Consider the following 58,596-nt stretch of genomic DNA (forward strand, 5'->3'; position numbering starts at 1 on the left):
AACAACACTATTACGAAGTTTGAGTTAATACACACCTATACATATTGAATCCTGGACCCCAAATATCTAGGATATACATTATTTTCAATCATATTTCAAACATTTATAGACACAAGTCAAGTATCAAAGGAAGTCTCAGTAAATTCCAAATAAGCAATATCATATTAATAACATTCTCATCAAAAATGCAATGAAATAGATGTCGAGAAATAATATCCAAAGAACCTCCACACATTTAGACAAAAACCCCTTCTAAATAGATTAAAGAAAAAAAAATAATGAAAATTACAAACAATGATTACTGAATGACATTTATCAAATTGTAACATATAATTGATGTGATACTTATATGAAAATGAGTGCAATATGTAACAAAATAATTGATTACTAATATGTTAAGCATTCAACACAAGAAGGTGAAAAAAACCATGAAACTAACAGGAACAAAGTAAAATAATGGAAATAAATATCAAAACAGATTAATGAAATAGGAAACAAAAATTTTAAAACTGCTTACTAAAGCCAAAATCTAATTTTCTAAAGCTTAGTAAAATAGGCAACACCTGATAAGATTGATAAGGACTAAAGACTTAAGACCAAACAACAATTGTTGGCAATGAAATGGGGGACATTACTAAATAAATACTTCATATTTTTAAAATAATTAATGTATGCTATGAAATATTTTATACCAATAAATATGAAAACTTTGATGACATAGACAACTCTGTAGAAAAATGCAAATCAACAAAATTTTTTGAAGAAGAATTTGAAAACATGAATAAGCCATTAGATTCTGAAGAAATTCAGTCAGTAGCCAACCCGTCTGCCATCAAAGGCACTGATTCTGTATTCTTTCACAGGCAAGTTTTATCAGACTATCACAGAACAGACAATCTCTGTTATATGAAATACTCCAGACAACAGAAAAAGGGGGAAAGTTGCCTAATCCGTTTTATGAGGTTAGTAGAACTTTGATACCAAAACCTGACAGGCTTGTTACAAAGACTAAAAGTATACACCAATCTCAATTTTTATAAGTCATAATTAAAATCTTAGATAAATGAACTCAACAAATATATGTTAAATAATGTAATATGTTCAAATGGGCTTGATTACAGGAATTTAAATGTAGCAAACTTTAGGAAATCCATTAATACAAGTAACTACTTAAGTTGATTAAAGAAAAAACATACTGTTTTGATTATTGTTGCCCTGTAATACAAGATGAAGTCAGGGAATGTAATACATCCAGAATTGCTCTTTTTTCTTAGGATTGCTTTGACTATTGGAGGTCTTTTGTGGTTCCATAAAAATCAGTTGATTTTTTGTTCTATTTCTTTAAAAAATGCCATTGGGGTTTCGATGGGGATTGCATTAAATCTGTATATTGCTTTGAGTGATATAGCCATTTTAACTATATTGATTCTTCCAATCCATGAACATGGAATGTCTTTCCATTTCTTTGTGTCTTCTTTAATTTCTTTTAAATATGTCTTACAGTTTTAGGTGTACAGGTCTTTCACATCCTTAGTCAAGTTTATTCCCAAGTATTTTATTCTTTCTGTTGCAATTACAAATAGAATTGCTTTTTTTAAAATTTATTTTTCTGAAATTTCATTGTTAGTATATAGGAATGCAATGGACTTTTGTACATTGATTTTGTAGCCGGCAACTTTATTATATTTGTTCACTGCTTCTAACAGCTTTTTGGTGGATTCTTTACGGTTTTCTATATAAAGCATCATGTCTTCTGCAAAAAGTGACAATTTAACTTTTTTATTCCCAATTTGGATGCCTTTTATTTCTTTCTCTTGCCTGATTGCTCTGGCTAGGACTTCCAATACTATGTTGAAAAGGAGAGGTGATAGGGGACAGCCCTGTCATGTTCCTGAACGTAGAGCAAAGAGATTCAGTTTTTCACCGTTAATTATGAGATTAGCTGAGGGTTTCTCATATATGGCCTTTATTATGTTAAGAAATTTTCCTTCTATACCTATTATATTAAGTGTTTTAATCATAAATGAATGTTGTATGTTGTTAAACACTTTTTCTGCATCTATTGATATAATCATATGATTTTTGTCCTTTATTTTGTTTATGTGGTGTATCACATTGATGGATTTGCATATGTTGAACACTCCTTTTGCCCCTGGGATGAACACTAGTTGGTCATGACGTATAATCTTTTTCTTTTTTTGCAAAGTTTATTGGGGTGACAATTGTTAGTAATATTACATAGATTTCAGGTGTACAATTCTGTATTACATCATCTATAAGTCCCATTGTGTGTTCACCACCCAGAGTCAGTTCTCCTTCCATCGCCATATATTTGATCCCCCTTACCCTCATCTCCCACGCCCCGCCCCCTTAACCTCTGGTAGCCATTGTCTGTGTCTATGTGTTTTTGTTCTCATTTGTTTGTCTTGTTCTTTTCTTGTTTTTTTTTCTTTTTTAAATTAAAGTTTATTGGGGTGACATTTATTAGTAAAGTTACATAGATTTTAAGTGTACAATTCTGTAAAACATCATCTACATATCATCTGTGTTCACAACCCAGAGTCAGTTCTCCTTCCATCACAACATATTTGACCCAACTTACCCTTATCTACCATCCCTCATACCCTCTGGTAACCAGTAAACTATTCTCTGTCTATATGAGTTTTTGTTTCTTCATTTGCTTGCCTTCTTCCTTTGTGGCTTTCAGTTTTATGTACCACATATCAGTGAAGTCATATGGTTCTCGACTTATTCTTTTCTGACTTATTTCGCTTAGCATAATAATCTCAAGATTCATCTATATTGTCACAAATGGCAATATTTCATTTTTTCTTAAGGCAGAATAAATAGTATTGCATTGTGTATATATATCACATCTTCTTTATCCAATCATCTATCGAAGAATACTTTTGTTGTTTCCATGTCTTGGCCACCATAAACAAAGCTGCAATGAACATTGGAGCACACGTGTCTTTATGGATAAATGTTTTCAGATTTTTTGGGTAGATACGCAGGAAGGGATTGCTGGCTCATATGGTAATTCAATTCGTAATTTTTTGAGGAACCTCCACACTGCCTTCCATAGTGGCTGCACCAGTCTGCATTCCCACCAACAGTGTATGAGGGTTCCTTTTTCTCCACAGCCTCTCCAACACTTGTTACTATTTGTCTTGTTGATGGTAGCCATTCTGACTGGGGTGAGGTGATATCTCGTAATTTTTATTTGCATTTCTTTGAAGATTAGTGATGTTGAGCATTTTTTCATATGTCTCTTTTCCATTTCTATGTCCTCTTTGGAGAAATGTCTCTTCAGGTCGTCTGCCCATTTTAAAATTGGGTTATTCGTTTTTTTGTTGTTGAGTTGCATGAGTTCCATGTATACTTTGGATATTGGACCTTTATCGGAAGCACTGTTTGCAAAAATCTTCTCCCTTTCAGTTGGTTCCCTCTTTATTTTGTCGATGGTTTCTTTTGCTGTGCAGAAGCTTTTAAGTTTCATATAGTCCCATTCATTTATTTTAGCTTTTACTTCCCTTGATTTTGGAGACAAATTCATAAAATGTTCTTTGAACCCAAGGTCCATAAGTTTAGTATCTATGTTTTCTTCTACACAGTTTATTTTTTCAGGTCTTATGCTTAAGTCTTTGATCCATTTTGAATTAATTTTGGTACATGGTGACAGATAGCAGTCCAGTTTGATTCTTTTGCATGTGGCTATCCAATTCTGCCAACAATATTTATTGAAGAGGCTGTCTTTTCTCCATTGTATGCTTTTTGCTTCTTTGCAAAAATTATCTGTCCATATTTATGTGGCTTTATTTCTGGGTTCTAAATTCTATTCCATTTGTCCATGTGTCTGTTTTTCTGCCAACACCATGCTGTTTTGATTATTGTAGCCCTGTAGTACAAGCTAAATTCAGGGAGTGTGATACCTCCAGTATTGTTCTTTTTTCTTAAAATTACTTTGGCTATTCGAGGTCTTTTGTGGTTCCAAACAAATCTGATGATTTTTTGTTCTACTTCTTTAAAAAATACTGTTGATATTTTGATGGGGATTGCATTAAATCTGTATATTTCTTTGAGTGATATAGCCATTTTAACTATGTTGATTCTTCCAATCCATGAACATGGAATGTCTTTCCATTTCTTTGTGTCTTCTTCAATTTCTTTTAAATATGTCTTATAGTTTTAGGTGTACAGGTCTTTCACATCCTTGGATAGGTTTATTCCTAGGTATTTTATTCTTCTTGCTGCAATTGCAAAAGGAATTGTTTTTGTATTTCTTTTTCTGAGATTTCATTGTTAGTATATAGGAATGCAATGGACTTTCGTATGTTGATTTTGTAGCCAGCAACTTTACTGTATTTGTTGATTGTTTCTAATAGCTTTTTGGTGGAGTCTTTAGGGTTTTCTATATATAGCATCATGTCATCTGAAAAGAGTGACATTTTAACATCTTCATTCTCAATTTAGATGTCTTTTATTTCTTTCTCTTGCCTCATTGCTCTGGCAAGGACTTCCAACACTATGTTGAAAAGCAGAGGTGATAGGGGACAGCTCTGTCGTGTTCCTGAACGTTGAGCAAAGGGCTTCAGTTTTTCACCATTAATTATGAGATTAGCTGAGGGCTTCTCATATATGGCCTTTATTATGTTAAGGTATTTTCCTTCCATACCTATTTTATTAAGTGTTTTAATCATAAATGGATGTTGTATATTGTCAAATGCTTTTCCTGCATCAATTCATATAATCATATGATTTTGCCCTTTATTTTCTTTATGTGATGTATCACATTGGTGGATTTGTGGATGTTGAACCTTCCTTGTGCCCCGGGGATGAACCCCACTTGGTCGTGATGAATGATCTATTTAATGCATTGTTGTATTCAATTTGCTAGAATTTTGTTTAGGATTTTTGCATCTGTATTCATCAGAGATATTGGTCTGTAGTTTTCTTTTTTTGTGTTGTCCTTAACAAGTTTTGGTATCAGGGTAACGTTGGCCTCATAAAATGAGTTATGGAGTACTGTCTCTTTTTCAATTTTTTGGAAGAGTTTGAGCAGGATTGGTATTAGATCCTCTTTGAAGGTTTGCTAGAATTCACTAGTGAAGTCATCTGGTCCCGGACTTTTGCTTTTGGGAAGGTTTTGGATGACTGATTCAATTTCGTTACTGATGATCGGTCTGTTTAGATTTTCCAGTTCTTCATGGTTCAGACTTGGAAGGCTATATGTTCTAAGAACTTGTCCATTTCTTCTAGGTTATTGAATTTTGTGGCATATAGTCCTTCATAGTATTCTTGGATGATCCTTTGTATTTCTGTGGTGTCCGTGATAACTTCCCCTTTTTCATTTCTGATTTTGTTAATTAGTGTCTTCTGTCTTTTTATCTTAGTGTGTCTAGCCAAGGGTTTGTCAATTTTGTTAATCTTTTCAAAGAACCAGCTCCTTGTCACATTAATTGTTTCTATTGTATTTTTCTCTATTTCATTTAGTTCTGCTCTGATTTTTGGTATTTCCTTTCTTCTGCTGACCTTGGGTTTCACTTGTTCTTCTTTTTCTAGTTCTTTAAGGTGTAACATGAGGTTATTTATTTGGGATTTTTCTTGTTTCTTGAGATAGACCTGCAATGATATAAAATTCCCTCTTAAAACTGCTTTCGCTGCATCCCAAAAATTTTGGTAGGTTGTATTTTAATTGTCATTTGTTTCTATGTATCTTTTGATCTCTCCTCTAATTTCTTCTTTGACATGGTGGTTCTTTAAATGTATGTTGTTTAATCTCCATGTATTTGTGTTTTTCCCTGCTTTCTTTTTGCAGTTGATATCCAATTTCAAAGCCTTGTGATCAGAGAATGGGCTTGGTATGATTTCAATCTTCTTAAATTTGCTGAGGCTGATTTTATGTCCCAATATATGGTCTATCCTTGAGAATGTTCCATGTACACTAGAAAAGAATGTATAGTCTGATATTTTAGGATGAAGTGTTCTATATATGTCAATTATGTCCATTTCATCTAATGTGTCATTTAGGGCTGCTATTTCGTTATTTATTTTCTGTTTGGATGATCTTTCCATAGCTGTCAGTGATGCATTTAGGTCCCCTAGTATAACTGAGGTTTGGTCAATTTCTCCCTTTAGTTCTGTTAGTAGTTACTTAGTATATTTTGGTGCTCCCTGATTGGGAGCATAAATATTGATGACTGTTATGTCTTCCTGTTGTATAGTCCTGTTTATCATTATTAAATGTCCATCTTTTTCTCTTGTTACCATTTTTATCCTGAATTCTGTTTCATCTGATATCAGTATGTCTATACCTGCTTTTCTCATTTGTTATTAACTCATTTGTTATTTCTCTTCCTAGACATCTACAGGAGTGGCTTATGCAACAGGTTGATAAGAAGAGGATTTTTTTTTTTCCAGTACTTGTTGGTAGAATGTTTTATTTTCTCTCCGACTGCAGCCTTTATTTCTCTCTCACACTGTAGTGTTATGTTTTCTCTGCACTATTCCAGCTTCTCACACAATGGGGGGATTCCCTGGGAGACGGGCTTCTCCTCTGTTAATAGTTCACCTGAGTCACAGGTCTCAGTGTCCGTGTGGGTATGCGGAGAGCTTTTGAAGTTCCAAAGCTCTTCTTGCACCAGATTCAGAGCCCGTATGTTTCAGCAGTTCTGTTTACTCCTGCAGGGATCCGCCCAGATAGGTGGGGCCAGGGGCGGAGTGACTTGTGAGAGGTGGCCCAGAGCAAAGTTGGCAATCACCACAGCCGGAACTACCTCCACAGCTCCCACCCCTTTTCGGGATCTAGTTGGGCTGTGAATCTATGTCTGCGGTCCACAGATCTCAGAACAGCAAATATTCTGTTCTTTTGATCTGACACTGCTACTGTTCAGCTTCTAGCACCAGGCAGATGGGGGCAGGGCGAGCTCTGGGAGGGTAGGGAGGGGGCAGCTAGTCTCAGTGCCTAAGGATTCCATTCTCTGCTCAGCAGTGAGGTCTTAAACCACAGTTTTCAGCCTTATTCTCTTAGTCTTTCCTCCTAGGTCTCTTCCGTGGCTGTGAGCGTTGGTTTCAGCCATGTTATATGCTGGCTCCTCAGCCTTGTGGGCCATCAACGGAGCCCTGGCAGTCCGATTTCTTCCCTGTCCTGCAGCTGCAGTATTTCCAGGATGTAGGGAGCTCGGAGCACTGAACTAGGTCTGCGTCCTGCGCCCGCGCTGTTCCATCTCCGCACTTCTCCCTTCTCTCTTACCCCACTCGCGCGATTCACCCACCTTTAGGTGAATTCAGTAGTAGGCCTCTTCATCTTGCCTGTGTGCTGTGCAAGGAGTCCTTTGTGGCATTATAGTTTTTCCATTTGTTGTAAATTCCACGGGAGATTTACAGAGGCTCACCTCACTCTGCCATTTTGATTGGATAATCTTTTTAATGCATTGTTGCACTCGATTTGCTAGAATTTTATTTACGATTTTCACATCTGTATTCATCAGAGATATTGATCTATAATTTTCCTTTTTTGTGTGTTATCTTTTTCAGGTTTTGTCATCACCGTATTGTTGGCCTCATAAAATAAGTTAGGGAGAATTTTCTTCTTCAGGTTTTTGGAAGAGTTTAAGTAGATCAGGTATTAGATCCTCTTTGAATGTTTGATAGAATTTGCTAGTGAAGCCATCTGCTCCTGGACTTTTGCTTTTGGGAAGGTTTCAGATGACTGATTCAATTTCCTTACTGGTGATTGGGCTGTTTAGATTTTCCAGTTCTTTGTGATTCAGCCTAGGAAGTCTGTATGTTTCTAAGAACTTGGCCATTGCTTCTAAGTTTTTTAATTTGTTGGCATATAGTCCTTCATAGTATTCTTGGATGATCCTTTGTATTTCTGTGGCATCCATGATAACTTCCCCTTTCATTTCTGATTCTGTTTTTGTCTTTTATCTTTTTATCATAGTGAGTCTAGCCAAGGGTTTGTCAATTGTATTAATCTTTTCAAAGAACCAGCTCTTTCTTGCATCAATTTTTTTATTGTCTTCTCTCTATTTCATTTCGTTCTGGTCTGATTTTTGTCTATCAAAACAGTATGGTATTGACAGAAAAACAGACAAACAGACCAATGGAATAATAGAATTGAGAACACAAGAATAAACCCACAGAAATATGGACAGATAATTTTTGACAAAAATGTAAAAAACATACAACGGAGAAAAGAGCCTCTTCAATAAATGATGCTGGGAGAATTGGAAAGCCACGTGCAAAAGAATGAAACTGGACTGCTCTCTGTCACCATGTACCAAAATTAATTCAAAATGGATCAAAGACTTAAGCATAAGACCTGAAACAATAAACTGCATAGAAGAAAACATAGGTACCAAACTTATTGTGTTGAAAGAGCATTTTATGAATTTCAGTTCATAGGCAAAGGAAGTAAAAGCTAAAATAAATGAATAGGGCTACATCAACCTAAATAGCATCTGCACATCAAAAGAAACCACCGTCAAAATACAGAAGCAACCAACCGAATGGAAGATTTTTGCAAACAATGCCTCCGATAAGGGGCCAATATCCAAAATATATAAGAAACTCAAAGAACTCAACAAAAACAAAGAAACAAACAAACAATCCAATTAATAAATGGGCAAAGGACCTGAATAGACATTTCTGCAAAGAGGACATACAAATGGCCAATAGATATATGAAAAAATACTCAACAAACTAATCATATGAGAAATGCAAATAAAAACCACAATGAGATATCACTTCACACCGGTTAGAATGGGTATAATCAATAAGAAAATTAATAACAAGTTGGAGCAGCTGTGGAAGAAACAGGAACCCTCATACACTGCTGGTGGGAATGCAAATTGGTATAACTGCTATGGAAAACAGTATGGAGTTTCCTCAAAAACTTAAGAACAGAATTATCATACTACCCAGGGATCCCTCTTCTTGGTATCCCTCCAAAAAATGTGAAAACATTTATCCACAAAGATATGTGTATCCCTGTGTTCATTGCAGCATTATTTATGGCGGTCAAGACATGGAAACCAATGTGTCCTTCAATAGATGATTGGATAAAGAAGATGTGGTACATATATATTTGTAACAACATGGATGGATCTTGAGATTATCATGCTAAGCAAGATAAGTCAGACTGAAATAGTTGAAAACCATATGACTTAACCCACGTTGGGATATAAAAGTGAAAGCAACAAATGAATAAGACAAACAAACAAACCAAAACTCATAGACACAGACAACAGCTTGGTGGTCACCAGAGATTAAGAGAGAGGGGGAGTGGTACTGTGTCTCCCCGAAAATAAAACCTAGCTGGACAATCAGCTCTAATGCCTCTTTTGGAGCAAAAATTAATATAAGACCCAGTATTATATTATATTATAAAGACTGGGTATTATATATTATATTATATTATATTATATTATATTATATTATATTATATTATATTCCCAGTCTTATAGTAAAATATGACCGGGTCTTATATTAATTTTTGCTCCAAAAGATTCATTAGAGCTGGTTGTGCTGGCTAGCTTTTATTTTTGGAGAAACACGGTAGAAGAGGAAAAAGGGGGTCAAGTACATGGTGATGGAAGGAGAACCGACTCTTGGTGTTGAACACACAATGCAATACATGGATGATATATTATAGTATTGTACACTTGAAACCTATATATTTTTACTAATCAATGTCACCCCAATAAATTTAATAAAAATTTTTAAAAAGTATATTTATGATAACTGGGTAGGAAAGGATTTCTTGACTATGACATGAAAAGCACAAATTGTAAATGATTGATAAATTTGACTACATTGAGGAAAAAGCCTCTGTCCTTGTAGGTTATATTTTAATAAACAAAGTTAATAGGCAAGTGACAGACTTGGAGAAGGCATTTGCAACAAATATATAATAGATACAGCCTACATAAAGACGACGTGTAGTAAGAAAAAAACCAAATTAACAATGGTCAAAATGTTATTGGAAAATACATAGAAGAAAACATTTGAATTGCCAGTAAATAGATGAAAACATGCTTTTATCCTCACTAATAATTAGGGAAATGCAAATTAAATTAGCACGGAGGTACTATTACCTAACTATCAGATTGTCACAGATAAAAACATCTGCTAAGACCAAATGCCGGCGGCAAGAATGTGAGAAATGGATACTGTTATACACTACCTATGGGAATGTGTATTTTTACATCCACTTTAGAGAGCAATGTGGTAGTACCTAGGAAATATGAAAGTGTGAATATACTCCAAGCCAGGAATTCAACTCCTATGTGTCTTAAAGAAATACGATAAATAAATTCAAGTCTATTCATTGCAACGCTGTGTGTAATGACTACAATTTATTAACATTAATATCCATCCTTTTCTAAACCAAAAAAAAAAAAAAAGCCAGGTTTTCAATGTGTAAGAATCACCAACTTTTTATTAATCCATTCAGTGCAACATCAAAGTAAGTATCTAAGAAAAATAATTTCAGTTGTAGGACCCTTACTGTTAGCAAGTAAGCTATAAGGAGAAGCAAACAAACAGACCCACAGTATTCAGTATAATGAGGAGGTAAATCAACAATGAGTGAATGAGAACTACATGTATCAACAGGGATAGATCTGAAAAAACAAATGTGAACTGAGGGGGAAAAGCAAGTTACAAAAAGTTCTGATGCATTTGTGTAAAATTTAAAACATAAAAAATGTTACCAGGGATTGTTTATGGATACATTCATCTGTGGTAGAAGGATAAAAACATGAATATGGAGGACACACATAAACTTTAGGATAGTGGATGCCTCTGGGGCTCAAGAAAAATGGGGGTGGGACACGAGGTATTTTCACTGTACCTATAATATTTTATTTCTTAGAAAACCAGCTTTGTAGTATGCCAGAGCACTATGCAAATGTTAAAAATAAATGATATTGAGCTATGTATGCAGATACAGAAAGATCTCCAAGTTATATTAAATTAAAAAGCTCTGTAAAATTATTATGTGCTGCGCAATCACTTTTGCATAAATATGAAAAATCTAAATGTAAATAAATGCTGGTATAAGCATTTATTTCTTGAAGCACCCACAAAAACAGTTTATAGTAGTTGCCTCTGAGGAGAGGGACTAGTAGTCTGGAGTTGGAGACTGAATTAGTTATATGGTTTTAATTATTCACCATGTGCAAATTCTGTATTGCTCATTAAACTTATGGTTGTTGTTTTTTTAATTCATGAGCTTAAAATCAGACCCAACACATTGTGTGATCTTCAGGTTAGTATTCTTTTTGTATTGAAGATTACATAACATTTATTGGATTTTCTTTTAATAAAATTTCCTGCTGAGTCTTAGTGACTGAAGAGCAAGCTGGCAATTAGGGAGGAGGTGTCACTTTGGTGAGCGTCCAGCTGAGAGATTTTTTTTCATTTTCCTCAAGGCCAAGAGATATATCTGTGATGTCATTGCATCTCCCACCAAACCTAGTACAGACCCTTACCTGTGTTAGCAAATTATACTCATACATTTATTCCTTCATTGGTTCATTCACTTATTCATGCAACAAATATTATTAAAGAACAATTGTTTTTACTGCAAACATAAAGGTTTTCAAGTAGTTTGTACTTTAAATAGATTTCTCTAGGATGGCCAGAGATTTGGGACTGCTGTTGTTTCTATGGGAAATGTGAGTTGACATCAAATAACCAAATCACATGTGAACTTCAGGGTTATGATTCATTCATGTTTGTGAATACTCAGAAAAATAACTTTCTTCCACAAATGACTTTTGATAAATTTGAATGCTGATGAAGGGAGAATATGATCTTAGTGAAAATGAGTGATGTTGTATTGCCTGAAGCCATTGCCTCCTCTCCTTTTCCAATGACCACCATTCTCTCTTGAGTTGATGTAACAGCCTCCTCATTGGACTTCCTGCCTCTAGTCTCTTCCTTTAGCTCTAACTTACCATTTGCATAGCCACCCAACGTATATAGTTTTCTAAGACACAAACATGACTCTAGCTACTTCCCTATTTAAAAATTCTTTAATAGCTTCTCATTTACCTCAGAATAGAGTCCACACTCCTTAGGCTGATATACAGGGCCCTCCATCTTCTGTGCCTGCCTATTTCTCCAAGCTCCTCTCCTTATGGCACATGCTAGTCCCTCTGTCTAAAACTCTCTCCACCCCCTTATTGTCTTGAAAGACTTCTATTCATCCTTCAAAACTCAAGGCATTGTGAAGATTAGTGAAATAGTACATGGAAACGTGCTTTGGAAAAAATAAACGAAAAGCATCCCAATGCAGATGGCAGGCCCTCCAATAGACTTTCACTGTTACTATTTCCCCTGCAAACTGACCCCCAAACTTCTTTCTCTGTGCTACATCTACATGTTATACAGTGTCCTGTTGTTGCATTTATCAAGCTGTAATTCCGTTATTTGGTTTATATATCTGTCAATTCCTCTAGTCATTGAGCTCCTAAGTTATGGATTCAGCTTTCCAGCTTTTCTTCACCTTTATGTCCCCAGCATTTAGAGTACTCTCTGACATAGAGGAGGGTCCTGAACTTCATAACCAAATGGTGACAATGATGATGGCCTGGGATAACAGAGGCAATGGTCATATCTCTGCAAGTGCTTTGTTTTATATTATGCTCACGTAACATTACAGGATGTCCACACAGCTATCAAATAAATGGGGGAGAGTCCTCACTAAGTGCTGTTAAAATAGTTCTACTACCCTCAACCAACTCTTTTCTGTACAGCTTGGAAAGTAGATAAAGCATACCAAACCAGCATTGAAGAAACTTACTCAGGAGGCCAGATACGATTTGTCCACCAAGGATAAAAAATGACACCGTAACTGGTTTGAAAAACTACCTCTGACAGCTTATGTAAGAGTACTTTTAATTTGATTACAAAAATCAAATTATAGTAGTTGTGCTTTTAATTAGAATGTAGAATTCACGTAAAGTAAAGTTGACTGAAGACTTTAGGGGAAGAGGATTTAGATGTTTTCAGGCTTTATTTAATGATGTAAAAAAGTAAGAGTTTTTTTTCCAGTTTTTGGAGTCCAGCTACCTTTGAATGTAAAAACTATCCTTAACTTTTATGATCAGCAACATCATTAGCATGCTTCTCAAATATGATATTAGCAGGAAGCACGTAGATTTCTAGTGGATAAAGGGTTTCCTACACATCATGTCATTTGAGTCCCACAAACCTGTGAGGTTAGCAGGGCATGGATTATTGCCCCCATTCAAAGTAGAAAAAACTGGGAATCAGTAAAGATAGGTGAAACACCAGACTGCATGTGCAGTGGGAGATCCAAATCTAGAACTCAAGAGTTTCTGTCACTAATTTTAGTATGTTTTAAATTGTACCCTCCCCAAGCTACTGCTTGGTGCTTTCAGCAGCCTCTGGAGGCTGGCCTAGATGGATTGTGGCTCTGACCCATGTGACATGTCAAACACTCCAATATCCAATTTCACACCATTAGTCAGCACTCACTGAATGGAGTCATGTGAGTCCAGCATTGATCTCTCAATTAAAAAGCAAAGCTCCCCTGGGAGCCAAATTTAAAGATAATTGGTTTTCTTGTATCTATCAGTCCCTGCTTGCAGAAGGCTGTAGGAGTGTTTAAAAGATAGATAACACTGACAAACATTATGCTCTTTCTAAACCCAAAGGAAGTCACTGCAGGAGCTAAAAATGATTTGGTCACAAACACGTGAAAACTAAAACTATCTTTAGTTGACATATTCTTAGTTCTTCTTTTTGGAAGCCTGGTGGGCTCCACAGAAGTTAGAGAGAAAAGTATAATTGTGAAGATACAAAAGGAAAAGTTAGAAGGCTATGATTCTTGCAGTCCTGTCCCATCAGATCTTTTTAAAGGACACATAATAGCGTGCCTGTCATGCTGTTGCTGGATCTACTCCTGGTCAAACAACACAGTAGTGATACAGCAAACCAGTTACTCATCTTAACAATCCACTTTGGTCTCTGATGAGTATTTTGGGCTTCACATATACAGATGGAACAAGAAGACAGGATCTGAGGAAGCAAAGTGAACATCTCTACCATGGGCTCATCTTAGGCATCTAGGGATGGCTTAAGTTTCCTAACTCAAGTGGAAGGAAAAAGATGAGGTAACTATCTTGATAATCATTATCCACACCCATTTTTACCCTCTTCTTCTTTAAAAGATGATACTTCTTTTTTGCCTGAAGATAATGCCTCCACTTATGTATTTCCCCATCCCATTCCCCTCTAACTTCTTCTGAGACCTTCCTTGTTCCACCACTCATCTGTTTTCATGTCTTTCATATTTCCTTCTCTTTGGACTTAGACTCTTTGCCTAGAATTCTGTCAAGTTTCTCCTTTACTAAAAAGCAAAAAACAAGAATATATTTTCTCAATCCTCTCTTCTACCTGTAGTATTTTGGCTCTCTCTCCCTCTCCTTTACTTCACCAACAGTCTTCTTTGTTTGTTTTATATTTTTTATTAAATTTATTGGGGTGACATTGGTTAGCAAAATTATATAGATTTCAAGTGTACGTTTCTATAATACATCATCTGTATATCACATTGTATGTTCACCACCCAGAGTCAGTTTTCCTTCCATCACCATATCTTTGACCCTCCCTTTTCAACAGTCTTCTTGAAATATTTGTTGTATATTTACTTTTCGCCAACCCACCTCAGTGCGGTCAGGATTCTTGTCCCACCACTCTAATACTCATGGTGCCTTCTTTAGTAACAATTCTGATGGCTCCTTTCTTTCCTTGGACCCATTTTTAAATCTTTTACTCATTTTTCTTTCTCCAAAAATATGTGTGCTTCCCCTCCTTTTCTTTCCTTAGCCCCCTACTCATTTTGCTCAATCTTTCTGAAATTAATGGCCAGCATGGGCTTCAGGTTACTGGACCTTTTCTCACATTATTCCCTCTTCCTGGAATGCCTTCTCTCTCTTCTTCTTCTAAGAAGGTACCTCTTCTGCTAGACATCCACCATAGCTCTGAAACAATTTACTTCATCCCGCCCCTCAAACTCCTTTTTCCTAAAGAAGATTTTTTGTTACATCTCTGTCATGGAAATCTACCTCAATTTCTTATACTTGTTGCTCAGCTCAGATGATGGCAATCTCCATATGGTTCCTATTATCCAATTGCCTATCAAAAACTACTGGCTCATAATATAATTAGCATTTTGTAAATTCTAATTCTAACATTTACCTGAATATGCATAAGATTAACTTTTTTTAATCTCTACTAAAAAGAGTTATAATGAAATACAAGTACAATGTGGTAGTGTAGTAGTCATCGTTCTCAGTTTTGTCATCTGAAAAACCAAATGAGACAAATTAAAAACCCACTCCCAAATACCTCACAAGATTGTTCGGGAGATTAAAAATGACAGCAGATCTGACAATTATTCGAAAAATATTAAGCTCCTGACATGTAAATTACTAAATTGAAGGTAAGTTTTCCTTTTGGTACTTACATATTACACATTAAGGACAGGACACTGAAGAGAGATGAAAAGAGTGAAAAGTATAAGAGCATGCTATAATGGAAGGAGCAAGAACTGTAAAATGAGAACTGGGTGTCAGTTTCTGCTCTGTTACTGACTAACTAGATCTGAGATCCTAAAAAAATAGTTTATTTGCCTAAATCTTCTTTTTCAGTTACAAAATTAAAGAGATGGTGTATTGATGCTTTTAAACTACTTCCTATCTTTAATAATAGTGGAAGGAAGTGACAGCGACTTAACACTTATCATATAGTCTTCATCACGACTTTTCCCCAAATATCCTCCAACAATTTTGCCCATCTTTTCTTCCATTATTTTTATTTGGCAAACTCCAAATCTCATTGAAACCAACTATTTGCTTACAATATTTACCTGTGAACCCTGGCAGCTAAACATTGTCAGAGAAGATCATGCAAGAAAGCAGTCTGTTTTCACCCTCTTAAACTTACGATCTTAAAGATCAAATTGCCATTCCATACTCTGTGGAAATTGTAGTGTTTCTTCTTGTAGGATAGATAGCCTTTTCTTTCCCACATATGACTATTTTACAGTTTTTCCTCAGTTTTCAAATATCCCATATGTCCTCCTCTACCTTCACTTTCATGTATGATGACCTCTTCTCCTACTTCCCTGAGAAAACAGAAACCATTACAAGCAAACTCCTAAATTTTCCTAAGATTACATGTAGCAACTTAACTACTATTACATCTATTTTCTCTAGCTTTAATCTTGTTAAAAAGAGGAAGTGTTCTTGCCCTTACCAAACGTTAACCCCTCTACATGTGCTCTGTACCCCATACCCTCTCACTTTCTTAAAAGATTTCACTCCCAAAATTAGCTTCTAATTTATGTATGCATCATTAATATCCCCTCTATGCTGGGTTATTCTCATCAGCATAAAGGTAGGATCAAAGTTCATTTCTCTATAGTTACCACTCAGTTTCTCTGTTCCCCTTCCCACTACCCACTGAATCTATTATCTGTGTAACCAAATATGAGACTATTTTGTATCTTCAACTTAACTTCACAAAGGCTTTTAACACAATCAGCAATTCTCTTGAAACATGGCTTTTGTATTCTATTTACTCCTGGTTTTTGTCCTACTTCACTGACTCCTCCTTTTCAATCTTCTGTCAGGCCTAAGACAATGAGGATCTTAAGCTTAGGGTAGGCCATCCTTCTGTACCCATAATCTTTTTGTATGTTATATTATCCATTCTAATGACTGTGAATATTATCTATATTCTGAAGATTCATAAATTTATATCCCATCCCAGCCTTCTCCTCTGGGCTACATACTCTCAAACCCAGCTGTATGTCTCTCCTCTCCACTCAGAATTCTCATAAACATCTCAAATTTAATTCCTCCATGCTGAACTTGTGTTTTTCCTAAACTTTCCCTCCACATTATCACCACCTAAGTAAATGGTACCAGTTACTCAAACCCAGGAGTTACCTTTGATAGTGCATGTGCTACAGGTAGCATGGCCTACAAGGACCTGAATGCTCTGGCCCTTTCCTATTTTTCCTGCTACTCTCTTCTTTATCTCTCTGTCTCTCTCTATCTCTCTCTGTTTCTGTCTTTTTCCCTCCAATTCTTCCCTCCATTATATATTGGTTTTTTTTTCAGTTTGTTTCAGTTTTTCTAACACTCTAAATTATTCCTTCCTTAAGGCCTGTTTCCTCCAACTAGAATATTCTCCCCATTCCCACTGCCAACTCTTCCGTGACTATTTCCTTCCCATTTTTTAGTTCTCAATATTTTGGCTTTTCTTAACCACACTAACCAGAACACCCTTCTCCCAAATACACATACATACAGCATATTTCCTATTTGAGTCCTTGTTTTATTTTATATTCATAGTAGACACCTCAAAATTATTTAATGGGTCTTTTTCCTTGTTTTTACACTTTCTTTCCCACTAAAATGTTAACTCCATAAGACACAGTGAATATTCCTGACTTAAAAAAATTATGGACTTTTTCACTATTTTATTCTAAGCACATTTCAAAGACTTTGACACATAGTAGGTACTCAGTAAATATGGTTTAATGGGTGGATGAATGCATTTAATGCCTAATATGGACCGATGATTGTGCAAAACATATTCCACAGAATTAATATGCTATTGTACAGATGAGGAAACTGACTGTCAAATAAGTTATGTGACTTACTCAAAGACACACAGCCACTAAGTTGTAAGCTGGAATTTGAAATCAGATCTCTTCCTACTATACCATACCATCTACCTACCATAACTAGTTCAACCTTACTCCACTATGCCTCCTCTCCTAATGTTTAGAGAACTTTTTATAAAATAAGTTTTAAGGATTAGACATCCTTTGACATGATGAAATACAATTCATATAATTTAACTGGTATGGAATTTCCAAAACTGGAAACAGATTTAATCATATAACTTATACAATTTACACATAAGTGATTCAGAATATTTATTTCTGATGATAATACCACTAGTAGCAGTAGAAATAACCGGATTAAGATCTCCAGAGATAGAACATTTTCCCTCTATTTTTTCAAATTAAATAGCAAGAAAAATGTGCATATTTATGTGTCATAGTCACAGTTTCAATGGCCCATAATTCTATATATATTATGGGATATTTGAAGTCATAGATTAACTCGTCAAATAGCACCTGGGGAACTGTGGTCAAATTTATTAATTAAGAATTCTGAACATCCAGAAAGAAACCAGTTATGCTTCATATGTATGATGCCTCTAAGCAGTTTGATTTTTTTTCCTAAAAATAGCATTCTTCATATTATTTATTTATTTATTTACTTACTTATTTTCAGATCCAAGTCTTGGCTAGCACCAAAGAAGAGAATATGACTCAAATGTCAGAATTTATCCTTGGGGTTTGGGGCATCTCCATGGCCTTCAGTTTCTTCTTTTTGGAGGTATTTCTAGTCATCTATGTGGTGACTGTCATTGGCAACATTGTAATCCTAACTGTGGTGTCAGCTGATCGTTCCCTTTATACCTCCATGTATTTCTTTCTTGGCCACTTCTCCTTCCTAGAGCTTGGCTACACCAGTACCATTATGGGCTCATGATGTTGAGGACATTGCTATCAGCTCAAGTGCCTATTTCCTTCCCAGGTTGTGCTTGTCAGTTTTATTTTTTTGCTGTCCTAGTGGATACAGAAAGCGTCTTCCTTGCTGTCATGTTTTATGATCACTACAGAACCATCTGTAACCCATTGCATTACTCCAGCATCATGGACCACTGGGGTTGCTTACAGCTAGTTGGTGCCTCTTGGGTGGCTGAATTTCTGGCACCCATTTTTCTTATGGTCCTCATGTTTTGGTTAACATTCTGTCCTGCCAATGAGATTGATTGACTACTTCTTCTGTGATTTGAAGCCAATCATGAAACTGGCCTGCATTGATACTCAAGTAGCTGAGATTACTTCTTTTATATGTACCTTTTTATTTGCCTTACACCCCTTCCTGCTGACTCTGGCTTCTTGTACTCGCATCATCTCCACCATTCTGAGGATTCCTTCTACCACAAGGAAGCAAAGAGCCTTCTCTGCCTGTTCCTCTCATCTGACAGTGGTCAGTCTATATTATGGGACACTGAGCATTGTCTATGGCTTCCCATCAGGGCCTCAGTATGAAGACTTATTGAAATTACTTTCTCTTCTGTATACAGTGAGTACCTCTGCCCTCAATCATATGATTTACACCCTAAGGAAAAAGTATGTAAAGGTAGCTCTGAGAGAATTGGTGTAGTGAGGAAGATATAGCTTATCAAAAGATAATTTAATTTTTATGCTGGTTCTTGGAACTTTCTGAAAACCCCAACAAAGTGGGAATCTTTCGATAGTATCATGAATAGTTACTGTTAAATTGATGGTTTTTTCTTTGTTCCATCAACTTTCTCCATATTAATGAACAGGAAGTGTGCTAAGCTTTCATTTGTTGAACATTTTGTAGATGCCAGGCACTATGCTAAGTTCTTTGTTTGCATGGATTATTGTGCTAAATACTCACAGCAACACTGTGAGCTAACTACCGTTATTATCCCCACTTTATAGATATCACAAATGAGTCCCAGAGATTAATTCACTTGCTCAAGACCATCCAGCCAGACAGTAATTAATCCAGAATATGAATTTGAGCCCAAGGTTTGCTTAGCACCAAATTCATGATATTTCTACTAACAGAGGGGAACCCAGAATCTTGGAGTATCCAAAATGGTTGTCTTGGACCATGGAAGACATTATTTTTCTTAGGGGAACGTGAGCTAGATGCGAGGTAATGAGAAAAGTAATGCAATGCAACCTAAATCACAGTCAGTCTCTTTTTTCTACCAAAAGTTTTGATAAAAATGCGTGAGATGAAGATGTCATGAGACTAACTTGTTTTAGTTTTTTAGTCCAGCATTATTTATTAAAACAAACGATTAAAATCAAACTAACTAGTTCAATAAATTAAAGCACATTCACACAGTAGAATACAATACATTCATAAACAAACAAAAGCAATATAAAAGAATGAGTCAGCTCTGCATGTGCTGCTAAGGAAAGATCTCTATGATATATTGTAAGTACAAAAACAAGTTATAATTCAGTGTGTATAATAATATGGCACCATTTGTGTAACAACAGTTAAAAGAAACAATATACTTAATTGTAGATGCACATACTATTCTAGAAAGATGCATATGAATTAGGTGCTATCGATTGCTTCTTGGTAGAGAAACTAAATGGTGGGAAAGTGTACCTTTTGAGGTGGAAATCTTGTAAATAAATTACCTATTGAAAAGTCATCAAAGTTTAACAAATTATTGTAAATTATATAAAAAGTAAAACTGTTAAACAGCCCACTTTTATATAACAGCATGGAAGCAATTCTAGACACTTGAGAGGCTTCTCTTCTCTTACAGGTAAGTTATAAGCTCTCTAAGGGCATGGATCTTGTCGTTATTACTTTTGTATTTTCCCCACAGTTCCCTAATACCAAAAAATGTGCATAGCATAGATGTTTAATTTAACATTTATTACTATCATCCAAAATAAGGGAGCTCAACATCCACTGAGCATAACAATTCCAAACAACTTGAAGTGTGCCCATTTCTAGACTGGAAAACCCGAGTGGATGGAAACTATGAGCTGTATATCTGATGTTCTTCTCAGTCCACCATAGCAGTACAACCATAAAGGCTGCCAAGGGACTGGTCATGAAGTGAGAATGGTTTCCTAGTCTCTTCCTCACACTGTCACCAGAGTGTTTTTTCTGCAATGGAAATTTGTCTACATTCTTCCTGTGTTTAACCAACCTCTACCACAAAGATCTCCAGTTAAGAACAGAATAAAGGTCTCATACTGTTTATGACTCCATGACTTTAAACACACTATTTCCACTTTTACTCTGCCTTACTTCTCCTGGATTAACTTGCTTTCATCCTTCAAAGCCCAACTCAAATATCAAATGTCAAGTGTCACAAATTCTGTGAAGCATTCCCTGACCCTTGACCACACCTCTAAAGTTAAACCTTTTTTCCCTATTCTGCTAAAGCACTTTGCATATATTTCTATGTTAGCGTTGATCACATTATACAGTATTTTTTTTTTGCTTGTGTATCTGGCTCTCCACTTAATAATGAGTTCTTAAAGACAAAGAACGTGTCTTATTCATTTCTGTCTCTACCCCCATTTTCACCTCCAGCTCTTCTCAGCATCTAGAATGGGGCCTGACACAGAATAGGTATTCAAATAAACATTTTAAAAATAAATACAATTATTAAATGACTTGACTAAAGTTAGTGGATGGGTCAGACCTGTTTTTGACTCGTAGTCAATTGTTCTTCTATAATATAGTGCTACTATTTATCCTACAGGGTAGTTGCTTACCTATCTAAAGTAGAGGCTGAGCTATATAATGTCTTAAGGGTACTTCCAGTTCTCAATGTCTGAGATTTGTCTTGGGGCAAATTTAATGGTAGAATTTATAGTGAGGAATGGAGAATCTTCAGCATTTTTCTCTTAGAGTTAGAGGATTACCTTGCTTTTGGAAAGGCAGCTTAAATCATTCATTCATTCATCCATCCATCTATCCATATAATTTTTTTTTAATTTTTCAATTATGTTGACATACAATATATTATTAGGCTGGTGCAAAGGTAATTGTAGTTTTTGCAATTATTTTTAACCTTTTAAACTGCAATTACATTTACACCACCTAATAGTTTCAGGTGTAAAACATAATGATTAGACATTTATATAAACTTACGAAGTGATCACCTTATAAATCTAATACCCATCTGACACCATACATACTTATTATATCATCCATCCATATTTTAACATATTTGTTAAATATAAATTTAACATATAAATATGTAAAGTATACATTTAAATATAAAAACCTACTATGTATATAGCATTTTTCTGGGAACAAAAAGAATAAGGTTCATGTGTAATTACCTTGAAAATTATCCAGTCTATCACAGTCTCAGACAGAGAGCTTGCACCCAGTAAATATTTGTTCAACTAAACTAAGCCAAGGAAAGATTGAATGTCCTGACTTTCTGGGAATGGGACTGAACTCTTTTGGGGAGATCATCAATTTCTAATACCCATATTCTTAACTATGGAGTCATAAGTTTGGAGATATGTGGGTGTAGAATGCATGGGGGAAGAAATGTGGTGAAGGAAAAGGGTGAGGGTATCTTCACCTGGAAAATTTAAGAGTCATTGCCTCCTCCACAACACCAGCTGCCATCTGCCAATGAGAAGGCAACACATCCATGGAGAGCAGCAATTAGAGCTAATTGGGTTTCTTCTTTTTCATACCTGAGACAGGTCCCCATTGAGATCAGGTAAGGAAATCTATTAAAAGCAAGCTGTTCTCAGCGTATCACTTAATTCAAAGTACTTAAGGAGGCTGATTACATGCCATGCTTTCCAAGGATAGTTGAAGCTCGAAATGGTGGTTTGTGTGAGCTTAAGGTCTTGTTTCTTAAACCAGAATGCAAATAAGAAATCCTTCGAGAAAAACCTGAATTTCAGTGTGAAGGCAATGCCTTGGGAAAGGGTAGATACATTTGCAAAGGCCACAGTTCAGTTTGGCCTATATGAAGCCAGGTGTCTGGACAAAAGTGACAAATTAGGGTAAACATTCAGCTTGAGGGTCATTCCACGTGCAAAATTTTCAGGTGCCTGATTGTATATTTTGTTATCTGGAAGAATTACAGTATTTCATAAAGCTTAAAAAAGTGGGCTCACCAGTCAGACTAGCTTGTGGGTTCTGGCTCTGTAGACTTAGATAACTGAACTAAAAAAGCCTCCCTGGTCTTTAGATCCTTCATGTGTAAAATGGGAATACTAATATCTACCTTACCTCACTAGGATGTTATGAGGATTAAAAGAGATAATGCATGTAAATTCCTGGGCACATAAGAGATATTCAATACACGTTATTATTTTAGTAGTTATCATCATTATTAGTAGTTATCATCATTAGCATCATCTTTAACATCATCATTGTATGTCATTGGACCCATTCATGCTTTGATATAGTAAAGAACTATTGACCAAGAAGGTATCTGAATAACTATACAGTAATCTGACACCTGAAAGTAGAAGACATGAGCCAAACTTCTGAGGCTTCTCGGTTTTGTCAGGATTTCAGTTTACTATCATCTTTGGCAAGCAATACACAAGCTGAGCACCAAGGTATTTCATATATTAGTTGATTGAGCAACTTTTGGAAACTACATCTGGCTTTCACTGGCAGTCCAAACAATAAGACCAGACTGGATCTACCTTATTCTTTCTGCAAGAACCATATTTCCTTCTCGTTTTACTTAGTTGCCGCATTTCCCTTTCTAAAATCCTTCTGACAATAAGCAATGTGAAGGGAAACAAGGGCTGCCTAATAGAAGTAGAAGGCAGGATAAGGAGGAATGGACCTGTTAAATTGCTAAGAGTTTGTCCCAACTTCATCATATGCAGTCTGACAATTAAGTTTGTGAACTTGTTGCAATGATGTTGCTAACCTTTTTTGATATCAGAGGGATTATTCATTATGAATTTGTACCAACTGGACAAACAGTTAACCAAGTTTACTATTTGGAAGTGCTGAAAGGTTATGGGAAAAAGAAAAAACGACCTGAACTTTTCACCAACAATTCATGGCTCTACCATCATGACAATGCACCAGCTCACAGGGCATTGTCTATGAGAGAGTTTTTGGCCAGTAAACAAATAACTGCATCGGATACCCTACAAAATTTTTACAACATTATTGATTACGTTCCCCAAATTGACTTTCGTATCCCCATGGCAATCTTGTGATTATGGATTGTGCTTTCTAATCCCCTCACCTTCCCCCTTATCCCCAACCCCCTCCCATCTAGCAACCCTCAGTTTTTCCTCTATGTCTCTGAGACTGTTTCTGATTAGTTCGTTCATTTATTCTTTTCTTTAGATTCCACATATAAGTGAGATCACATGGTATTTGTCTTTCTCTGTCTGACTGAAGCTGAACAATAATGAATGTCAACTATAATTGTGTATATTATAGTTACAAGAAGTGGAGTACAGCCTTAAGAATAGAGACAGTGGAAATGTAACAGCTGTATGCGATGTCAGAGGGGTAGTAGATTGGGAGAGGGGGGTTATCACTTTGTGAGGGATATAAATGATAAATGTCTAACTATTACATTGTTTTGTACACCTGAAACTAATAAAAAAAGAAAAAAAGAGAAACAGTTGAATAAAGCTGATGCAAAACAAAAAACAAACAAACAAACAAAACCAAATAACTGCATTAGAACACCCCCCCTACTCACCTGATCTGGCCCCCAATGACTTCTTTATTTACCTGAAGATAAAGGAAATATTGAAAGGAAGACATTTTGAAAGCATTCAGGACATCAAGGGTAATATGATGAGAGCTCTGATGGCCATTCCAGAAAGAGTTCCAAAATTGCTTTGAAGGGTGGACTAGGCGCTGGTATCAGTGCATAGCTTCCCAAGGGGAGTACTGAGAAGGTGACCGTAGTGATCTTCAGCAATGAGGTGTGTAACACTGTTTCTAGGATAAGTTCACAAACTGAATTGTCTGACCTTCATATTGAATAAATGAATGAATAAATGCCTTTTGAATTCTCACCCCTTGATTAGTCAATGGGTGGCCCTTCAGTGGTTGTGGCTTTGATAGGTGAGTGGCTAAAGAGGTTTTGAAAAATATCCACAAGTTATTTGATATCCCCCTATCAAAAGATAGGATTGAAGTCCTCTCCCTAATCTCAAAGGGCGTGTGATAGCTTGGACCAATAGAGCATGACAAGGGCACTGGGCACAACAGTAGCACCTACAATGTAGGGAGTGAATTTCAAGGCTTATTCATAAAAAGCGATGCAGCTTTTGCCTTGTTTGCTGTAAACTTGCTTTGGGGGCACTTAGATAACATGTAAGAAGTCCAACTATGCTGAGGCCACCATGATGTAAAGGAAACCCAATTACATGGAGAAGCTATATAGAGGTGTTCTGGTTCACAGTCCCTGGGGAGACAGAAGTGACATCTATACAAGGTCTATAGGTTTTATTTCACATCTTCAAAGTCCTCAATATTCCTCCTGTTAAGAAGTGGGATCTTAGCCCACCACCCGGGCCAGCACCCCCAGCGGTAAGCCCCGGCATCACCGGCTGTCAAGCTGCTGCCGCCAAGGTGCAGCATAGAGTGCAGTGCCTGGGGAGTTGCAGGGCCCAGGTCAGGTTAACGGCAAGGCTGATCCACAGCACAAGCACACACAGACCCAGGCAGCAGAAATGCAGATGACATGCCCATAACATGGAAGCTGCTGCAGCCGCTGCCACCACTATGACAACAGCAGCCACGGCAGTAGCAGCCGGTGGCACTGCGCTGAACAAAGTTCATCAAAGCTGACGTCCAGAAGCCTGGACTTGACGGCTGCAAAGGCCAACCCCAGGAAGGGGGCTATGTTCTATTTTGTACTTTTCCTTTTAGAAGCTATTAAAGGGTGTTGGGTATATTTCTGACTTTTATGAAGGCCAAAAGGCCTGTTGACTGGGTCTGCTTTTAACTCTTTCAATTTTGCACAGAATGCAACCGTGTGACAGTAACTGAACCATTGGTCCAAAGTTTTTCCCAAAGGTCAAAGTTCACAAGAACATCTGATCAAATTCATAACCATGGGGGATATGAAGACCCCAGACTTTGACAAACTCCTGGGAGCATTTGACATCCTAGATGTGGTCGATCCTAAAGCAGCTATTGAATCTGGACACGATGAGCAGGAAAGCCACATCAAACAGAATACTCATGTAGATGATGACTCCCACACTGCCATCCTCTTCTGACATTGGCATCCATGTTATTGTGAAGAACCTTCGGAAAATCAATTCCTCTGGGGGTGTGAAGAAAGATGGGCACAATCCCACAGGCAGTGGCATACATAATAGGTTTCTCATAGTGTCCTCTCTTGACAGTTACAGTAAAAATGGATCAAAGTCCTTGAAAGGAGATATGCCTACCTCAGAGGTGACTTTAAAAGACTCAACTTTCAACCAGTTTATCCCTATGTCAAGTGCTGAAGAGTTTGATGATGATGAGAAGATAGAGGTGGATGACCCCCCTGATAAAATGGACATGTGTTCAACTTTTAGATCAAATGTGTTGACAGGGTTGGTTCCCCAACCTATGATAAACTAAAGGCACTTGCAAGGGAAAATTTAAGCAAAACTGAAATCTCTACTTCAGGCAATATAGATAAAAACAAAGTTGTTAAGAGAAACAAAAACAAATTCTATAAATCTGAGTGTTTATGAACTTTTTAAAGTTATAAAAGTGGAGAATGAATTGAAGGAAAACTCTGAAAAGGTGCTTGAAAACAGGGTCCATGATGGGAAGCTGAACTCTGAGAAGAATGATACTACCCTTGACAGCACAACACCGTCAAGGTCAAAGCCATCCTCCAAACTTTCTTCATGCATAGCTACAATTGCAGCCCTTAGTGCTAAAAAGGCTGCTTCAGACTCCTGTAAAGAACAAGTGAGCAATTCACCGGAATCCTCTCCCTTACCAAAGGAAGTAAATGATAGTCCTAGAGCCCTTGAAAATTCTACTGAATCCCAGAGTCTTATTGATGGGATGAAAAACAGCATCCCTAAAGCAGCTGGATAGCTCCAGGAGCGTTTCAAGTGAAAACAGCAGCAAGGGATCTCCATCATCCCCTTCAGGATCGACACCAGCAATTCCCAAAGTCCGTATAAAAACCATTAAGACATCATCTGGGAAAATAAAGAGAACAGTGACAAGGGTATTGCCAGAAGTTGATTTTGCCTCTAGCAAAAAGCCTCCTGAGCAGTCAGGGCCCGTGATGGCGTCCATGAGGTTGCTTCTGTCATCTCCAACTTCAGCTGTCATCCTTTCCTCTCCCCCAGAGCACCTCTGCAGTCAGTAGTTGTTACCAACGCAGTGGCCCTGCAGAGCTGAACCCCAAACAGGTCACTGTTAAGTCTGTGGCCACTGCCTTCCTCTCAGTGTCCACCATGAAGATGGCGGGATCTCAAGTCATTAATCTGAAGTTTGCTAAGAACACAATGGTGAAAGCCACGATCATCTCTGCTGCCTCTGTACAGAGGACCAGCAGTGCCATCATTAAAGCTGCCCAAGGCCATCCAGCAGCAAACTACTGTGGTGCTGGCATCCAGACTGGCCAATGCCAAACTCGTGCCAAAGACTGTGCACCTCACCAACCTTAACCTTCTGCCTCAGAGCACCTAGGCCACTTCCGAGCTTCGCCTAGTAGTAACCAAACCTCAACAGCAAATAAAGCAGGCAATAATCAATGCAGCAGCCTCACAACCACCCATAAAGGTCTGGAGTCCAGGTGGTGTCCTCCTTGCAGAGCTCTGTGATGGAAGCTTTCAACAAGGTGCTGAGTAGAATCAACCCAGTTCCAGTTTACATCCCCAAATTCAGTCCTCCTGCTAATGTAGGCATCACGTTACCCACCTGTGGGTATAAATGCTTGGAGTGTGGCGACTCCTTCGCTCTTGAAAAGAGCCTGACTCAACACTATGACAGACACAGCATGCGAATAAAAGTAACATGTAACCACTGTACAAAGACACTTGTTTTTTCACAAGTGCAGTCTCCTCTCCCATGCCCACAGGCATAAGGAAAAGGGAGTCACCATGCAGTGCCCCCACTTTATTCTAAAGTCAGTCCCAGCAGATCAAGTGATTGTTTCTTCGTCAAGCAATACTTCTGCAGCAACTTCACTCCCCAAGCTCTGTGGAGGCCAGCACACACACTGTAACTAAAATTCAGTCTGGTATAACTGGGACCATTATACCAGCTCCTTCAAGCACACCCATCATTCCAGCTATTCCTCTGGATGAAGACCCATACAAGCTCAGCAGGCATAGTCTGAAACATTTGGAGTATAATGAAGTTTTCCAGGCTGGGACATTGCTGGCTACACATTTCCAGTAGGCCGCAGATACAAGTGGGCACAACACTTGCACTATCTATCAGACGCTGCTTCCTAACCTGTGCAGCAATGAATCACACCAGAGAATCCATCAGCACAGATCTCCTTACACCTGCCCCAGCTGTGGGGCCATCTGCAGGTTAGGTGCACTTCCAGATCCACATCACCAAGAAATGTCTGCACTACACGTGGAGAGCTGGCTTTCTTCATTTTTTTCTTTTTAATCATCTTACATTTTATTTAATATGAACAAAAGTTGGTCCAAGGTCAACAATTTTTTTGTTTTTTTTTCTTTTTTCTAATGTAAAATGTTTTATTAATAATTGTATTGATTACATCTTTTTTAATTTATTGGGATGATAATTGTTAGTAAAATTACATAGATTTCAGGTGTACAATTCTGTACTACATCATCTATAAAACCCATTGTGTGTTGACCTCTCAGAGTCAGTTCTCCTTCCATCACCATATATTTGATCCCCCTTACCCTCATTTCCCACCCCCCAACCCCTTTAACCTCTGGTAACCACTAAACTATTGTCTGTGTCTATGAGTATTTGTTTCTCATTTGTTTGTCTTGTTCTTTTGTTGTTTTCAGTTTATATACCACGTATCAGTGAAGTCATAAGTTTCTCTGCGTTTTCTGTCTCACTTATTTCGCTTAGCATCATACACTCAAGATCCATCCATGTTGTCACAAATGGTCCTATATCATCTTTTCTTACCACTGAATAGTGTTTCATTGTGTATATATATCACAACTTTTTTATCCATTCACCTATCGAAGGACATTTTGGTTGTTTCCATGTCTTGGCCACCGTAAAAAAAGCTACAATGAACATTGGAGCACACATGTCTTTATGGATAAATGTTTTCAGATTTTTTGGGTAGATATCCAGGAGAGGGATTGCTGGGTCATATGTTAATTCTATTCATAATTTTTTGAGGAACCTCCACACTGCCTTCCATAACGGCTGCACCAGTCTGCATTCCCACCAACAGTGTATGAGGGTTACTTTTTCTCCACAGCCTCTCCAACACTTGTTACTATTTGTCTTGTTGATGATAGCCATTCTGACTGGGGTGAGGTGATATCTCATTGTGGTTTTTATTTGCATTTTTCTGATGATTAGTGATGTTGAGCATTTTTTCATATGTCTATTTACCATTTCTATGTCCTCTTTGGAGAAATGTCTCTTCAGATCTTCTGCCCATTTATCAATTGGGTTGTTTGTTTTTCTGTTGTTGAGTTTCATGACTTCCTTATAAATTTTAGATATTAGCCCCTTATCAGAGGCACTGTTTGCAAAAATCTTCTCCCATTCATTTGGTTGCCTCTTTATTTTGTCGATGGTTTCTTTTGCTGTGCAGAAGCTTTTGAGTTTCATATAGTCCCATTCGTTTATTTTAGCTTTTACTTCCATTGCCTTTGGAGTCAAATTCATAAACTGCTCTTTGAACCCAAGGTCCATAAGTTTAGTACCTATGTTTTCTTCTATGTAGTTTATTGTGTCAGGTCTTATGCTTAAGTCTTGGATCCATTTTGAATTAATTTTGGTACATGGTGACAGATAGCACTCCAATTTCATTCTTTTGCACGTGGCTATCCATTTCTCCCAGCACCATTTATTGAAGAGGCTGTCTTTCCTCCATTGTATGTTTTTAGCTTCTTTGTCAAAAATTATCTGTCCATATTTATGTGGTTTTATTTCTGGGTTCTCAATTCTATTCCATTGGTCTATGTGTCTGTTTTTCTGCCAACACCATGCTGTTTTGATTATTGTAGCCCTGTAGTACAAGTTAAAGGCAGGGAGTGTGATACCTCCAGTATTGTTCTTTTTCCTTAAGATTGCTTTAGCTATTCAGGGTCTTTTGTGGTTCCAAACAAATCTGATGATTTTTTTGTACTATTTCTTTTAAAAATGCCGTTGGGATTTTGATGGGGATTGCGTTAAATCTGCATATTGCTTTGGGTAATATGGCCATTTTAACTATGTTGATTCTTCCAATCCATGAGCACGGAATGTCTTTCCATTTCTTTGTGTCTTCAATTTCTTTCAAAAATGAATTGTAGTTTTCAGCATATAGGTCCTTCACATCCTTGGTTAAGTTTATTCCTAGGTATTTTATTATTTTTGCTGCAATTGCAAAAGGAATTGTTTTTTGTATTTCTTTTTCTGAGATTTCATTGTTAGTATATAGGAATGCAATGGACTATTGTACGTTGATTTTGTAGCCAACAACTTTATTGTATTCGTTGATTGTTTCTAATAGCTTTTCGGTGGAGTGTTTAGGGTTTTCTATATATAGCAACATGCCATCTGCAAAGAGTGATAATTTAATTTCTTCATTCCCAATTTGGATGCCTTTTATTTCTTTCTCTTGCCTGATTAGTCTGTCAACGACTTCCAACACTATGTTGAAAAACAGAGGTGATAAGCAATAGCCCTGTCATGTTCCTGGATGTAGAGCAAAGGGCTTCAGTTTTTCACCATTAATTATGAGATTAGCTGAGGGCTCGTCATACATGGCCTTTATTATGCTAAGGTATTTTCCTCCTATACCTATTTTATTAAGTGTTTTATTCATAAATGGATGTTGTATCTTATCAAATGCTTTTTGTGCATCATTAATATAATCATATGATTTTTGTCCTTTATTTTGTTTATGTGATGTATCACAATGATGGATTGGTGGATGTTGAACGATACTTGTGCCCCGGGGATGAACCCCAGTTGGTCGTGATGAATAATCTTTTTAATGCATTGTTGTATTCAATTTGCTAGAATTTTGTTTACGATTTTTTCAGCTATATTCATCAGAGATATTGGTCTGTAGTTTTCTTTTTTTGTGTTCTCCTTACCAGGTTTTGGTATCAGGGTAATGTTGGCCTCATAAAATGAGTTAGGGAGTACTGTCTCTTCTTCGATTTTTTGAAGAGTTTGAGCAGGATTGGTATTAGATCCTCCTTGAGGGTTTGATAGAATTCACTAGTGAAGCCATCTGGTCCCGGACTTTTGCTTTTGGGAAGGTTTTGGATGACTGATTCAATTTCGTTACTGGTTATCTGTCTGTTTAGATTTTCCAGTTCTTCATGGTTCAGCCTTGGAAGGCTACATGTTTCGAAGAACTTGTCCATTTCTTCTAGGTTATTGAATTTGGTGGCATATAGTCCTTCATAGTATTCTTGGATGATCCTTTGTATTTCTGTGGTGTCCGTGATAACTTCCCCTTTTTCATTTCTGATTTTACTTATGTGTCTTCTCTCTTTTTATCTTAGTGAATCTATCCAAGAGTTTTCAATTTTGTTAATCGTTTGAAAGAACCAGATCTTTATCAGATTAATTTTTTCTATTGTCTTTTTGTTCTCTATTTCATTTAGTTCTGCTCTGATTTTTGTTATTTCCTTTCTTCTGCTGACCTTCAGTTTCACTTGTTATTCTTTTTCTACTTCTTTAAAGGTGTAACATGAGGTTATTTATTGGGATTTTTCTTGTTTCTTGAGATAGGCCTGTAATGATATAAATGTGCCTCTTAAAACTGCTTTCGCTGCATGCAAAAAAATTTGGTACAATGTATTTTCATTGTCATTTGTTTCTATGTATCTTTTGATCTCTCCTCTAATTTCTTCTTTGACCTGGTCGTTCGTTAAAAGTATGTTTTTTAATCTCCATGTATTTGTGTTTTTTCCTGCTTTCTTTTTGCATTTGATATCCAATTTCAAAGCCTTGTGATCAGAGAATATGCTTGGTATGATTTCAGTCTCCTAAAATTTGCTGAGGTTAGTTTTATGTCCCAATATATGGTCTGTCCTTGAGAATGTTCCATGTACACTAGAACAGAATGTATAGTCTGATGTTTTAGGATGAAGTGCTCTATAAATGTCAATTATGCCCATTTCATCTAATGTGTCAATTAGGGCTGCTGTTTCATTATTTATTTTCTATTTGGATGATCTATCCATAGCTGTCAATGACATATTTCGGTCCCCTAATGTAATTCTGTTTTGGTCAATTTCTCCCTTTAGTTCTGTTAGTAGTTGCTTGGTATATTTCAGTGCTCTCTGATTGGGGGCATAAATATTGATGACTGTTATGTCTTCTTGTTGTATAGTCCCCTTTACCATTATGAAATGTCCATCTTTGTCTCCTGCTATCTTCTTCACCCTGAAGTCTCTTTCATCTGATATCATAAGGGCTACACCAGATTTTCTCTGGGTACCATTTGCTTGGAGTGTCAATTTCCACCCTTTCACTTTGAGTCTACGCTTGTCTTTGTAGCTGAAATGTGTCTCTTGGAGACAGCATATGGTTGGGTTTAGTTTTTTGATCCAATCTGCTACTCTATGCCTTTTTATTGGTGAGTTCAGTCCATTTACATTTGGGGTGATTATTGATATGTGAGGATTTCCTGTCATTCTATCTTAGTTTTCTGGTAAGGCTGAGTCTCCATTGTTTCTTTGCCTTTTTGTTGTTTTCCATTATTTCTGTGTGGTGGTATTCTATGATGTTTCCCTCTGTTTCTTCTTTAATTACAGCATATATTGCAGTTCTGGGGGGTTTTTTTAGTGATTACCCTTAAGTTTATGTAAAAAAAATTTGATATTTAGAGTATTCCATTTTCTTCAGCACGCTTACTTTCTCCATTCCCATATTCCGGTTCAGGCCTTTTCTCTCCCCCTTTTTATGTTTTGGTTGCCACAAATTGCCCCTATTGATGGTGGTTGAATAGCCTCCTTTAGTATTTCTTCTAGTGCAGGTCATGTATTAGAAAATTCCCTCAGCTTCTGTAGGTCTGGAAAGGACTTTATTCCTCCTTCATATCTACAGGTATCTTTGCTGGATATATTATTCTTGGCTCATAATTTGTCTCTTTCAATAGTTTGAATATTTGGTTCCACTTCCTCCTGGCTTGTAGAGTTTCTGCTGAAAAATCTGATGATAATCTAATGGGCTTTCTTTTGTAGGTTACCGTCTTCTCTTCCTTGGCTGCCTTGAGGATTCTTTCTTTGTCGTTGATTTTTGACAGCTTCAATACAATGTGCCTTGGAGAGGGCCTGTTGGGATTGAGGTAATTAGGTGCTCTATTTGCTTCTTGGATTCAAGGATCTGGTTCTGTCCACAAGTTTGGGAAGTTCTCATCGACAATTTGTTTCAATATATTCTCTGTTCCCTTCTCTCTTTCTTCTCTTCTGGTATGCCCACTATTCTTATATTGCTCTTTCTGATGGAGTCAGAAAGTTCTTGGAGAGTTCTTTCATTTCTTTTAACTCTCAAGTCTCTTTCTTCTTCCATCTGTGTATTTTCCAGGTTTCCATCTTCGATGTCACTGATTCTTTCCTCCATCTGGTCAACTCTACTACCTAAGCTGGTTATTTCATTCTTAATTTCTTCTATTGAGTTCTTAATCTCCAGAAATTCTATTTGGTTGTTTTTCAAAATTTCAATCTCTTTCGTAAAATGCTCATGTTGTTCTTTGATTGTGTTTCTGAGTTCATTAAACTGCCTTTCTGTGTTTTCTTGCATCTTGTTGAGTTTTTTCAGAACTGCAATCTTAAATTCTCTCTTATTTAAGTCACATATTTCCATGTCTTAAAATTCATTTTCTGGAGACTTTTCACTTTCTTCCTGAGCTGTCATGCTGCCTTGGTTATTCATGGCAATTACTGATTTATTATTTCTCTTCCTAGACATCTACAGGAGTGGCCTCTGCAACAGGTTGATAGGAAGAGGTCTTTCTTTTGTTTTCCAGTACTTGTTGGTAGAATGTTTTATTTTCTCGCCGACTGCAGACTTTTATTTCTCTCACACGGTAGTGCTATGTTTTCTCTGAAGTATTCCAGCTTCTCACACATTGGGGGGATTCCCTGGGACATGGGCTTCTCCTCTGTTAATAGTTCACTTGGGTCACAAGGCGCAGTGTCCGTGTGGGTATGCGGAGAACTTTTGAAGTTCCAAAGCTCTTCCTGCACCAGATTCAGATCCCGTATGTTTCAGCAATTCTGTTTACTCCTGCAGGGATCCGCCCAGATAGGTGGGGCTAGGGTAGGGGTGAGTTGTGAGAAGTGGCCCAGAGCAATGTTGGCGACCACCACCACAGCCTGATCCTGCTTCCACAGCTCCCTCCCCTTTGCCGGAAGTAGTTGGGCTGCGAATCTGTGTCTGTGGTCCACAGTTCTCAGAACAGCAAATATTCTGTTCTTTTGATCTGACATTGCTGCTGTTCCGCTTCTAGCACCGGGCAGGTGGGGGCAGGGCGAGCTCTGGGAGGGTAGGGAGGCGGCGGCTAGTCTCAGTGCCTAAGGCTTCCATTCTCTGCTCGGCAGTGAGGGCTTAAACCATCGTTTTCAGCTTTTTTCCCTCAGTCTTTGCTCGGAGGTCTCTGCCATGAGCATTGGGTTCAGCCGTGTTATGTGCTGTCCCCTGAGCCCTGTGGGCCATGAGCGGAGCCCTAGCAGTCCGAGTTCTTCCCTCTCCTGCAGCTGGGGTAGAAAGGATATGTTTGGTAAATTGATACCTTAAACAGAATCACAAGGGTAATGCAAATGTCATTTAAATGAGAAACTTGACTATACTTATCTATTTATTAATATGGATCTTATTAAGCCATCTAGTTGGTAATACAATTCACTATATATATTCAGAAGTAGCAAAAACAACCTCAATTAATCAATTAATGTATCCATTGAGAAGAAAGTTCTTTAGAATAAAGTCAGCCTAGTATAGAGACACATAGAGAATTAATGGAAACTCTCAGCCCTTGGCTGATGGTAGTGGCAGCTGAAGAAAAGAGAGAGCCATTGCGATTTTAGAGTGGAAGTTAAAGGTCTGGAGTGTCTTCAGCTCAAGAATAACTGGTGTAGTTAGAATGGCCGTCATCAACAAGACAAATAATAACAAGTCTTGGAGAGGCTGTGAGAAAAAGGAACCCTCATACACTGTTGCTAGGAATGCAGACTGGTGCAGCCGTTATGGAAGACAGTGTGGAGGTTCCTCAAAAAATTACGAATAGAATTACCATATGACCCAGCAATCCCTCTCCTGGGTATCTACCCAAAAAATCTGAAAACATCTACACATAAAAACACGTGTGCTCCAATGTTCATTGCAGCTTTGTTTATGATGGCCAAGACATGGAAACAACCAAAATGTCCTTCGATAGATGAATGGATAAAGAACTTGTGGTATATATACACAATGGAATATTATTCAGTGGTAAGAAAAGATGATATAGGAACATTTGTGACAACATGGATGGATCTTGAGAGTATAATGCTAAGCGAAATAAGTCAGACAGAAAAAGCAGAGAACCTTATGATTTCACTGATATGTGGTATATAAACCAAAAACAACAAAAGAACAAGACAAAGAAATGAGAAACAAGAACTCATAGACACAGACAATAGTTTAGTGGTTACCAGAGGGTAAGGGGGGTGGAGGGTGGGAAATGAGTGTAAGGGGGATCAAAGGGTGATGGAAGGAGAACTGACTCTGGGTGGTGAACACACAATGGGATTCATAGATGATGTAATACAGAATTGTACACCTGAAATCTGTGTAATTTTACTAACAGTTGTCACCCCAATAAATTAAAAAAAAAATTTTTTAGAAACCAACAATATTTGAGTTTAAAAGAATTTGTATATATTTAAATGAATAAATTTTTATACTCTTTGTTTCATATTTGTATCAGTATTTATTAGAATATGTTTTGAGTTTGTTTTGTTTTTTTTTTGGTTTTTTTTTGGTGTTGAGAAATTTTCTTTTTGTATTGTTTGTTTAAGATAGCTTTCTTAATAACAGGGGCAGTTCCTGAATTCAAATAAACCATTTTTTATGTTATGGATTTAAATGAGTTAACTAATTACAGGCTAAGATAATTTTTTTTTTTTAGTGTTTTTCAATTTTCAGAATTCACTACATAAATTGTAGGTGGTTGTGGGTCTCAAAACACTGGGGACATTTAATTGTCTTAGCACTATCCTCAATACACCTGCTCTAAGTCCAGGGGTGAGCATTGCAGACATCTGCACTCCTGCGCTGTGTGGCATCTTTTCCAAGTCATTCCAACTGGTGTTTAAAGCAGCCTTGCAGGTGGTGAGTAAAAACTTAGGTCAGAAATCCAGTAAGGAATGTGGATTTCCTTGACCCCATCTTAGAATGGGGAAGAAGGGTATTCTAAAGGTAAAAATGGGGGCTGGTTATTTTCTGGTCAAATTTGCAAGGCTGGCTCGAAGAATACAAGGAGATAAAGTTAATGAAAGAGCTGTACTACTGTAAAAGTTACAAATATGTGGTTAGACCAATACATTTATATAATCAAGCTTTTGTCATGAGACAACAACTAAAGATACCAAATATCTGTCTGGCTCAACACGAAGACAAAAATCACAGTCGACTTAACCCTTTGCTGTCTAAAGAGTTGGTGTTTCCTGTTCTGGGTGCTACTGTAAAATGTTCTGGTACTTAGAGTTGTGATGCACAACCTCACCCACCAACTTATCAATGCAGCAGCCTGTGCATGGCAACTGGCTGTTAGATTCAGCACTGAGCCACCCAGGATTAATTCGGTCATTTTCATAAATATATTTACTATCGGTAGTTATTGAAGTGTCACTTCCATTTATAGTTTTCTGGGACAGTTCTATTTTTGGTTTTTGGTTTGTGTTACTTTGGCATTTGTATCTTGTATTCATCCCTAAACATGTTTGTACTTTTTCTTAAGAAAATAAATTCTTTTGTGTATATACAGATACTTGCATGGTATCCTGTAGTCAATGTTGGGTTCTTCAAAAAGTCTTGCTGCTGTCAGCTGTTATGCACTATATCCATCATAACTGTATTAAACACATTTCACATGTAAATAAATGTAGACATTTGGTCCTCAAAAAAAAAGTGGGATCTCTATGTCCCTTCCCTTTAAATATGAAAGAGCTATGACACTTTGACCTATTTAGCATGACCAGAGGACTAATAGAAGGTGACAGTGGCAACTAGCATCTATTGCTAGATAGGTGATTAAAGATGCCTCTAAATGATCCCACTTCCTAGCTGTCTGATCCCCTCTGGTCATAAAATTTTTCAAGCTGAGGACCCAGACATTGTGAGGCAGAGACAAGCCATCCCTGCTGTGACCTGTCCAAATTCCAGACCCACAGAATTCCTAAGCATAATTGAATTATTTTTATTCCACTAATTTGGGGTACTTTGTTATGGAGGAATGGTAATTAGAATAGTGGCCATGGAATCCATGTTATTTTAGGAGGTAAAAAATCAGTTCAAGAAATTCAGCTGAATGGGACAATGCATCTTTACTGACACAAGGTTTTTAAAAAATACATATTATATCATTTCATACATATCTACACTCACTTAAACAACTGTTTTGTTTTTTTCTTCTGAAAGAAGTTTCCTGATCCTCCTAAGCAGAGAGAAGTATCATACTTCACCCATCTTGGGTGCTACCATTGTGTCATGGATACCCCTCTATTAGTCTCCTTGTTATACTTGTTGCACATGTTCTCCCTCCTCTTCTAAAATAGCTTGTCTATATCACTTCTGTCTTCCCAGTGCCTTGCATTGAGGTTTAATTAATACATTTTTGGTGATTAAACGAATGTTTCTAAAGATCATTTTAATCTGAGCTGGCTTTACTCTCCTCTAAATGTCAGCTTTCACCATGTACCAGGTCGGCACCAAACTTCCTCTAACAAAATTGGAATATAGATGAGGGTCTGAGCCATCTGTTCTGTTCTGTTTGATTTAAGGTCATTCTGCGGCTTTAACATCCAGCTTTTACCACTAGCATTTCATACATTCATTTCCTACAGTTCTGCTTCCTGCAAAAGTAAACAATTGAGGGATGATCACAGTAATGAGGAAGCCAAGACTATAGCTAAAAGCAACAATAACCACGATAATAATAAATGCAACTAATAGTTATGAAATTTTACTCTGCAACTACAACTAATAGTCCAGTGTACTAATGTACTAATTAGTACTAATTAGTACTAATGTACTAATTTACAACTAATAGTCAGTGTACTAATGTTTATATAGATGATCCCATCATATCTTTGTAACAGTAATATGAGATAGACACTATTAGTATCACCATTTTACAGATGACGAAGTTGAAGTTCAAGAGGGTAAATACCAAAATTTCACTGCTAGCAAGTTGTAGCATCCAGGTCTATCTGACTCTAAAGCTTAGTCTACTAACAAGTATACCCATCAATATGCTGGCTTCCTTGCGAGTTTTTTAAAAACATTTTTTTAATGGCAAAAAAAACAACACATGTCTGGAATTTAAAGGCATTTGAGGCAATAGCTTCATTGAATGAGGAGAGATGTTTCAAGAATTAGGTGGAAGCAGGTTTTTCTTTCTAGTATGAATCTATCCCACTGAGGACAGCTGTGAAGACAGTTATATATTAGTCATCCCATAGGATCTGGGGCAGGGACGGGGGGTAGGTGTATCCTAAATTCAGTCATTTTCCTACCTTGTGATCCACTTGCCCTGCAATTCCAGGTAATGAGATCAGAACTCATTTTCCCCCTATCTTGCCACCACCAGTCAGGTTTATCTCCTCTGTCCACAATGGAAATCCTTTGGAAGGGGGCAGGGAGCACCCTCTGTGTTTGGGAGAAGACCTCATAAGAGAGGGCTGGCTCTTGATGGGCACTTCAGATGAAGAGCTATATGGGTGGCAGCCAGAGATAACTGTTGGGCAAGAAGACCCCAGATCTTACCTTCTAGCAATAACAGGTACTTGAAGGTGATGATTAACGCCAACTCAGTATCTGTGCTCCTAATGTGGATACAGATGAGGGATATACAAGAGCTGACAAACTGAGGGAAGAAACTGAGAATTTGGTTTAACTGTATGGAAGTAATTCTAATTACAGGCATTATGTAAACTGTTTACAATTTATGCCTAATTTCCACCAAGCACAATAACAATTATGCACATCAATAAATATGTGTCAGGTTAATTTAGTTGTAAATTTTGATTATAACAGCAAACCTTGTATGTGTATGCTCTGTCTTCATAATTTGTTGCCCACAACTTACAAAAAAAATGAGACAGAACATTGGCTGGGGGGCTAAGTGTGGAAGTTGCAGAGGTGACAGTCTGGGGTTGAATATTTACTGTGTGTAGCTCACAAAGTAGATAATCAACAAATGCATAAATCCCTGCAACTTAACTTCACCTGAGTCCTGTAGGCAGCTCCACAATCTTTTATTCATTTATTGTTGACTCATTGGCCTTATTCATCCCCACAGCATGTCCCAAACATTTTCTGTTCTTCTTGGTCTCTCAACTTACCCTCTCCTCTCACCAATTCTTGTTCAGTGAATAAGAATGACCTCATCCTGGTCCTTGCACATCAGGGCTGGCTGAAGCCCCCCTATTTGGCCTCCCAAATTTCTTAATATTGCAATCTTCTTCTCCCTTGGGCCTATGGCCTCCGACAAATAGGTATGCCGTTTCACCTGTTCTCTGGCCCTTTCCCATCCCACCTCCTCAAGGGCTGGTTCTCTTCCCCAGCTTCACTATGTCTTTATTCTCTTTCCCTGTTTTTTTTTTTCCTTTCTTCTTTCTTTTCTTTTCTTTCTTTCTTTCTTTTCTTTTTTCTTCTTTCTTTTTCTTTCTTTTCTTTCTTTCTTTCTTTCTTTCTTTTCTTTCTTTCTTTCTTTCTCTTCTTCTCTTCCTTCCTTTCCTTCTTTCCTTCCTTCCTTTCTCTTTCCTTCTTCCTTCCTTCCTTCCTTCCTTCGTCCTTCCTTCCTTCTTCCTTCTGCCTCCTTCTTCCTTCCTTCCTTCCTTCCCTCCTTCTTCTTCCTTTTCCTTTCCTTTCCTTCTGTCCTTCTTCCTTCTTTCTTTCTTTCTTTTTGCCGTGCACATAGTAGGCACTCAGTAAATCTTTGTTGAAATTTCCTTCAGACACACATGGCCACACAATGGGACACACACACACACACACACACACACACAAACACACACACACACACCTATCCTTACTGTTCTCCCAGCTACTACCATTTTCTCCCCTTCTTTAATTAAACTTGGACTTATTATACATCTTATATATCCAATTAGGTTAGAAATTCACAGTGAGAAAGGTGTTTCTGTGTTATTATTATTCTTTTTTATTTCTTAGCACAGCTTGAAGCACTCAACAAATATTGAAAGTTCCCCATTTATTGATCTTCACAGACTGATTCTTCTGGAGAAGGATGGGGATATCTAGTACTTTCTTGTCCACTTTATCTTGGAGAGCCTCAGTAGGACAATAGAAAGCATGTGCACAGCAAAGGGCGTCAGTTTTTCACCATTAATTATGATATTAGCTGAGGGTTTGTCATATATGGCCTTTATTATGTTGAGGTATTTTCCTTCTAAACCCATTTTATTAAGTGTTTTAATTATAAATGGATGTTGCATCTAGTCAAATGGTTTTTATGCATCTATTGATATAATCATATGATTTTTATACTTTATTTTGTTTGTATGGTGTATCACATTGATCACTTTGCATGTGTTGAACCATCCTTGTGCCCCTGGGATGACCCCACTTGGTCGTGATGTATAATCTTTTAATGCATCATTGCATTCAATTTGCTAGAATTTTGTTTAGGATTTTTCATCTGTATTCATCAGAGATATTGGTCTGTAGTTTTCTTTTTTTGTGTTATCCTTACCAAGTTTTGGTATCAGAGTAATGTTGGCCTCATAAAATGAGTTAGGGAGTGTGGTCTCTTCTTCAGTTTTTTGGAAGAGTTTGAGTAGTACAGGCATTAGATCCTTTTTGAATGTTTGATAGAATTCACTAGCAAAGCAATCTGGTCCTGTGCTTTTGCTTTGGGAAGGTTTCACATGACTGATTCCATTTCCTTACTGGTGATGGGTCTATTCAGATTTTCCAATTCTTCGTGATTCAGCCTAGGAAGGCTATATATTTGAAGAACATGTCCATTTCTTCTAGGTTATTGAATTTGATGGCATATAATCCTTCATAGTATTCTTGGATGATCTTTTGCATTTCTGTGGCATCCATGGTAATTTCCCCTCTTTTAGTTCTGATTTTGTTTATTTGTGTCTTTTCTCTTTATCTTAGTGAGTCTAGCCAAAGGTTTGTCAATTTTATTAATCTTTTCAAAGAACCAGCTCTTTGTTGTATAATTTTTTCTATTTCTTTTTCTTTCCATTTCCTTTCATTCTGCTCTGATTTTTATTCTTTCCTTCCTTCTGCTGACTTTGGGTTACATTTGTTCTTCTTTTTCTGGTTTTGTAAGGTATAACATGAAGTTATTTATCTGGGATTTTTTTCTACTTTCTTGAGATAGTCCTGTAATGATATAAATTTCCCTCTTAAAACTGTTTTCACTGCATCCCCAAAATTTTGGTAGGCTGTATTTTCTTTCTCACTTGTTTCCATGTATCTTTTGATCTCTCATTTCTTCTTTGATTCAGTCTTTCTTTAAAAGGATGTTGTTTGATCTCCAGATATTTGTGGGTATTCCTACTTTCTTTTTATGGTTGATATCCAATTTCAAAGTCTTGTGATCAGAGAATATGCTTGGGAAGATTTCAATCTTCTTAAATTTGCTGAAGCTAGTTTTATGTCCAAATATATTGTCTATTGTTGAGAATGTACCACGTACACTAGGAAATGTATAGTCTGATGTTCTAGGATGAAGTGCTCTATATATGTCAATTATGTCCATTTCATCTAACGTGTCATTTAGGGCTGCTACTTCATTATTTGTTTTCTGTTTGGATCATCTATCGATAGCTGTCAATGATGTATTTAGGTCCCCTACTATAATTGTGTTTTGATCAATTTCTCCCTTTAGTTCTGTTAGTAGTTGCTTAGTATATTTCGGTGCTCCCTGATTGGGAGCATAAATATTGATGACTGTTATGTCTTCCTGTTGTATAGTCCTGTTTATCATTATTAAATGTCCATCTTTGTCTCTTGTTACCATTTTTATCCTGAAGTCTGTTTCATCTGATATCACTATGGCTACACCTGCTTTTCTCTCAATACCATTTGCTTGGAGTGTCAGTTTGAGTCTATATTTGTGTCCCTTTCACTTTGAGTTTATATTTGTCCTTGTAGCTCAGTTGTGTCTCTTGGAGGCAGCTTACAGTTGGGCTTAATTTTTGGATCCAATCTGCTACTCTGTGCCTTTTTATTGGTGAGTTCAGTCCAGTTACATTTAGGTTGATTATTGATATATAAGAATTTCTTATCATTCTATCTCTGGTTTTCTGGTAGAATGGGGTCTCCATTGTTTCTTTGCTTTTTGTTGCTGTATATTATTCCAGTGTGGTGGTATTCTATGATTTTCCCCTCTATTTCTTTTTTTTTTTTTATGTTATATATCTCAGTTCTGGATTTTTTTTTTTTTTTGAGTGGTTACCATTAAGTTTATGTCAAAGAAAGTTTCATATTTAGAGTATTCCATTTTCTTCAGCACGCTTACTTTCTCCATTCCCTTGTGCTGGTTCAGACCTTTACTCTCTCCCCTTTTATGTTTTTGTTGTCACAAATTATCCCTATGCATGCTGTGAGTTGATTTCTGCGCTGCAAGTTGTCTTTTTCCTCTTTTTTTAATGTTTTTTTTTTTTTCCTTCTGTACCTTGTATGTTATGTTTAAGTGTATAGTGTCCTATTTGGTATAGGGGTTGCCATTTCTTGCTTCTGTCTGTTTGTAATACTACTCATGGTTTTATATTCTTTTGCTTTTTGTTTCTGGTCGAATAGCTTCCTTCAGTATTTCTTGTAGTGCAGGTCGTGTGTTAGAAAATTCCCTCAGCTTCTGTATGTCTGGAAAGGTCTTTATTCCTCCTTCACATCTAAAGGATATATTTGCTGGATATATTATTCTTGGCTCATAATTTCTCTCTTTCTATAGTTTGAATATATTTGATTCCACTCCCTCCTGGCTTGTAGAGTTTCTGTTGAGAAATCTGATGATAATCTAAAGGGCTTTCCTTTGTAGGTTACCGTCTTCTTTTCCCTGGCTGCCTTGAGTATTCTTTCTTTGTCGTTGATTTTAGACAGCTTCAATACAATGTGCCTTGGAGAAGGCCTGTTGAAATTGAGGTAATTAAGTCTCTCCATTTGCTTCTTGGATTCAAGGATCTAGTTCTTTCCACATGTTTGGGAAGTTCTCGTGGACTATTTGTTTGAATATACTCTCTGTTTCTTTTCCTTCTGGTATGCCCATTATTCTTATATTGCTCTTTCTGATGGAGTCAGAAAGTTCTTGTAGAGTTCTTTCATTTCTTTTAACTCTCAATTCATTCTCTTCTTCTATCTGTGTTATTTCCAGATTTCTATCTTTGATGTCACTGAATTCTTTCCTCCATCTGGCCAACTCTATTACCTAAGCTGGTTATTTCATTCTTCATTTCTTTTATTGAGTTCTTAATCTCCAGAAATTTCATTTGGTTCTTTTTAAAAATTTCAATCTCTTTGGTAAAATGTTCATTTCGTTCTTTGATTGTGTTTCTGAGTTTATTAAACTGCCTGTCTGTGTTTTCTTGCATCTTGTTGAGTTATTTCAGAAATGCACTTTTGAATTCTCTGTCGTATAAGTCACATATTTCCATGTCTTTAAGTTCATTTTCTGGAGACTTTTCATTTTCTTCTGAGCTGCCTCTGTTACCTTGGTCATTCATGGTAATTAATTATTTATGGTTTCTCTTCCTGGACATCTACAGGAGTGGGTTCTGCAACAGGTTTATAGGAAGGTGTCTTTTTTTTTTTTTTCCCAGTAGGTTTTGGTAGAATGTTTTCCCTTTAACATTTCTTGTAATACTGGTTTAGTGGTGATGAACTCCTTTATCTTTTTCTTGTGTGGGAAGCTCTTTATCTGACCTTCAGTTTTAAATGATAACTTTCCTGGATAGAGTAATCTTAGTTGTAGGTCCTTGCTTCTTATCACTTTGAATATTTCATTCCAATCTCTCTCGCCTGCAAAATTTCTGTTGAGAGATCAGTTGACAGACTTGTGAGAGCTCCCTTGTAGGTAACTAACTGCTTTATCTTGTTGTTTTTAAGTTTCTATCTTTTTCTTTATCTTTAGTTATTTTAATTATGATGTATGTCTATGGGTTCATCTTTTTTGGAACTCATTGTGCTTCCTGGGCTTGTATGTCTATTTCCTTCACCAGGTTAGGAAAGTACTCCATCATTATTTCTTTAGATTGTTTTTCAATTCTTTGTTCTCTCTATTCTCCTTCTTTCTGGTATATGAATGATGCAAATGTTGGTATGCTTGATTTTGTCCTAATGGCCCCTTAAAGTATCCACATTTTTTTGGATATTTTTTTTTCTTTTTGCTGTTCTGTTTGGGTGTTTTCTGCAATCTTATCTTCTAAATCACTGATTCAATCCTCTTCTTCATCTAATATACTCTTGATTCCCTGTAATGTATTCTTAATTTCAGTTATTGTATTCTTTATTTCTGACTGGTTCATTTTAATGTTTTCTATCTCCATTTTTATGTTTCCTATCTCTTTGTTGAAGTTCTCCCTGAGATCACTGAGCATCCTTATAACCAGTGTTTTGAATTCTACATCTGGTAGATTGCGTGTCTCAATTATTTTTTTTTTAGTTCTTTTTTCTGGAGTTTTTTTCTCTTCTTCAATTGAAATATGTTTCCTTGTCTTCCCATTTTCACTGACTCCCTGTGTTTGTTTCTATGTATTAGGTAGAGCTACCATGTTGTGGGGACAGAGCCCGAGAGAGCAGATTGTTCCACGTAGTCTGCAGTTTGTTCCTTATTATTGTGAATAATATTCAGTTTTATGAATATACCAAAGTTTGTTTATCCATTGTCATACCGATAGACCCCTGATATATTTCTAGCTTTTAACTATTATGGTTAAATCTTTTATGAATTTTCATGTACAAGTTTTTATGTGGACATACGATTTTTACTTATATTGAGCTAATATGTAAGATAGCAGTTGCTTGTCATAGGGTAATTTAGTTTTACAAGAAATTGCAGACCATTTTCCAAACTTGTATCCTTTTATATTCCCACCCAAATATAGGAAAGTTCTGACTGCTCCACATTCTTGCCCACATTTGATGTTGAAAGTTATCTTAAATTTAACTGTTTAGACGTGTGTGCATTGATATCTCATTGTACTTTTAATTTGCTCTTTTCTGATGACTAATGATATTGAGTGCTTTTTTGTATATATTGGCCACTTATATATTTGCCCTTGTGAAATGTCTGTTCAAAGCTCTTGTCCCCTAAAAAAAATATTGTAAGATAACTTTAGATTTATAGAAGACTTGCAAGAGTAATGTGGAGAGTTTCTGTATAATCATCATCCAGCCACCCCTAATGTTAACACATTCCATAACTATGATACATTTGCCAGAATTAACATTGGCACATTATTAACTGAACTACAGACTTTATTAGAGTTCTATCAGTGTTTCCACTAATGTCCTTTTTCTGCCCCAGGATGAAATGCAGGATGCCACATTGTATTTACTCGTCATAGCTCCTTAGACTTTTCCAATCTATGACAGTTTCTCAGTCTTTCCTTGTCTTTTATAACCTTGGAAATTTTGAAGAGTATTAGTCAGGTATTTTGTACAATGTTCTTTGATTTAGCTTTGTCTGATGTTTTTTCAAGATTAGACTGCGGTTCTATGTTAAGAAAAAGAATACCACATAGGCAAAGTGCTCTTCTCAGTGTATCATATCAGGGGGCACATGATATATCCACTGGATTTATCACTAATGATGTTAACCTTGGTCACTTGGTCAAGGTAGCGTCTTCTTGGTTTTCTACTGTGAAGTTACTCTGTACAGTAACACCCATACATGTATACATACATGCTCGGTTATAGTTCAGTCTTTCTGATATAAGCAAGCCACTAAGTCTAGCCCATATGTAAACAGAGAATTAATCTCTGCCTTCTAGAGGGAGGAGTACCAAAGAATTTGTTTAAAAAAAAGTATCTTAACCACAGAAACATATACTATTTGAGGGAGATGCAAAATATTTCATTTCTCCTTTAGGTTACATTCACTAATTTTGGCATTCATCATTGCATCTTGCCTACAGAAATTATTGTGCTATCATAATGGTGATTTTCTATTTCTTTCATTCCTTCTACTTTTATTAATTGGAATTCTTCTGTAAGAAAGAGTTACCATTATTTGCCTTTCCCATTATTCAATTATTTCTTTATATCAGCAATGACTCATTCTTTGAGTTAAAATACAATAATACCATTATTTAGTTTGTTGCTCCAATTTGTCCAGCTTAGGCTATTGGGAGCTCTTTCAAGTTGGGTCTTATATTCTTTTGACATGGCCCTGTTGTTTTCAGGTTTTTAAAAGCACTTTCTGTCACTACAAGATACTCCAGGTTCAATTCATAGTTTCCTTGCTGCAGCTCTAGAATCGTCCATTTCTCCAAGGAGCTTTGGTTGCTTTTATTATAGAATGGTATTTAGAAAACAAGATCTGTGTCTAGGTCTGCTTGTTGCTACTGGGGTGCTACCACTTCTCAGCCCTCTTGGTAGACAGAGCAAGAAAATCTATGCATATACACACATATCTGTATTTTATTCTGTATCTATCTGTGTGTACATTAACATGACTATGAATCTAAACTATCTCTGACTCTAATCCAGCACTACAGGTTTTATTTTACTATTCCTCCTGTGGCAAGCAGAATAATGCCCCCTCCCAAAATGTTCACATTCAATTCCCTGAAACCTGTGAATATGTTACATTACATTATTGGTATTAAGTTATTCATAATGTTTTCTTGTTATCTTTCTTTTCACAGTTTTATTGAGATTTAATTTACATATCAAAAATTAACCCAATGTATATGTAATAATTCAATTATTTCACTAGATTTATAGACTTTTGCTGCCATTATGACAATTCAGTTTTAGAATATTTTCATTCCCCTAAAAAGTTCCCTTGTATTCATTTATAGTTAATCCTATCTCTCCCATGTAATTCTAGAATTATAGTTAATCTTAACCTTAGACAACCACTCACCAGCTTTCTGTTTCTAAAAACGTACTTTTAATAGGTATTTCATATGAAAAGAATCATACATATGCAATTTTTGTATATTTATTCTTTCACTTAGCATAATATTGTTGAAGTTTATCCATGTTATGGCACGTATTAGTAGTTCACTGTTTAAATTGCCAAAAAGCATTCTACGGCATAGATAAACTAAATTATTTTTACCCATTCACCAGTTAACACATACTTGTAATGTTGCCGGTTTGGGACTATTATGAAAACTGTTGCTGTGACTATTGCTTTACATGTCTTTGAGCATATGTTGTTATTTCTCTTGGATAAATTCCTGTGAGTGTAATTGTTCAGTCACACTTATAAGTATAAGCTAAATGTAAAAGAAAGTTCTATATTGTTTTCCAAAGTGACTGAACCATTTTGCATTCCCATCAGCAATGCATTAGGGTTTCAATTTCTCCACATCAACACCAATACTTTGCATATCCTGTTTTATTCATAATATATGTTATAAACGCTGTGTATTGGTATTTAATCATGGTTTCATTTTGTATTTCCATAACTAATGATATTTAGTATATTTTCATGTACTTATTAGACATTTGTTTATTTTCTTTATGAAAATGTCTATTTAAATCATTAAATCTAAGCCTTTAATAGGGTTGTTTGTCTTATTATTGAGTGATAATAGTTCTCATTCTATAGTCACACTTATAAGTATAAATCTACTCGCTCTCTCTTCTCTTTCTGGCATTCTAGTCATGTATAATAGTCCCTTATTACTGTCGCTAGTTTTTCATATTTTTTTCGCTTTTTCCCTCCCTCTGCCAGAGCCACTACATTTTTTTCTGACCTCACTTTGAGAATATTAAGGGGTTCTTGGGGAAAAACAATCCAACAAGTACAGGGACCCCCGGGAATTTTCACTCCCACTCTAGTCCACACTTAACCACCGACATTTTTTTTTTTTTTATATGACTAGTGAATTACGTAGTCTTACTGTTAATGGCTTCCAGCAGGTCTTCATGTAAGCAGATCTGGAGGCCCCTGCCACTCTATATTTTAATGTGTTTGTTTGCCCTGCCACCTCAATTCTCTGAGTCCAAGAAAAGTCATTGATTTCTTATTTGTCCGCATTTTCTTGGATGGGAATGACAACTTCCAAGCTTTTTACTTATTCAGGATGAAACCGGGAATTCCCTATATTTTAAATTAAGAGAAAATTCTTTTATATGTATTAGATCTTTACCCTTTTCAATAATCTTTATTCTTTCTGAGTACCTGACTTTACAACCAGTATTATTTCCATTTTGTTTGTAGAAGTTCCTTTACCAGTTCTTTTAGTGTAGGTCTGCTGATGACTAATTTGCTTAGTTTTCTTATGCATGTAATCATTTTTATTTTGCTTTTATTTTTTTTCAAATTTATGAGGGTGACAATTCTTAGTGAAATTACGTAGATTACAGGTGTACAATTCTCTATTACATCATCATCTAAATCCCATTGTGTGTTCACCACCCAGAGTCAGTTCTCCTTCCATCACCATATACTTGAACCCCCTTACCCTCATCTCCCACTCCATCCCGCTTACCCTCTGGTAACCACTAAACTATTGTCTGTGTCTATGAGTTTTTGTTTCTAATTTGTCTTGCTCTTGTTGTTTTTGGTTTATATACCACATATCAGTGAAATCATATGGTTCTCTGCTTTTTCTATCTGACTTATTTCGCTTACCATTATACTCTCAAGATCCATCCATGTTGTCACAAATGTTCCTATATCATCTTTCTTACCGCCAAATAATAATCCATTGTGTATATAACTTCTTATATCCATTCTCTATCGAAGGACATTTTGGTTGTTTCCATGTCGTGGCCACCGTAAACAAAGATACAATGAACATTGAAGCACCGTGGCTTTATGTATAAATGTTTTCACATTTTTTGGGTAGATACCCAGGAGAGGGATTGCTGGGTCATATGGTAATTCTATTCGTAACTTTTTGAGGAACCTCCACACTTCCTTCCATAATGGCTACACCAGTCTGCATTCCCACCAACAGTGTGTGAGGATTCCTTTTTTCTCCACAGCCTCTCCAACACTTGTTACGATTTGTCTTGTTGACGAAAGCCATTCTGACTGGGCTGAGTTGATATCTAACGGTTTTTATTTGCGTTTCTCTGATGATTACTGATGTTGAGCATTTTTTCCTATGTCCTATTTGCCATTTGTATGTTTCTCTTGGAGAAATGTCTCTTCAGGTCCTCTGTCCAGTTTTCAATTGGGCTGTTTGTTTTTTTGCTGTTGAGTTGCATGAGTTCCTTGTATATTATGCATATTAGCCCCTTATTGGAGGCACTGTTTGCAAAGATCTTCTCCCATTCAATTGGTTACCTCTTTACTTTGTCGATGGTTTCTTTTGCTATGCAGAAGCTTTAAATTTAATATAGTCCCATTCGTTTATTTTAGCTTTTACTTCCATTGCTTTTGGAGTCAAATTCATAAATTGCTCTTTGAAGCAAGGTCCATAAGTTTAGTACCTATGTTTTCTTCTACGCGGTTTATTATGTCAGGTCTTATGCTTAAGTCTTTGATCCATTTTGAATTAATTTTGGTACATGGTGACAGACAGCAGTCCAGTTTCATTCTTTTGCACGAGGCTATCCAATTATCCCAGCACAATTTACTGAAGAGGCTGTCTTTCCTCTATTGTACGTTTTCAGCTTCTTTGTCAAAAATGAACTGTCCATCTTTATGTGGCTTTATTTCTGGGTTCTCAATTCTATTCCATTGGTCTATGTGTCTGTTTTTCTGCCAATACCGTGCTGTTTTGATTATTGTAGCCCTGTAGTACAAGCTAAAGTCAGGCAGTGTGATACCTCCAGTATTGTTCTTTTTTCTTAGGATTGCTTTGGCTATTCGGGGTCTTTTGTGGTTCCAAACAAATCTGATGATTTTTTGTTCTATTTCTTTAAAAATGCCATTGGGATTTTGATAGGGATTGCATTAAATCTGTATATTGCTTTGGGTAATATGGCCATTTTAACTATGTTGATTCTTTCAATCCATGAGCACGGAATGTCTTTCCATTTTTTTTGTGTCTTCTACAATTTCTTTCAAAAATGTCTTATACTTTTCAGCATACAGGTCCTTCACCTCCTTGGTTAAGTTTATTCCTAGGTATTTCATTCTTTTTGCTGCAATTGCAAAAGAGATTGTTTTTTGTATTTCATTGTCTGTGATTTCATTGTTAGTATATAGGAATGTAATGGACATTTGTACGTTGATTTTGTAGCCAGCAACTTTCCTGTATTCGTTGATTATTTCTAATAGCTTTTTGGTGGAGTCTTTGGGGGTTTCTATATATAGCATCATGTCATCTGCAAAGAGTGCTAATTTAAATACTTCATTCCCACTTTGGATGCCTTTTATTTCTTTCTCTTGCCTGATTGCTCTGGCATGAACTTCCAACACTATGTTGAAAAGCAGAGGTGATAGGGGACAGCCGTGTCGTGTTCCTGAACGTAGAGCAAAGAGCTTCAGTTTTTCACCATTAATTATGAGATTAGATGAGGGCTTGCCATATATGGCCTTTATTATATTATGGTATTTTCCTTCTATACCTATTTTATTAAGAGTTTTAATCATAAACGGATGTTATATCTTGTCAAATGCTTTTTGTGTATCAATTGATATAATCATATGATTTTTGTCCTTTATTTTGCTTATGTGATGTATCACATTGATGGATTTGCAGATGTTGAACCATTCTTGTGCCCTGGGGATGAACCCCACTTAGTCGTGATGAATAATCTTTTAAATGCATTGTTGTATTCGATTTGCTAGAATTTTGTTTATGATTTTTGCTTCTGTATTCATCAGAGATACTGGTCTGTACTTTTCCTTTTTGGGGTTGTCCTTACCAGGTTTTGGTATCAGGGTAACGTTGGCCTCATAAAATGAGTTAGGGAGTACTGTCTCTTCTTCAATTTCTTAGAAGAGTTGAGCAGGATTGGTATTAGATCCTCCTTGAAGGTTTGGTAGAATTCACTAGTGAAGCCATCTGGTACCGGACTTTTGCTTTTGGGAAGGTTTTGGATGAGTGATTCAATTTCATTACTGGTGATCTGCCTGTTTAGATTTTCCAGTTCTTCATGGTTCAGACTTGGAAGGCTACATGTTTCTAAGAACTTGTCCATTTCTTCTACGTTATTGAATTTGGTGGCATATAGCCCCTCATAGTATTCTTGGATGATCCTTTGTATTTCTGTAGTGTCCGTGATAACTTCCCCTTTTTCATTTCTGATTTTACTTATTAGTGTCTTCTCTCTTTTTATCTTAGTGAGTCTAGCCAAGGGTTTGTCAATTTTGTTAATGTTTTCAAAGAACCAGCTCTTTGTCACATTAATTTTTTCTATTGTCTTTTTGTTCTCTATTTCATTTAGTTCTGCTCTGATTTTTGTTATTTCCTTTCTTCTGCTGACCTTGGGTTTCACTTCTTCTTTTTCTAGTTCTTTCAGATGTAATGTGAGGTTATTTATTTAGGATTTTTCCTGTTTCTTGAGATAGGCCTGTAATGATAAATTTCCCTCTTAAAACTGCTTTCACTGCATCCCAAAAATTTTGGTAGGATGTATTTTCATTGTCATTTGTTTCTATGTATCTTTGATCTCTCCTCTAATTTCTTCTTTGACATGGTCGTTCTTTAAAAGTATGTTGTTTAATCTCCATGTATTTGTGTTTCTTCCTGCTTTCTTTTGCAGTTGATATCCAATTTTAAAGCCTTGTGATCAGAGAATACGCTTGGTATGATTTCAGTCTCCTAAAATTTGCTGAGGCTAGTTTTATGTCCCAATATATGGTCTGCCCTTGAGAATATTTCATGTACACTAGAAAAGAATGTATAGTCTGATGTTTTAGGTTGAAGTACTCTATATATGTCAATTATGTCCATTTCATCTAATGTGTCATTTAGGGCTGCTATTTCGTTATTTATTTTCTGTTTGGATGACCTTTCCATACCTGTCAATGATGTATTAATTCCCCTAGTGTAATTCTGTTTGGTCAATTTCTCCCTTTAGTTCTGTTAGTAGTTGCTTGGTATATTTTGGTGCTCCCTGATTGGGGAATTAAATATTGATGACTGTTATGTCTTCTTGTTGTATAGTCCCCTTTACCATTATGAAATGTCCATCTTGTCTCCTATTATCTTTTTCACCCTGAAGTCTGTTTCATCTGATATCTTGATGGCTACACCTGATTTTTTCTGGGTACCATATGCTTGGAGTGTCAATTTCCACCCTTTCACTTTGAGTCTATGCTTGTCCTTGTAGCTGAGATGTGTCTCTTGGAGACAGCATATGGTTGGGTTTAGTTTTTTGATCCAATCTGCTACTCTGTGCCTTTTTATTGGTGAGTTCAGTCCATTTACATTTAGGATGATTATTGATATGTGAGGATTTCCTGTCATTCTATCTTTAGTTTTCTGGTAAGGCTGAGTCTCCATTGTTTCTTTGCCTTTTGTTGTTTTCCATTATTTCTATGTGGTGGTATTCTGTGATGTTTCCCTCTGTTTCTTCTTTTATTACAGTATATATTTCAGTTCTGGATTTTTTTTGAGTGGTTACCCTTAAGTTTATGTAAAAGAAAGTTTGATATTTAGAGTATTCCATTTTCTTCAGCACACTTACTTTCTCCATTCCCATATTCCGGTTCAGGCCTTTACTCTCCCCCTTTTTATGTTTTCGTTGCCACAGATTGTCCCTGTTGATGGTGGTTGAATAGCCTCCTTTAGTATTTCTTATAGTGCAGATCGTGTATTAGAAAATTCCCTCAGCTTCTGTATGTCTGGAAATGTCTTTATTCCTCCTTCATATCTAAAGGATATCTTTGCTGGGTATATTATTCTTGGCTCATAATTTCTCTCTTTCCGTAGTTTGAATATTTGGTTCCACTCCCTCCTGGCTTGTAGAGTTTCTGCTGAAAAATCTGATGATAATCTAATGGGCTTTCCTTTGTAGGTTACTGTCTTCTTTTCCCTGGCTGCCTTGAGGATTCTTTCTTTGTCATTGATTTTAGACAGCTTCAATGCAATGTGCCTTGGAGAAGGCCTGTTGGGTTTGAGGTAATTAGGTGTTCTATTGGCTTCTAGGATTAGAGGATCCAGTTCTGTCCACAAATTTGGGAAGTTCTCATCAACAATTGGTTTGAATATATTCTCTGTTCCCTTCTCTCTTTCTTCTCCTTCTTATATGCCCATTATTCTTATATTGCTCTTTCTGATGGCACCAGAAAGTTCTTGTATAGTTCTTTCATTTCTTTTAAGTCTCAAGTCTCTTTCTTCTTCCATCTTTGTAATTTCCATGGTTCTATCTTTGATGTCACTGATTCTTTCCTCCATCTGGTCAACTCTACTACCTAAGCTGGTTATTTCATTCTTGATTTCTTCTATTGAGTTCTTAATCTCCAGAAATTCTATTTGGTTCTTTTTTAAAATTTCAATCTCTTTCGTAAAATGTTCATGCTGTTCTTTGGTTGTGTTTCTGAGTTCATTAAACTGCCTTTCGGTGTTTTCTTGCATCTCGTTGAGTTTTTTCAGAACTGCAATCTTGATTTCTCTGTCATTTAAGTCACATATTTCCATATCTGTAAGTTCCTTTTCTGGAGACTTTTCACTTTCTTTCTGAGCTGTCTTGTTGCCTTGGTTATTCATGGCAATTACTGATTGATTATTTCTCTTCCTAGACATCTACAGGAGTGGCTTGTGCAACAGGTTGATAGGAAGAGGTCTTTCTTTTGTTTTCCAGTACTTGTTGGTATAATGTTTTATTTTCTCTCTGACTGCAGTCTTTTTTTCTCTCTCTCACACGGTAGTGCTGTTTTCTCTGCACTATTCCAGCTTCTCACACAATGGGGGGATTCCCTGCGAGATGGGCTTCTCATCTGTTAATAGTTCTCCTGGGTCACAGGGTGCCGTGTCTGTGTGGGTATGCGGAGAGCGTTTGAAGTTCCAAAGCTCTTCCTGCATCAGATTCAGAGCCCGTATGTTTCAGCAGTTCTGTTTACTCCTGCAGGGATCCGCCCAGATAGATAGGGTCAGGGGCTGGGTGAGTTGTGGGAGGTGGCCCAGAGCAATGGCGAGGACCTCCACCACTGGGGGTCCTGCTACCACAGCTCCCTCCCCTTTGCCGGAAATAGTTGGGCTGCAAATCTGTGTCTGCGGTCCACAGTTCTCAGAATAGCAAATATTCTGTTCTTTTGATCAGACACTGCTACTGTTCCGCTTCTAGCACCAGGCTCGTGGGGGCAGGGCGAGCTCTGGTAGAGTAGGGATGGGGCGGCTAGTCTCAGTGCCTAAGGTTTCCATTCTCTGCTTGGCAGTGAGGGCTTAAAGCACCGTTTTCAGCCTTCTTCCCTCAGCCTTTTCTCCGAGCCATGAGCATTGGGTTCAGCCGTGTTATATGCTGCCCCCTCAGCCCTGTGTGCCATAAGCAGAGCCCTAGCAGTACGAGTTCTTCCCTCTCCCTCAGCTGTGGTAGTTCCGGGATGCAGTGAGCTCGGAGCACTGAGCTTTGTCTATGTCCTGCGTCCGCGAGGCTCTGTCTCCACACTTCTCCCTTCCCTCCTACCTCGCTCAAGCAATTCGCCCAACTTTAGGGGAATTCAGTAGTGGGCCTCTTCGTCTTGCCTGTCTGCTGTGCAGGGAGTCCTTTGTGGAGTTATTGTTGTTCGATTAGCTGTAAATTCCAAGGGAGCTTTACAGTGGCTCACCTCATGCCACCTTTTTGATCGACTTATGTTGCCTTTATTCTTGAGGAATGTTTTTAGTTGATGTGGAATTCTTAGTTGATTGTTTGTGTTTTGTTTGTTTGTTTGTTTTATTTCTTTAAAATGCCATCCCAGAATGTTCTGGTCTCCATAGCTTCTGATTAGAAATTCACGGTCATTTGAATCATTGTTCATCCTTATGTGATGTGTCATGTTTGTTTGGTGGTTTTCAAGATATTTTTCCATAGTATTGCTGTTCAACAGTTGAACTGTGATAGACCTACAAGTGGTTTTCTTTGTATTTATTCTGCTTTGGATTCATTGAACTTCTTTAATCTGTAAATTTATATCTTTCATCAAATTGTGGAAAATTGGGGGTATTATTTCCCAAATATATTTTCTGCACCTTTTCCCACCTGGCATTACAATTAATTAAGGCTCTGTTCATTTTTCCTGAATATTTCTCTTTTTTTTTCAGATTGAAAATTGTGTCTTGATCTATCAAGAAGTTTATTGTCTCTTTTATATGTTATCATTTCCACTCAGCGTAATACCCTCTAGGTCCATCCATGTTATTGCAAATGGTAAGATTTCATTCTTTTTTATGGCACAGTAATACTTTATTGTACATATGTACTACAATTTCATTATCCAATTGTCCACTGATGGGAATTTTGGTTGTTTCTACATTTTGGCTATTGTAAATAGTACTTCAGTAAACATAAGTTTGTATATATCTTTTTGAAATACTGTTTTGGATTTCTTTGGATAAATACTCAGGAATGGAATTGCTGTGTCATGATAATTTTTTGAGGAATCTCCATACTGTTTTCCATAGTAGCTGTACCAATTTGTAATCCCACCAATAGTGCACAAGGTTTTTTTTTTTTTTCCCCACATCCTTGCCAGAACTTGTTTTTTTTTTTTTTTTTTAATTTATTGATCATCGTCATTCTTACAGGTGTGAGGTGATATGTCATTGTGGTTTTCATTTGTATTTCTCTGATGATTAGTGACGTTGAACAGCTTTTCAGATGTGTATTGGTCATCTGTATGCCTTCTTTGTAGAAATGTCTATTCAGATCCTCTGCCCATTTCTTAATTGGATTGTTTGTTTTTTGGGTGTTGAGTTGTACAAGTTTATATATATATATATATATATATATATATATATATATATATATATACACACACACATTTTGGATATTAACCCTTTATGAGATGTGTCATTAGGAAATATCTTCTCCTATTCAGTAGGATGTCTTCTCGTTTTGTTGATTGTTTTCTATGCAATGCAAAAAAACTTTAGTTTGATGTACTGCCATTTGTTTATTTTTGTTTCCCTTGCCTGAGGAGATATATCAATAAAAAAATATTACTAAAGGTAATACCTGAGTTTACTTCCTATATTTTATTCTTGGAGTTTTATGGTTTCAGGTCTTACATTTAGGTCTTTATTGCATTTTGAGTTTATTCTTGTATATGGCATAAGAATGTGGTACAGTTTCTTTTTCTTTTCTTCCTTCCATCCTTTCTTCCTTCCTTCCTTCTTTTCTCTCTTTCTCTCTCTCTGTCTCTCTCTTTTTCTTTCTCCTTCCTTCCTTCCTTCCTTCCTTCCTTCCTTCCTTCCTTCCTTCCTTCCTTCCTTCCTTCCTTCCTTTCTTTCTTTCTTTCTTTCTTTCTTTTTTCATGTCACTGTCCACTTCACTTTTCCCAGCACCATTTATTGAATAGATTGTCTTTACCCCAATGTGTATTCTTGCATCCTTTGTCATAGTTTAAATGACCATTTTTGGCATGAATTTATTTCTGGGCTCTCTATTCTGTTCCATTGACCTATACGTTTGTTTGTAATGCCAATATCATGCTATTTTGATTACTATGGCCTTGTAGTATACTTTGATATCAGGGAGCTTGATACCTTCAGATTTGTTTTCTTTCTCCTAATTGTCATGTCCATGTGTGGTCTCTTATGGTTCCATATAAATTTTAAGATTATTTGTTCTACTTCTGGGGAAAATGCCATTTTTATTTTGATAGGGATTGCATTGAATTTAGATTCCTTTGGGTAGTGTGGACATTTTTAACAGTAGTAATTTTTCCTAACCACGAGTATGGTATATGTTTCCATTTATTTGTATCTTCTTTGTCTCCTCATAGATGTTATTTCCTTTGAGAAACCATTCCTAACCACTCCGTTCCCAAATCTGTGTTTGGTTCCTTTCCTTTGTGTTACAAATATCCTGTATTTTACACTATTATATTACCTTTTCCATACTACAGAGTGACGACTTGCTCACCTATCTCTTTATTCTATTAGCCTGTGAGCTGTGTGAAGACAGAGAGTTTAACAATCTTGTTAATGTATATCCAGTTATTAATACTTTACTTGGCACATAGTAGGCACTCAAGAAGTAGTTCAATAAATAAGAATAAGGTATACTAAAACATGGAGTTATACCAGGATCATCAAAGGAAAATAGATCGAAATAAGCATGTTAGGGGAATAAGCAGGGAGGGCATGTTGCATGAAGTGAGAAGAGCTACCTGATAGCAGTCAAGAGCATATATATATATATATATATATATATATATATATATACATATATATATACATATATATATATGTATATATATACGTATATATATATACATATATATATACATATATATGTATATATATGTATATATATATATGTATATATATACATATATATATATATGTATATATATATGCAGTCAATTTTGGAGAGGCAGAGTGCAGTCAGAACATGGAGGACCTTGAATGTCAGAGTGAAAATTTCAACTTAATGAACAAGGCTGTAAGAAATTCTGCAAACAAACATGTTTAAATCTCTGCTTTGGCCCCCAAATATATTCTTTGGCCTCCCAAATATCTGCTTCTTAAACACTGCTCCTCCTGAAGTATAAGGGAGAAAAAAGCCAGGGCATCAACATTTATTACTGGGTTAACCTTGGACAAATTTTGTGTGTTTTTTTAATGAGCCATTTTTGAAGTATAATTTAGAATTCACCAATTGTAAGTATATGGTTCTATGAGTTGTGACAAATGTTCATAGACATGTGTTCATAGACCACCACAATCAAGATAAAGAACAGTTCCTTCATCCCCAAAAGTCCCCTCATTACCCTTTGCAGAAATCCCAAACTCCCAACCATGATTTCTGGCAACCACTGATCTATTCTCCATACCTACAGTTTACTTTTTCTAGAATGCCATATAAATGGCATTATACAATATGCAGCCTTTTAGGTCTGGCTTACTTCACTTAGCATAATATGTCTTTAACATTCATCTATGTTAGTTACATGTATCAACATTCTGTTCCCCTTTACTGCTGAGTAGTATACTTTACTTTGAATGTAGCACAATTTATTTATCCATTCACCAGTTGATGGGTATTTGGAATGTTTGGTTTGGAGCTATTATGAATAAAGTTGCTGTGAACATTCAAGTAGCAATGGTTGTGTACTTGCCTAGTCCCTCAACTCAGAGCAAAGGTGACTGGCAAGAGATGCATTGGGTTTTGGAAAACACTGTTGGACCAAGAATCCATTAGGACTTAATAATCCTTTCGTCCTCCATCCAGTATAATTCACTGGTACTATTATAACGTTATTGTTATTGGTGACCACAAGTTAAAAAACAAAACAAAACCGTGATTTCTCATTTCTTAATTGAAGATTTTTGTAAATACAGATACACTGCAGTCATATATATATATATATATA

General features: G+C 36.6%; 1 pseudogene; it reads left to right on the forward strand.

The window, feature by feature from the left end:
• Positions 1-24,697: 24,697 nt before the first annotated feature.
• LOC117034080 (zinc finger protein 532-like) lies at positions 24,698-31,920 on the forward strand (annotated as a pseudogene).
• The last annotated feature ends 26,676 nt before the right edge of the window (positions 31,921-58,596 follow it).

This window comes from Rhinolophus ferrumequinum, chromosome X (assembly GCF_004115265.2).
Source record: "Rhinolophus ferrumequinum isolate MPI-CBG mRhiFer1 chromosome X, mRhiFer1_v1.p, whole genome shotgun sequence".
Lineage (NCBI taxonomy): Eukaryota > Metazoa > Chordata > Mammalia > Chiroptera > Rhinolophidae > Rhinolophus > Rhinolophus ferrumequinum.